The sequence below is a fragment of the Nicotiana tabacum genome, chromosome 7, assembly GCF_000715075.1.
Source record: "Nicotiana tabacum cultivar K326 chromosome 7, ASM71507v2, whole genome shotgun sequence".
Classification (NCBI taxonomy): domain Eukaryota; kingdom Viridiplantae; phylum Streptophyta; class Magnoliopsida; order Solanales; family Solanaceae; genus Nicotiana; species Nicotiana tabacum.
This window is the reverse complement of record NC_134086.1, coordinates 42,523,836-42,595,259: the sequence shown is the minus strand read 5'-3', so window position 1 is coordinate 42,595,259 and position 71,424 is coordinate 42,523,836. Positions and strand designations below refer to the sequence as shown.

At 35.2% G+C, this 71,424-nt stretch overlaps 8 protein-coding genes across 15 annotated transcripts; 2 read left to right on the top strand and 6 right to left on the bottom strand.

The window, feature by feature from the left end:
• Positions 1-2,269: 2,269 nt before the first annotated feature.
• On the bottom strand, positions 2,270-2,608 carry LOC142162069 (uncharacterized). The gene has a single exon (XM_075218374.1). It carries the CDS (start codon positions 2,606-2,608, stop codon positions 2,270-2,272), a length of 339 nt encoding a protein of 112 aa, XP_075074475.1.
• Positions 2,609-9,702: 7,094 nt separating this feature from the next.
• Positions 9,703-14,626, top strand: LOC107777488 (E3 ubiquitin-protein ligase MIEL1). Of its 2 annotated transcripts, none has more exons than XM_016597523.2 (12): positions 9,703-9,841; positions 11,210-11,297; positions 11,400-11,456; positions 11,556-11,588; positions 11,680-11,757; positions 11,894-11,937; positions 12,036-12,076; positions 12,705-12,787; positions 12,864-12,955; positions 13,055-13,124; positions 13,802-13,843; positions 14,208-14,626. In XM_016597523.2, the coding sequence occupies exons 3-12, from the start codon at positions 11,403-11,405 to the stop codon at positions 14,331-14,333; spliced, it is 663 nt and encodes a 220-aa protein (XP_016453009.1). In that variant the 5' UTR covers positions 9,703-9,841; positions 11,210-11,297; positions 11,400-11,402; the 3' UTR covers positions 14,334-14,626. The 2 variants fall into 2 exon arrangements, with proteins under 2 accessions (XP_016453009.1, XP_016453007.1); XM_016597521.2 differs by lacking the exon at positions 9,703-9,841 and adding an exon at positions 9,868-10,134.
• A 2,485-nt stretch (positions 14,627-17,111) lies between these two features.
• Positions 17,112-18,092, top strand: LOC107777490 (mogroside IIIx synthase-like). The gene has a single exon (XM_016597525.2). The coding sequence runs from the start codon at positions 17,248-17,250 to the stop codon at positions 18,076-18,078; it is 831 nt and encodes a 276-aa protein (XP_016453011.2). The 5' UTR covers positions 17,112-17,247; the 3' UTR covers positions 18,079-18,092.
• Positions 18,093-31,519: 13,427 nt separating this feature from the next.
• LOC142182533 (uncharacterized) lies at positions 31,520-33,042 on the bottom strand. Of its 2 annotated transcripts, none has more exons than XM_075256768.1 (2): positions 32,694-33,042; positions 31,520-32,288 (listed from the first exon to the last, which is right to left on the bottom strand). In XM_075256768.1, the coding sequence occupies exons 1-2, from the start codon at positions 32,928-32,930 to the stop codon at positions 31,917-31,919; spliced, it is 609 nt and encodes a 202-aa protein (XP_075112869.1). In that variant the 5' UTR covers positions 32,931-33,042; the 3' UTR covers positions 31,520-31,916. The 2 variants fall into 2 exon arrangements, with proteins under 2 accessions (XP_075112869.1, XP_075112870.1); XM_075256769.1 differs by having other exon boundaries at positions 32,721-33,042.
• A 3,682-nt stretch (positions 33,043-36,724) lies between these two features.
• LOC107777487 (CASP-like protein 1E1) lies at positions 36,725-41,565 on the bottom strand. The gene is made up of 2 exons (XM_016597520.2): positions 41,237-41,565; positions 36,725-37,303 (listed from the first exon to the last, which is right to left on the bottom strand). The coding sequence occupies exons 1-2, from the start codon at positions 41,476-41,478 to the stop codon at positions 36,961-36,963; spliced, it is 585 nt and encodes a 194-aa protein (XP_016453006.1). The 5' UTR covers positions 41,479-41,565; the 3' UTR covers positions 36,725-36,960.
• Positions 41,566-46,656: 5,091 nt separating this feature from the next.
• LOC107777489 (uncharacterized) lies at positions 46,657-48,393 on the bottom strand. Its single transcript, XM_016597524.2, has one exon. It carries the CDS (start codon positions 48,391-48,393, stop codon positions 46,657-46,659), a length of 1,737 nt encoding a protein of 578 aa, XP_016453010.2.
• Positions 48,394-48,486: 93 nt separating this feature from the next.
• LOC142162068 (uncharacterized) lies at positions 48,487-50,823 on the bottom strand. Its single transcript, XM_075218373.1, has 2 exons — positions 49,785-50,823; positions 48,487-49,010 (listed from the first exon to the last, which is right to left on the bottom strand). Exons 1-2 carry the CDS (start codon positions 50,821-50,823, stop codon positions 48,487-48,489), a joined length of 1,563 nt encoding a protein of 520 aa, XP_075074474.1.
• Positions 50,824-53,062: 2,239 nt separating this feature from the next.
• On the bottom strand, positions 53,063-55,958 carry LOC107777486 (uncharacterized). 6 transcript variants are annotated; one of them, XM_016597516.2, is made up of 10 exons: positions 55,711-55,958; positions 55,305-55,426; positions 55,087-55,219; positions 54,948-54,989; positions 54,777-54,870; positions 54,547-54,671; positions 54,238-54,454; positions 53,633-54,155; positions 53,478-53,549; positions 53,063-53,372 (listed from the first exon to the last, which is right to left on the bottom strand). In XM_016597516.2, exons 2-7 carry the CDS (start codon positions 55,374-55,376, stop codon positions 54,240-54,242), a joined length of 681 nt encoding a protein of 226 aa, XP_016453002.1. In that variant the 5' UTR covers positions 55,377-55,426; positions 55,711-55,958; the 3' UTR covers positions 53,063-53,372; positions 53,478-53,549; positions 53,633-54,155; positions 54,238-54,239. The 6 variants fall into 6 exon arrangements, with proteins under 6 accessions (XP_016453002.1, XP_075113268.1, XP_075113270.1 ...); XM_075257167.1 differs by lacking the exon at positions 55,711-55,958 and having other exon boundaries at positions 53,633-53,927; positions 53,998-54,155; positions 55,305-55,674; XM_075257169.1 differs by lacking the exon at positions 55,711-55,958 and having other exon boundaries at positions 53,633-53,689; positions 53,998-54,155; positions 55,305-55,674.
• Between the last annotated feature and the right edge of the window lie 15,466 nt (positions 55,959-71,424).

Sequence of the window (71,424 nt, the reverse complement as noted above, 5' to 3'; positions counted from 1 at the left end):
ACCACTCCTCCAGTCCGTCGACCTCCATAACCTGCTGCCCAGTTCCGTCGACCACGACCACTCCTCCATTGCTGCCGCTTCTACTCCCTACGTCCAAACGACCACCTGCTCCGACGACACCATCTCCCTCGTCGTCTCGCAACCAGTCCGTCGACCACTGCCCGACGACCAAACAACCAGCAAACGCCCACCTCTATTAACGCCGGCACCCTCACGTCCAAAACCTTCAACCAACCCACCTGCTCGTCGAACCCCCTCTTCCTCACATCCCAACGTCCCTTCTGCTGCAGCTTCATGCACCAGTTGCTGCGTCGGAGATACAGCAGCAACCAACAATCTTGGGGCGTCGACAGTTGTGGGGTCCAAGCTCTCCGTCGAGGTCGTCTTTGGTTCGTCGAGGTGTTTGTCCGAGGTTTCGTCGTTGTTCCGCGTCCAGTGAGGTCTTGCTTGAATTCCGTCGGGGTCGTGTTCGTCGTCCTGAGTTTGCCGAGGTTCAAAGGTTAGTAAACCTCAAGTATTAGATAAGGAAATGTTACGTTAAATGTTCGAAGATGCAATATAGAAATTGGTATGATAATTTTCTGCTTATGTTTTCATCGTATGCATTTTTGCTCATTTTGCGTTATGTGATTCTTGTTTATTTGATGCCATTTAATTAAGTTTGACTAGTTGTTCTATGACACAAGTTCGACGTTAATCTGTTCGTCCTTTCCTTTGCTTAGGTCATTCGGACAAAATTATTATTAGTACATGCTCTTGCTACGCCCGAAACACTCGTTCACTAAACTCATTTTATTAATTTTTGACAAGTTATGAGATTTTAGTTGTAAAAAAGCCGTAAGGTTTAGTATCGTTAAAGGCGTAAAAATGGCATCCTTTTAAAAATATAAAAATAAAAATAAATAATAAAAAAAATGAGACAAGCTTCGCCAAAAAATAAAAATGTACAGATTGCGGAGCCTTCATAAAATATGTGTATTAAATACTTAGATTCTGGGACGGGCCGTTTAGCAAATTTCGCGGCCCTACCAAAAAATAATAATGCGCTAGTTGCTTTAGGCGCGCCTTTAATAATGTTAACTCCCTAAACTCGGGTGCACATTTATGTGACCCAAATCCAAATCTCAACGAAATCGAAATGTGTCTTTAATCACGGGTACATTGACTGTGACGTGGTATGAGATGCATTTCCATGACGTTGCAAATTCCTTTTAAAAAATAAGAATGAGATGAGCCTCGCCGAATAACAACACGAATTGCGGGGCCCTCAGTAAATACTTGTTTAAAATTACTTAGAATTCAGGAGGGTCGTTTAGCGAATTTCATGGCCTCCGCAAAATAATAACGCGATAGTCTCTTTAGGCGCGTGTTTAATAATTTACTTTCTTAAGCTCGGGTGTGCATTTCATGCGACCCAAAGCCAAATCTCAAAACATCAAATAAAATGCGTTCCGGATTGTGGGTGCATTTCATGTGACGCAGTCCAAAGACGTGTTTTAAGCGATGTTCACATTCTTGTAAAAACAATAATAATAAAGCGGTTAAAAGTTAAAATTTGCACATAAGTTCATACTTGTATAAAATCAGATAATCAAGCCGAATATAACAATTGAGCGACCGTGCTAGAACCACGGAACTCGGGAATGCCTAACACCTTCTCCCGGGTTAACAGAATTCCTTATCCGGATTTCTGGTACGCAGACTATAATATAGAGTCATTATTTTCCTCGATTCGGGATTAAAATTGGTGACTTGGGACACCCTAAATCTCCCAAGTGGCGACTCTGAAATAATTAAACCAATCCCGTTTCGATTGTCCTTTAATTGGAAAAAACTCCATGCGCCCGTCGGGTGCGGAAAAAGGAGGTGTGACAGGGCCTCCTCAACTGAGGGTTTAGGGGGCGGGCCGATTGGCCTATCCAGAGGCTCAAACTGGGATCCTTCTCTTATGTATTCGCAAGATGCATCCAAATTTGCAATATCTCCTCAACCTCTTCTTCAAGTTCCAAGTGATTGAACAACATCAATGCCTTTCTAGTGCATCTTCTTTAAACACACTTGGCTCTACGGCTGGTTCATTTATCTCCACCACAGAAATCATGGCCAGGTCCTCGTAATGACGAGGCAACTGAATAACTCGATATACATTGAAAACTGCTTCTTCATTGTCCACCCTCAGGATCATCTTACCTTCTCGGACTTTGATAATTACATCTCCAGTGGCCAAAAGAGGTCTTCCCAAGATGATAGGAACTAACTCATCAGCCTCTTAATCCAGTATGATAAAATCTGCAAGGAAAATAAACTTCCCAATATGCAGCAAAACATCCTCAATCACCCCTTCATGATAAACATAAGATCTATCAGCTAACTGTAGCATCATCGTGGTGGGTCTTGGAGCTCCTAAGCCCAATTGTTTGAACACTAATAACGGCATCAGATTGATACTTGCACCCAAATCACACAAGGCTCTACCCATATCAATTTCACCAATCCTCACGGGGATGGTAAAACTACCCGGATCCTTAAGCTTTTGTGGAAGTTTATGTTGAATCCTGGAAGTGCACTCCTCAGTAAGTGCGACGGTCTCAAACTCAGTTAACCTCATCTTAAATTGCCACTATATCCTTAATATACTTTACATATTTTGGTACCTCACGGAGCATGTCCAACAAAGGGATGTTCAAGTGTATCTGCTTCAGTATATCTAGAAATTTGTAAAACATGTGGTCATCATTCTTCTTTCTCAATCTTTGAGGAAAAAGGGGTGGCATCCTCTCTAATATGTGCTCAGACTCTGTTTTGTTTCTCTCATTTACCTCTATAGGTTTTAACACTCTTTCTTCTTCGAGCCCAGACTGCTCCTTTTTCTTCTTAGGCAATTCTATCAACTCTCTCCCATTTCTCAACGTCACTGCATTGACTTGAGGAATTTTCTCTGTATCACTTGGGAGAGCTCCAACAGGTCTAATATTTTGATTGTTAGCCATTTGCCCAAACTGCCTTTCTAGATTTCTGAACTCTGTGCGCAATTGTTGATTATCAGCCATAACTTTCTGATTGTCTATCAAGAGCTTTTTCATCATGTCAGTCAAACTCTCCTCTGCTTGCTGTGGAGGTTGAGGTGGATGATTGTAATTCGCTTGAGGCCTGATATCCTGATTTTCACCCCAAGAGAAGTTAGGATGATTCCTCCAGTTTGGATTGTATGTGTTACCATACTGAGCATTTTGATTCATCGGCCCTCTAGCTTGTTTCCCCACATAGTAGATGGAATCAGGATTCACGGGGCATATGTCACTTGTATGACCTTCACCACATAACTCGCAGCAAGTAGACATCTGTTGCACTTGCTGCATTTGTTGTTCTTGGTGCATTGTCATTTTATTCATCTAATTTGCTAATCTCACTATATCTGCCCTCATGGCTAAGAAATCATCAAGCTCAATTACACATATTGCTTTTTGTTTAAGTGCTCTTCGTGGTTCCCCATCTCCTTGCCAATTATTATCATTAGCAGTGAAATTATTTAGCTGGATCTGGATTTCATTATACGGTCTTGCCATGCAACTACCCCCACATGCTGAGTCAAGATTCATCTTTGATGCCTCGTCCAACCCATCAACGAAAGTGTGACCCAATACCTCATCAGACTGACAATGATGTGGGCAGTCTCTGAGTAGCTTCTTGTATCTTTCCCAAGCTTTACGAAGAGTCTTATCATCTCGTTGTTGAAACCCAAGAATCTGGCTTCTCGACGACTTTGTCTTCTTAGTAGGAAAAAACTTGATTAAGAATTTCCTTGCAATATCATCCCAAGTGTTGATTGATTTCACGGGCTCCTTTTGTAACCATTCCTTAGCTTCCCCCAACAATGAAAAGGTAAACGATGTCAGCCTAACATAGTCCTTGGAAACGTTCGGATAATTATAAGTGTCCATAATTTTCAGGAAGTTCTGAATGTGCCTCTGCGGATCTTCATGAGAGACCCACATACTGCCCTATGAACTGAATTAGCTTTACCATGTACTGTTTGAGTTTAAAGTGGCCCATGATATCAGGCTTCACAATAGCCTGAGTCATATTAGCAAGATTGGGCCTTGCAGCTTCTATCACTAGATGCTCTTCATTGCCTACCATCTCTATTGGTTGTGGTTGAACTACGATGTCCAACTCTCTTTCAATTATACTTCTAGCTTCGACTTCCCTCCCCAGTCTGTGAAGTGTTCGTTCGATTTCAGGATCAAGAGGAAGGAGATTATTTGCGCTTCTACTCCTCCACATTCAAGAAAAGAGCATGCGTTATCTCAAATAAAGCAACTAAAAATTTAAAACTTGAACAAATAACGAATAAAAGTTTAACTTAAATAAACAATCAATAACTAAGTCCCCGGAAACGACACCAATTACTTATTGGGACCAAATACATACGCAAGTATACGTGGTCGTCAAGTAATGTGACTCGAAATTCGGATGTCGAACCCACAAAGACTTAGATTGATCGTTAACTAAGCAAACTAAAATCAATTAATTATCGAAGATAATCAAGAGTGATGTTCTTCTATTAATCTACTATTGCAGAAATTAAACAAATAACAACTAATTTAACAAGAATGCAAATGGGTATGATAAGACTTTAATTCATAGGAGATGAAGATTCCAGAGTTGTGGTTGGTTTAACAATCCTATTAAGTTCAATAATTATACTCATTAATCCGAATTATCTATGGTTGCTAGTTGACCAGATCGTTTATATGAATAGCATAATCCCACAATATTATATGTCTATCCATAATATATCAACCCTATATTCCTATGGTATTGAATCTATCATGAACGAATATAATACGGCATTCAACTAAGCAAGATTGTTAGGTATATTCCTATCCTAACCGCAAAATCTTTCCCCGAGCCACGGGTTCAGAAACAAGCTCTCTTTAATTCTACTCTAATCTAAACACGGCTTTCCCAAGCGTAGCATAGATAATAGGGTAAATTGGTAGCTACAACAATTCACAAGTTAAAACTAGAATTAAAAAAACAACCACAAGATGATAATCCGAATTAACAGAGATTTAATTAATAAACGTTAATAATCATGTCAACCACAACCCTAGAAACTAGAGTGCTTAGCCACTCATGTTTGTAACAACAATTATTCAAGTATTTCGCATAAACAAATTACATAGAAAAGATTAAGGAATGAAGAACTCAATGAATTTCTCCTCCAAAGAATGCTACAAACGTCTTCTCCCTTCCAAAATAATCTCCCTAGGTCTAAGATGTTCAAAAGTCTAAAAATAACGTTTTTACATGTATTTATACCAACTAGGGTCGGGCCCAGACGAAAATACCTTTTCCTACGAGAAATAAGATTCCGTCTCTGTAAAAATTGCATAGGCGCGCCGCATGGGGCAACGCTCCACGCGGTGTGGTAGTGGGGTTTATCAGGAACCTAGCAATTTCGAGGCAAGAGCAAAATAGGCAGCCACGACACGCCACATGCTGCCCCACGCGCTGCGGATGTGGAATTTGAAAAATGTAAAACAAGAAAGTTGTAGCCCTTTTAAATATTTTTCTAACGATATATTGTGGAGCCCAAATGGATTTCTGAGCAAAAAGTTATGTGCATTTTACTGGACAATGCATAGTATGCTTACTCGATTCTTCGTTTCGTTCTTAAAGTGCACTTTTATCCGTTGATCCCCGAGAACAATCCCAACTTAGTCCTTGGGCTTTTACTCAGATTTCAAAGCTCCAGAATAGCTTGAATTCATTCCATAACATCTACATAGATCGGAATCACTCCTACAAGGCGTAAAACACACATTTAGTGCAAAACACTAGTAATTAAAACTTAAACTCAATTAAAGTGCAACAAATTAGAGTGCGATAAGTGACTAAAATACATAATTATAGCTAATCATCAGATTTATAGGTTATTTAGTGCTCATCGTTCAGGTTAGCTTTTGGTATTAGTGGTTTCAATTAAAAGTTTACAAGTCCGTTATTAATTACACCCTGCTATAGACTTAGAAACTTTAAGAATTCACTTCATTTTAATATCCATTCACTGATTTCTTATATAAATTCAACATTTGTAAATCAAAACTATGTTCATATCCTTTAGTTTTTATTGAGGTGGAGATGAGGTCCTGCCCCTACAATAAGAAAAGGAAAGTCATTGATGCTTGTATTATGGTAGATTGACTATATCACATTTTCTTGGGGTGCGATCTTTTCTTGGTTCCTATGTGAATGCGGAATACTTTATGCACCGAGTTAATTTTTTTTAAAAAAAGCAAATGAGTTCGGTGAAAATCGAATGTTAACATTGCTGAAATAAAGTAAGAGTTCCATTACATATTGGTATGAATCTTTTCTATTTATTTCAATGAAACTTAGGTTTATGTAGCACCAATAAAATATTCAAATGTTTATTTGCGTGGTCCACTATCCATTTGTTGTTTACGAAGTGCCATGATCAAGAACACTGTTTCTTCATCACAGAATATTCAAATATTTAAGTGCTAGTATTATCTTTCAGCATTTTATACAACTTCTAAATTTGAGAATCAGTTAAACTTTCGGAAACCTTCATACTCATTTGATATCACCAATGTGGTCTATCTGAGTCACGTATACATCTTTATTTTCTCAGCCAAACTTAATTGGAGAGAACCTATTTGTAAAATCAAAATATAAAGAAGTACACACACAAAAAAGCTAGAGATTCAGCATAAAGTATATATAAATTAAAAATAATTCTAGTTATACAATATAATTTTTCGATAAAGGAGCATCAATTGGATAAAAGAGGACTCCGTCACTAGCGCTACATTGTTAGCATTTCTTAAAATAAGTTTCTTAAATGCTCAGCTGCCACCAGTCTTAGAAGAATATCATGCAAAAGAGTACTGGCGGAGACTAGAACAAAAAATCTGGACTAAAGAAAATTTAATTATTACCCTATTCTATTTGATGTGATTTGCCTACTAAACTTGTCACTAAGGAGCTAGAAAAATATGCAGAAAATCAACGTTGGAGAGATAAAGAGAAAGAAGCTGCAAAAGTTACGCACCAGACTTTTGCATAGAGAAATGTCTAGTGCTTTTTCAGCCATAGGAGAATTTCCTTTACTTGATGGTTAGTGAAAGTATATGCTTCGGAAAGAGGGTGTTAACTTGTGGAATTAATTAAATTACGCTCAACGGGCGCGCATATAAAATTTTTGTCAACCCTAAAATTATCTAGAGCCTATGTTGGATATTTCCTGTCTTAAGTATAAATTGGAATTTCTTACATTAACAAGAATATTTGCTAAACAACTCTAAACTAAGAAATGGACTTTGCAAATATATATGTGCAAGTCGAGAGTGTTATTTTATGTGTTAAATCTTGTTAAATTGTTCATATGCATCAATTGGAACCTGTCTATTTCAGGAGATGTATTCGATTCCCTGAACATTGAAAAGGATCGTTTCCCTAAGCTGGATCAACCAATAGAAAACACCCACGTGGACTCCTGCAAGAATTGTCAGCCAACCACACTGGTTTTCGCTTTCGTATCACAACTGTTTGTGTAAATTCCAAGTAAACAGACTCATTGCCTTCCCATTTGCCAATTGCGCCGGCGCCTGTCTTTTTGTCCCCCATACCCACCCCTTCTACGTTATCCTATCTTCCCTTATACCCCAGATCTTAACATATCTGCTTATTTCCATTTTTGGTATTCTCACATTATTTTAATGGCAATATGGCATAGTCTCAATTATTAATTCCCATAAGATAAGAAAATGTGTCCACTTGACTACGTGACTGTATACCGGCAAAATGGGGATAACGCACGTTCCGATTTCTTGGTGGATCAAACGAACTAAGAGCATAAATATATGAGATCGAAACCAAAGTTGGAAACCCTTTATATCGAGGCCCGCCATCGGACTTGATAAAACGATGCACCCCGGCTCGGGACGAGTTCTGAGACTTCGGAAAACACAGTGAACGATTGAGGGCGACTAATAGAGGGCTGTGATATCCGCAACCAACCATATATCACGGCGTGGATCTCGCTCGATGACGGTTACGGATCAATAATTAACAAGAGAGGAAGATTTTTACCCTTTTTATACTTATACTAGGGTGAAATTCTCCTACTATATAAAAGGGGAGTTTTTTCTTTGATATGACACATTGTAACACACATACCAAAGCAATACATATTCATTTTTCTGCTTTCCAGCTATAACAAAGTTCTTACTTTACTGTTGTTCTTTATTCACGATTGACATCGAACCAAGGGTCCGATCGAGGGCAAACCTACTATTCAACCTAAATTCGAGTCGGGCCGTAATATTACAATTAGTTTGATCATTTATTTAATCTTTAACTTGTTTATCTAATATTCTTGATTAGTTGTGTTGAATCAATCCACGTATCCTTCAAACCACGTATAAGTTCAATTGTTATCTATTTTAAGGGTAAACAGTTTGGCACCCACCGTGGGGCTAAGGATAATAGTGGTTATTTGATACAATTCTCCATAATACACTCTATTTTATACTTGTTCTTTAAAGCCTTAATATCAGATCAGTTAAAAATATCAAACTTTCAGTCTGCCTACTTGAACGTTGACGCTGAGTCGGGCCATCATGGCGAAAACAATAATCTAGTGCCTAGCAACGAGGTACCTCCTTCAGTTGCCGATCCGGTCGATGCTAACTCACAAGTGGGTTATCTTTTTGGGTTAATTTCACGGCTCTCATAGGTAATCGAAAGAGCTTGTCGAGTTATCAATTGACTCAATTTAGAGGAATAGTCGAGAGACGTTCTTCGTAGGATCATTCATTCAACGTAATCTTGCATACATTCACATCATGTAGCATTAGGTTGTTTAATGGAACACTCATTCATTCAGAAGAAGAATTTGAATTCTTAAGATAGCTTAATCATCTGTTGAAATCGAAAGAGTCAATTGAACTTAAGAGTGAACTGAGCATAGAGTTATACCCCGAATAATAGTTTAGTGCATATCTTGTCAAAGGCCTTATTTCTCTCATTGATATTCAATCGTTGCTACTTAGCTACCCAGTTTCCATTATTCCCTCGTAATTGATAATCCTTGTTTTTACTCGTAGTTTGTTGATAACACAGAATAAAAGGGTTATTTTCCTGAATAGTATTAAGCTGGAGATTTATTTGAACATTATTTAAACCAATCCATGTGGAGATGATTAAACTACTATACTATCTTTGACTAGCGAGCCTAAGTTTTATATACCGGTTTTGCACTCGTCATGTATCGTAATCGTATTGTATTGCATTGTATAGTATCATTTTGATGTATATAATATTTGGATGAATTGTATTGTTTATCGTTGTTTCATGATGTCGTGTGCCAACAATATAAAGAATATACTTGCTATATTACAAAGAAACAATAAGGTAACATGTAGAATTATTATATAAAAAGATAGAATAAAATAGGATTATTTAATAGGAGTAATAAAGAAGGACAAATGAGGGGGGGGGGGGATAACGATGCAATCACATTAAATCGGTCGTTACATAAAATTATACTTTTCATCGTTACGTAATGATTATTTTAACAATATGATATAATAAAATTTAAATAACAATTACAAAAAATATTATATTTAAAGTATAACAATACGACACATACCATAGGCAACAACCATCCAAATAAGTTTTAAAGAGTCAATTTGTGATAAGAGTTATAGAGTGCAAATAAGGAGTATATATTTTGTGAGATCTAAGATCTGTGTCCACTTGACAAGATAGAGCGTCGGGTTTTGAGCTACATGCACCCTTTCCATATTTGGTAGTACTCCGTATTATTTTTATTACTTTTAATGGCATATTAATTCCCCAAGTATGATGAACGTCTATAGGCCACTTGACAAGATGACATTTTTACTTTGTTTAAATTTTGGGTTTTGAGCAATAAATCCATCATTTTCTTTTATCCTCTGAGACCCGCCACCCACTACTTTCTTCTCTGTTCTCCTTCTTGAGCTGTTGTGGTGGTGGTGGGGTGTAAGTATTTTTTTCTCTGCAAAACAAAATGGGAGGTTCTTGCAGTGAACGCCTTGATTTTGGCAAAATGGGTTATGGGTAATCTCTCTTTTTGTTATACAATTTGCATAACTCATGTTTATTTTGTAAATATTTCAACTTTAGACTTGTTGGTCTTTATCTTTGTTTCTGTTTATCAGAAGGTGGGATGATTTGATATTCCTGTGTTTACCCCATAAAGATTGCTGCTTTCTTTCTTTTCTTGAACTGTTTGATTACTGGAATTTATGTTTTGAGGTGATCTGATTTATAACTATGTGTGTGTCAGTGTGTCTAACTCTTTCAGATGCTGAAGTAAAAGTTGATTTAATGGGTAACTTGAATCTTTATTTTGTGTAAATTTATCTGTACGTGAATCGGATGGAGATTGTTTACCCTGAAATCGGATAACAATTAAATTTGTATGCGGTTTTAAGAATATGTGGATTGATTCGACTCAAATAATCAAGAATATTAGATAAACGAGTTAAAGACAAAATCAATTATCAAACCAGTTGTAATGTTACGTCCTAGTCTGAGCCTAGGTTGAACAATAGTTTGCCCTCGATCGGACCCTTAGTTCGAACCCAATCGTTAATAAATTTAATTGTTATCCGATTTAAGGGTAAACAGAGACATTCTTAGTGTGCATTTTATCTTTGTGTTTCAAGATTGAAACTTCATCTCTCGCTGTTTCAATTTATGTAAAACTATTTCCTTAGTAGTTGTTACAAAAAGAATGACACATTTTTATATTTGAAAAATGATTTAACTTTGAATTTCTCATTTTACCATTAATATGAGAAGCTTTTATACAATGATATGCTAATGTTATAACATGTTTAAAACCACAAGTTTTAGAAGTCTAGCCATAGAGATGATATGGCATCTTATGTTTAAGATCACAAGTTTTTAAAGTCTTTCTTTTTTCTTCTTCCTAAAACTACATGCGAGTCAAACTACGTCATATAATTAGAATGAAGGGAGTAAGTGTTTGATTGAGGTTCCTAATATTGAGTTGCACTAATATTTGTTTCCATCTTAGTATACGGATCTTCAATCTCGAGTTTTAGCCTTTATATTTTTTTCTTACAGTCCTAATTGTTCTTACTAACTGATTTTGGATTTGTGATAGATGCAAGCACTATAGGAGAAGATGTAAAATTAGAGCCCCTTGCTGCAATGAGGTCTTTGACTGCCGCCATTGTCACAATGAAGCCACTGTAACTTTGATTCACCAATCTGTTGAACTTACTTGATGTTTGACTAATACATTCTCCGTCTCATGGAAGTTAATCATGTTTTCTCCGTGTTTGTTTCAATAGAGCATGTTGCGTATTATTTTTGATCGGCATGAACTAGTTCGACAGGATGTCACACAGGTTGTATCTCTGCTATTTCCATTGCGAGTTATTCATCTGTTACACTTAATTCTTGAAGAATTGTTATGATATGAGGTATGTTTTCTTTGGGTGCTTCAGGTCATCTGCTCGGTCTGTGATACAGAACAGCCAGTACGTGTCTTTTTGACTTGAATTCATGCCTCTTTCTCTGTTTCGTATTACTGGAGTTGATGCTAAAATGTCTTTTTCTATTTCAATCCAGGTTGCTCGTGTTTGTACAAATTGTGGTGTCAATATGGGAGAATATTTTTGTGAAGTGTGCAAATTCTATGATGATGATGTAATGTACTCTGCCTTCTATTAAAATGCAACTAACTCTTTTACTTTTAAATAAGGCAGTCCCATAATTATTTTGGGCTTTAGACCCTTTTAGACATTAATTTCCAAGGTACTTATTTCCGACTCCCCTGTTACAGATAGACAAAGGGCAGTTCCATTGTGATGATTGTGGAATCTGCAGGTTAGTGTACAACATATCGCAGTGCATTTGTTACTTTTTGGTGGTAAAAGTATCTTCTGCTTTGGAAGTTCCCGGTCTGACATGTATTCTTTGCACAGAGTTGGTGGTCGCGAGAACTTCTTTCATTGCAAGAAGTGTGGTACATACGCATCACAATTTCCTATCATTATGATTCGAGGCTTTGTAGAAAATTCTGTTTTCTTTTTCTCATATGTTTCTTTAATATGTTTTGTGATTCTTTACCTTGGAAGTATACATGCTGAAATGTACCATGGTTAATGTTAAGATTTTATTTACACCGTAGAGGCATAAATGTTGTTGTAAGTGATTCTGCCTGGATATTACTGTAATACAAATTACATTTATATATCTCTTCAATTTTATTTGTTTTTTTTCCCTTCAAACAATGGAATGTAGGAGTGTCCTCAATGTTTCCAGAGTTCTGGTTGTGCAACTATGTTTTGATGCTTTATTTAAGTGTGCTTATTGAAAATACCAGTTGTGACCAAGCTTTTGCTTTCTTATATCTACTGTCTAATTAATTGATTGGATAATGCAAATAGAGAATCTACAGTTCTTACTGTTTAAAGCTTTTCAATTTCATTTCTGTTGCTCATTTAGAGAAGTTGCAAATTGTATGGTGATATCGCTGTCTTCTTTGTGATTTTGTGTTGCATACAGTGGGCACTCACATAATGTTGTGGCTTCTTCATTCCTGTTGTTTGGTACATTTGCTTCTTCACCTACTTATCGCTTTCACTCTACAGGCTCTTGTTATTCAGTTAGTCTGCGTAATAACCACTCGTGCGTGGAGAACTCCATGCGGCATCATTGTCCCATTTGTTATGAGGTATGTTACGTAATTGCTGTGGATCCTGCCTTTAAATGTTCTTGTCATTCATAATGCTCTAATTCTTTTATTGCAGTTTCTCTTTGATTCTCTGAAAGACACTAGTGTAATGAAATGTGGGCACACAATGCACGCTGAGTGCTACCACGAGATGATAAAGCGTGACAAGTAATCACTTTGTATTTATCTATTTATGCTGTCTTTTGAGTCTCCATTGGGTGGAAGGAGAAGTTGTACATTTACTGACTTCCATTTTTCTTAACTCAGATACTGCTGCCCAATATGTTCTAGATCAATTATTGACATGTCCAAAGCTTGGAAAAGAATGGATGAGGAGGTAGGTTAAAATTTTAATCTTCGCGAAATTGGTCCACGTCCAATTTCATCAGAGTGCATCTTATCATAGGAATTGCTTGCATGCTTAGTGAACTTTTTCACAGCTGATTTCTGTTTTAAGCATATTCTAGAACTTCTTCTGTTTTTAAAGAGTCGGACCTCAGAACAGGTAGAGCATTACCACTTGCAAGTTTAACTATATGATCCAAGTCCCATTTCTTGAATCTTGATCGGTCCCAAACACTTGGGATTGTCCAATTTCTTGAGGATGCATAATCTTTTCACCAAAAATTGTGTGTATGCATAATGACTTGAGAACAGGTTAAGCATTGGTACATAGATATTTGGAGGACTATAAGACCTTTTTGCTCCCCTTTTTTCAATAAATATATGTCAAGTCCACATCTGAATTCACAAATCTGCTGGCAGTTTTAAGGTTTTGGTTATGATTCCTTTACTTCTTAAGTTGGTCATGCTGTATGCTTAATTCTTTTGCAATGTCAGTTTAAGGACTCTGGAAAATGAAAGGACTTATGGCATGGCTTTGTTTGTTTAATTTTTGGTTGGTGGGGTCGGCGGTCAGGTGTTAAGGTTTCTCTAATCTATATTTCCAAGAGTGCCGCTTATCTTGCTAGCTGTACTCTGTCCTGCCTTAAAAGTAAAGTTTCTTCTTTTCAGATTGAAGAGACAATCATGCCCGAAGATCTCAGATATAAGAAGGTACTTCCTTTTTCTTGACCCCATATTTTTGACATGTAGTTGTTTTGGCTTTTAATTACTGAGGGCCCCCAAATCGGGTTCGGTGTTTAATGTTCCATAGTGCCGTAATGCATGTAAAAGTCCATGCTATTCAGTAGAGGAGTTAGCTCTTCGACAACGAGTATGGCTGAACCCAGTAGCTTTGGTCCAAACTCTTGTTTATTAAAATCTATTGAACATGTACAAATTATTAATTAAGAACCGAGAACTAGAATCTTGAACCCATAAGCTTCAAATCCTGGCTCTGCCACTGATGCTATTGGTCTTCATTTACATGATGAACTACCTATGGTTTCTCTTAACTCACTAACTTGTTTACTTGCAGGTTTGGATTCTGTGTAATGACTGTAATGACACAACTGAAGTATTCTTCCACATCATCGGGCAAAAATGCAGACACTGTCAATCATACAACACTCGTATGATTTCACCTCCTGTTCTTCCCCAATAACAACTATCTAATCCGGAAAAAAAATGATTGTTTGAGCTGTGGAACCAAGTGCTGTGGTCTCATCTTCCTTATCACTAATTGTTTTGTGCCATTTCTGTATGATTCATCGCCATTGCAATATCATAACTCAACTTCACTTGCAAGCATTTGTGACATGATTCTTTCTCCAAAGATGTGAGAGTAAAACCCAACTGATTTGATTCTGGACTATGTATACCATGTACACATACATTGCTATAACATTTCAAGGGACTGCTTTTGACCTTCAAATATGAAAATGTTACACATTTTAATATTTGTGTGTTAATACTGTGGATCTGATTCATCAGGTTGGTATTCCTACTGCAATATGGACGTCTTTTTTTTTCGCTGAAGAAATATGGATGTTGATATCTTGTCATTCCAGTCTAAATCAATTGAATCTGCTCAAAATGTGAACAATCAAAAGGACAATCATTTTCTGCTACCCAATTTATATTTCATTCTTGGGTACTATGGGCTCAAGAAGAGTACCAACTTAAACTGCAACCTTGTAAGTACTCCAGAAGTATCTGAAGTAAAAAAAAAAAATAAAAAAATAAAATTGGGGGCAGTCCGGTGCACAAAGTATCTTGCATTCATGCAGGGTCCGGGGAAGGACTGCACCCCAAGGGAGTGTGATGTAGGCAGCGTATCCTAATGCAAGCATCAGTGACTGAGGTCACACAGAAACAACTTGACCGTTCCTCCAAAGCTCCCCTTCCAGAAGTATCTGAAAGTATAGTAAAATTTTGCAAGATTTTGAAAAACTTTCCAACTTAATGATTTGGTAACATCTGAATTCTATGGTATTAGAGTTATGGTTACCAAGCTCACTAGTTCCAATTGGCAGTTCTCTTAGCAATAAGATCACGTCGAGTTGACTCTTAAATTAATCATTTAGAGTATAAATTTTACATAATATGAGCTTCTACATGCAGAGATTATATGGCTTGCTGTGAAACTAGGGAAGGAAAAGAAATATTTTTGTTTTCAGATAAGAAAAAAAACATCCACATTTTTAATCTCTTGACAAGTTGATTTCTATTTTCGTCTTCATTTCTCCAACAAAAAAACAAAGACAAAATTTGATTTTCTCACTTTTTATTTTCTCTTACCTTACCTAGTTTAATCCAATTATAACCTAAGGTAAAGTAAGTTGCTTGACTCTAATCCTAGTGCTGAAATCACATCTCTAAGGTTTCTTGAAAATGATAAAAATGCACCACATTTAGGAAAGACGATAACCTTAGGTTATAAATTTCTTATAAAGCAGTCTTTCCATTTGATACGAAGGATAAGAGAAAGGAGTACCACTGCACTCATTAATATTTCGTGACAATATTGATATGCACTTTACATACGTATACACTCGTCACTATTTCGTGACAATATTGATATGCACTTTACATACATATGTATGTATACATACGTATTGTACATGTATATACGTTACATATGTACATGCATATACACTACATGCATTACACACATGATGTTGGGCAAGCAAGTGGTAATAAAAAATTTAAGCTTGATCTTTGTTCTCTTTTTAATTTTCAAAGGTTGATCTAGCTGAGTTGGTTACTGGTTTCTCACTAAATATCAAAATGTAGTCAATTTGCACACGATCTCCTTAATAAGATCCTTAATTTCTCCACAAAGATGGTAAATTTGTTGATTTACACATTCCTACTCTGATACTTAGACTTTATTATGTAATCTTATCATGCTTCTGTTTTTGGTAAGTTGTTATGACTTCTCCATAAAATACCACAAGGTGCATTTGTATAAAAACAAACACCAATTAAGTTCTTTCCTTTTCCTCTTTGGTAGGCCTAACTACTAGCAATGAGATCACTTCATTGCTTCCTCTGTCTATAAAACATCTAAAACTAAAGTAATTTTACACAAAGAAGAAAAGAGAGAAGAAAAACTTGAGAGCTTTTTTCCAATGGAGATAATACAAGATACTAATACTACATCTCTTAAGGTTCTAATGGTTCCATGGTTAGCTAATGGCCAGTGGCGGACCCAGGATTTTTATCAAGCGGGTTCAAAAAAAAAACATTAGAGGTCATATGTGAATAACTAGTTTCAAACTCAGGACCATGTGTAAAATTTGAACCCCTTTACCAACAGGCTAGACATTTTACTTGTTTCAAGTGGGTTCAAAAAAAAACATTAAAGGTCATATGTGAATAACTAGTTTCAAACTCAGGACCATGTGTAAAATTTGAACCCCTTTACCAACAGGCTAGGCATTTTACTTGTTTCAAGTGGGTTCAAAATTATATTTATACCTTTACTTGTCTGAAAACAGCAAAAATATACCTATATATACAGTGTTATTTTTCGATGAAGCGGGTTCATATGAACCCACTTGACTCCACGTGGGTCCGCCCCTTCTCATGGCCATGTAATTCCTTATTTAGAACTAGCCAAGAAACTCTCCAAAACCAATCTTTTCTTCATATACTTTTGTTCAACACCTATTATTCTCAATTCTATCAATCAAGAAAATCTACCAAAAAACATCCAACTAATAGAATTCCCTTTACCATCATCAACACAACTTCCTAGCTATAACCACACCACCAATGGCCTACCAAAAAACCTCCTCTCAACATTAATCCAAACTTTTGGAGAAGCTAGTTCAACCTTTGGCAAAATTCTTGATTCCCTCAATCCTGACTTGCTTATTTTTGATGGTTTTCAACCATGGGCACCACAACTTGCTTCTTCAAGAAATATTCCTGCTATTCATTTCCTCATAGTTGGCTCGGCTTCTATATCTTTCCTCTATCACCATTATTTGTATGTTGGCACAAGAAACTTTCCATTCTCAGGAATTTTCCTTAAGGATTATGAGGCAAAACAACTCCAACTCGCCGCGAAAATGAACAACTCGCTAGGACCAAATGTTGCTTTCAATGGGGTGGAAAAATCCCATGATATTATTTTGATCAATACTTGTAATGAAATTGAGGGGAAGTATGTGGATTATCTCTCAACTTTAAGCAAGAAAGAAGTCATACCTGTCGGTCCACTTATTCGTGAAATGAAAATAACTATGGAAAATGAGGGAAATGACTCCAAGATTATAACATGGCTAGACAAGAAGGATGAGTCCTCATGTGTTTATGTTTCATTTGGAAGTGAATATTTCTTGTCCAAAGAGGAAATTGAAGAAATAGCTCATAGTTTAGAGCTAAGTGAGCTGAACTTCATATGGGTACTTAGGTTTCCATTAGGTGAAGAAACTAACATTGAAAATGTGCTACCAAAAGGTTTTCTTGATAGAGTTAAAGAAAAAGGTGTCATTGTGGAAAAATGGGCACCTCAAGCAAGAATTCTTGAGCATACAAGTGTTGGGGGATTTTTGTGTCATTGCGGATGGAATTCTATACTAGAAAGTTTACATTTTGGAGTTCCTCTTATAACCATGCCTATGCACCTTGATCAACATACTCATTCAAGAATGGCGGTCGAGCTAGGAACAACTATGGAGGTTGTGAGAGATGAAAATGGGAAACTGAATAGAGAAGAGACAGCAAAAGTGATAAGAAATGTGGTGATGGAGAAGAATGGTGGAGAAAGTGTGAAGGCAAAGGTAAGAGAATTGAGGAACAAGATAAGAGAGAAAGGAGAAGAAGAGTTTGATCAAGTGGTTACGAGGTTACTGCACCTTTGTACCAACAATAAGCAATATGAACACAAGATGACATAAAAGAAGAGTGCAGAGTGGAGTGAATTTGTTTTTTTTTTTTTTTTTGAATTGAAATGCACTTTTCTTTTTGTTCTGGAAATTTGTGGTGCTTTTCTATCTTAAAATAAAAAAGAGATTCTATTAATATTGCAGCTACACTCTCTTACTTATTTCACATTGTGGCCTATATTGTCTTCATGATAAGAGTCCATTTTCCTCCTAAATTAAGTTTATCCAATTCAAGTTCAAGACTGGTTATGCTATGTTCATCGGGGTTAGGTTCATCACCCAAACTGAAAATTAAAGAAATTGGCGGTGAAAGACCATCTCACCAATTTTTCTAAGTTTTTCATGGTTGGAAGTGGAGGCGCTCTATCAGCAAAGCAACATTATCTCATCTTATCGCTCTTACTTAATTTTAACTTTACAAGGGTTAATTCATCTAATTTTGAAGTGATATAAAATGTGATTTAATTGGTCGTAACAGTAAGAAATTACATTCAAAGAGATTTTAGTTTCAGAGGTACTACCAGCAAAAAATTGCTTAAAAGATGTTGATATAATGTTTAATACAATTGATATTCGAAAATGAGTTTTTTTTTTTTTTTTTTTTGTCGAAAATGAATGGGGAACTTGTATTTACTACGCAAGTTGGGCTATGCTTATCAAATTCCTTAGGCATATATACAAAGTTATAGATTCACAGAATTTCGTTTGGCTTGAGCATATGCATTTGTTTTTGTGTTCTCTTTTCAATTCGGTTTGCAAATTTAATTCACATTGCATATCCTTTCTTTGCCTTAAACTCCTTTTCCTTAATGTTTCATCATCAATTATCTTTAGTGAATTATACATAAAGTACTCCAAAAAAAGGAAAGAAGAATCAGAAAGTAAACTCTGTAAAAGTTTAAGAACTTAAGATCAAGGTTAATGAAGTTCACAAACAAAATTCACATGACATCTCTTACACTGTTAGCTACAAGAAACATTGTCCATATATATACATAGTAGCATATCCATAGCTAAAGTAAGAACACTTAAGAATACGGTAGAAGAATACTGATGTTTAGCTTAAAGTATATATATATATATATATATATATATATATATATATATATATATATATATATATATATATATATATATATATCGCCTCATGTTTTACTTTTATTTCATGGATTTAGGATATAAAATGTGTTGATTTATATTAATTTGAGGTATTTTTATGTGTAGGAATGATTCGGGAGCAATTGAGGGCGAAAGGTCCGAGATTAGAACCAAAACGGACAAAAAAGCAAAAAATAGCATTTTCAGCGCCACAGGCAGCGCCCCACGCTACCTGTGGCGTCAGAGACAATATGCTCCAAATTAATAGCGCCTAGCGCTGGGCGCTGGTGGCGTGAATCCTGTCCAATTTTGTCCGGGATAAGGTTATTTCGGCCCTACACCTACCCAACACGTATAAAAGTAAGACTAAGCTTATTTTTAGAGGAGGGATGCCACTTTGAAGAGGATTTACACACGGAAAACATTCGGGAGAAGGAATATCTCAGATTTCTTCATCTTTTCTTAGTATTTTCAATTATCTAACACTTATGAAATTATTTACTACTATCATGAGTGGCTAAAAACCCATAGTTCCGGGGTTGTGTTTTAGCCATGAATATTGTTGTTTAACATTGACTTAACCTTTATTACAATTCACTAATATATGGTTGTTTCTTCAATTCTGTGATTAATTGCTTAATTGTCTGGCCAACAATTAGGTTCTATTTATTATCTATGCTATGCTTGAGAAATCCATGTTTAGATTAGAGAAGAATTGAAGAGAGCGTGATCTTAACTCTTGGGGGGCGGATTTGTGATTAGGATAGGAATATACCTAATCACCATACTTAATTATATAGCATAATCTTAATGCATTCTTGATAGATTGATTCCATAGGAATATAGGCGTTAGTTTATTTTGAATAGGTGAGTATTACTTTGGGAGAAGGCTATGAGAGCATTTATCGATTAATTAGCAACCATGAGTGAATTGTATGAGAAGGAGAGTTAACTAGAACACAATAGGATTGTAAATCGATCACAACCCTAGAATATTTGTCTCTATTGAATACATAACAATCATTTTACTGCTTGATAATTTAGTTACTACTTAGAATTATAGTTTAGTATAATCACATTCTTGAACTCGAATTTGGCTTGACTGAATAACAATCTTGGTGAATTTAGTGGGTAGTTGATACAAGTCTCTGTGGGTTCGACACTCGACTTATCATTTTATTACTTGTACGACCACGTATACTTGCATGCGCATTTGGGAGCAGCAAGTTTTTGGCGCCGTTGCCGGGGACTTGAATATTGACTACTTTCTACTTTTTGCTTTCATTGTTCATTTCGTGAAGACTAACGCTACTTGATTGTTGCTCTGATTTTAGGAACTTTGATTGAATGCGCAGGGTCAGAAGCCAGGACCGACTTCAAGACTTTGACCCCAAACTTGAGAGAACATTTCATAGGAGGTTGAGGGAATCAAGGGACACGAATAATATTCAGGCACTTGTTCAATTTCTTGTGAACATGGCAGAGGAACATATGGCTGTTCAGGAGGTGGCAATGTCCAGCATTGCTAATATCACTTCCAGCTTTGTGAAGCCTAGGATCACTGGGCACTTTGAGCTGAAACAGAGCATGATCCAGCTACTTCATTCGAATGGGCAGTTTATGGGTCTTCCACACGAGGATTCACAATAGCATATCCTGAACTTCTTGGAGATTAGTGATACTTATATCACTAACAGGGTCACTCCAAACTATGTGAGGCTCACACTTTTCCCATTCTCTCTGTTGGGCAAAGCAAAGCGATGGCTGAAGGCAGAACCAACTAATTCTATTACTTCATGGAATGATCTAGCAAGGAAATTTCTGGCAAGGTTCTTCCCTTCAGGCAAAACTGCAAAGATCAGAATTGAGATAGTCGCCTTCAAATAGAAGGCGGGAGAGTCTCTATACTCAGCTTGGGAGAGGTTCAAGGGGCTACTCAGAGACTGTCCTCGTCACAATCAGACAAATGAAGTGTTAGATCATACTTCATAGAAGGGCTCCATCCTAAAACAAAAATTGTGGTAGATGTTGCAGCTGGAGGTCAAGTGTTGGAGAAAATCTTTGACGAGATATATGCATTATTGAACAAATTCTCCAAAAGAAATCCGGATTGGCAAGGAGAAATGGGCAGACACACGGTGCAAAAATCTACAAGGTTTCTCGAATTAGATGTCGTCTCAGCAATATCAGCGCAGATTTCTACACTGACCAACCAAGTCAATCAGATGACCATGGTTATTAACAAGCAACAAGCTCAACCAGTGCAACAGGTTCAAGTGTTTTTTGAAGTATGTGGAGAGGGTTCACACGAGCGACTTATGCCCAGTTAATACAGAGTCTATCTGCTTTGTGGGTAATGCAACTAGGGGCCAGACAAACCAATATGGGAACACATACAATCCCAACTGGAGGAACCACCCAAATTTCTCTTGGGGTGGAAATCAAGGTGCTCAAAATCAATACCGACCACAAGCACCTCAACAACAATTTAGACCACCTCAGGCTGAACAACATGCAAACTCAACAAGTCACCTTGAGGAAATGATGAAATTGATGGCTGATCAGTAAGCCTAAACCACAGCAATGAGAAATTTGGAGCGCCAAGTGGGACAATTTGCTAGTGCCCAAAATACTAGACCAGTTGGAGCTCTTCTAAGTGACACTGAAGCTAATCCTAAGGTATCCATTTATGTCGTATAATTGAGGAATGAGAGACAATTAGAAGAAGTCTATCAAAAAGGAGAAAACGGGTGACTTTTAATGAGAGGCCAGCCACTTTAGAATCAAAATCAGAAAAATCAAAGGAGTTAGAGAAGCCAGCTGAAGAGGCGGTGGTTGAGAAGCCCCCACTATTGGTTGCGAGGCCACCACCTCCATTCCCTCAAAGATTGTAGAAAATGAAGGATAATACCGCGTATAAAAAATTTCTTGATATTTTGAAGCAGGTGCAAATTAATATTTCATTGGTAGACATCTTGCAAGAAGTGCCCAAATATGCAAAATACATCAAGGACATAGTGGCAAATAAAAGGTGGCTGACCGATTCTGAAACTGTGGCACTCACTAAGGAGTGTAGCTTAAGAATTCAAAGCAAGCTACCTCGAAAATTGAAGGATCCTGTTAGTTTCACTATCCAAATCTCGATTGGTAAGCATGCAGTCAAGCGAGCTTTATGTGATCTTGGAGAGAGCGTCAATTTAATGCCGCTATCTGTATTCAGACAGTTGGGGTTGGGTGAGCGACGCCTAACAACGGTAATCTTACAGTTGGCTGACCGCTCCCTTGCTCATCCTGAAGGAGTGATTGAAGATGCGTTAGTTTAAGTGGGTTCTTTCATATTCCATGTTGATTTCATTATCTTGGACTACGAACTTGATCATGAAGTCCCATTTATTTTAAGGCGTCCATTCTTAGCCACGGGCTGAGCTATTATTGATGTTTGCAAAGGAAAGATGACTATGAGAGTAGGTGATCGAGTGGAGGCATTCAATGTATATAAAGCACTCAGATTGCCAGCCCACTATGAAGAGCTATCCATGATTTCTGTGGTGGAAAGTGATGCTACATCTTTAGTACCTTATATGAGCCCTATAGGTCCTCTTGAACGAGCTTTGATTGGGGATAAAGAAATTAGTGAAGATGAAATGATGGGAGAAATTGAGAAAGTACTTGATATGTCCTACAGTTATGTCCATGGATTTGGGAAATTTGAGGAGTTGGACAGGCCTGTCACTCTGACCCATCATAAGCCATCTATTGAAGAAGCTTCAAAGCTAGAACTTAAGCCCCTACCCGTGCATCTGTGTTATGTTTATTTGGGGAACTCTGAGACATTGCGCTTAATTATCTCATCCAGCTTGACTAACACACAAGAAGAAAAATTACTCAGAGTACTTCGCGAGCATAAAAAGGCTATTGGGTGGACAATTGTTGACATCAAGGGAATCAACCTATCGTTTTGCATGCATAAAATTTTCCTGGAAGATGGACACCGCCCCAGTGTTGAACAACAAAGGAGGTCAAATCCTATTATGAAGGAGGTCGTGAAGAAGGAAGTAATTAAGTTGCTCGATGCAGGTATCATCTTTCCTATTTCTGACAGCAACTGGGTAAGCCCAGTTCAATGTGTGCCCAAAAAGGGGGGGATGACTGTGATTGAGAATGAGAAAAATGAGCTAATTCCTACTCGCACAGTGACGGGGTGGAGAGTCTGCATTGATTATCAACAAAGCAACCCGCAAGGACCACTTTCCACTTCCATTCATTGACCAAATATTAGACAGATTAGCGGGGCATGAATATTATTGCTTCCTTGGTGGTTATTCGGGATACAATTAGATTTTCATATGCCCAGAAGATTAGGAGAAAACCACTTTTACTTGTCCCTATGGCACTTTCGTCTTCAAGCGAATTAGCGAATGCTGTTTGGTCTTTGTTATGCACCAGCTACCTTCCAGAGATGCATGATGGCTATTTTCACTAATATGGTGGAAAATTTGTGGAAGTTTTTATGGATGATTTTTCAGTCTTTAGGTCTTCTTATGATGATTGTTTGAAGAATTTAAGCAAGGTGCTGGCCCGTTGTGAAAAAACAAATCTGGTATTGAATTGGAAAAAGTGCCATTTTATGGTGTAGGAAGGCATCATGTTGGCTCACAGAGTGTCTAGGAGCGGCATTGAAGTTGATAAGGCGAAGGCGGAGGCGGTTGAAAAATTACCTCCACCTATTTCTGTGAAGGGTGTCCGGAGTTTCTTGGGATACGTGGGATTCTATCGGTGCTTTATTAAGGATTTTTCTAAAATTGATACTCCTTTGTGCAGGTTGCTTGAAAAAGATTTAACTTTCAATTTTGATGACGCCTGCCTCAAGACATTTGAAGAACTCAAAAAGAAGTTGGTGGCTGCTCCCATTATTGTGGCACCAGATTGGTCTTTACCATTTGAACTTATGTGTGATACGAGTGATCATGCTATTGGAGCAGTGCTAGGCTAGAGGAAAGACAATGTGTTTTATTCCATCTACTATACGAGTAAGACTCTTGATGATGCACAACTGAATTACACCACCACTGAAAAAGAGTTGTTAGCCATTGTGTGGGCCTTTGAGAAATTTCGGGCATACTTGGTGGGAACAAAAGTCATAGTCCATATCAATCATGTATCAATCAGGTATCTATTTACAAAAAAAGAATCTAAGGCTAGATTGATGTGCTGGGTTTTGTTGTTGCATGAATTTGATGTAGAAATACGAGATCTAAAGGGCACAGAGAGCCAAGTAACTGACCATCTATCAAGGCTGAAAAATCACGACCACGTGGAGGAGGGTGGCCAAATTAAAGAAATACTTCCTGATGAACAACTTTTTGCTATCACCCAAGACCCTCCCCCATGGTACACAGACTATGTGAATTATCTTGTGAGTGGGGTACTTCCTCCTGAAATTGAATCTGAAACTAGAAAGAGGTTTTTACATGATGTGAACTTCTACTATTGGGATGAGCCATATCTGTACAAGCAATATGCTGATCAGTTGATGCGGATATGCATTCCAAAAAAGGAGGTAGAATTTGTGTTGTATGATTGTCATGCATCACCTTATGGGGGCCATCATGGAGGAGATAGAACAGTTGCAAAGGTATTACAATCCGATTTCTTTTGGCCAACTTTATTCAAGGATGCCTATGCATTTGTTAAGAAGTGTGACCAGTGTCAGAGAATAGAAACAATCATTAGGAGGCATGAGATGCCTTTGAATATCATCCTGGAGGTTGAGATTTTTGATGTATGAGGGGATAGATTTTATTGGACCATTTCCATCGTCCAGAAGAAACAAATACATTTTGTTAGCAGTTGACTACGTATCAAAATGGGTAGAGGCGATCGCATTGCCAACAAATGATGTATTGTGGTAGCTGCATTTGTGAAAGAAAACATATTTTCGAGGTTTGGGACTCCACGTGCTTTGATAAGTGATGAAGGGACACACTTTTGCAATCGGTTGTTGAATAACCTTCTAGCTAAATATGGAGTCCGCCATAGAGTTGCGACAACATATCATCCTCAAACGAGTGGCCAAGCTGAGGTGTCGAACAGAGAAATAAAGCAAATTTTAATACTCTGTTTGGTTAGTAAACCAGGTATAAGTTATTCCGGTGTTAATTTTAATACTAGGATAACTTATACCTTATAGAAGGTGGGGTAATTAGTACCAGTATAACTTATACCTTCTTCTTAAAAATTATGCAATTGTCATTCTTAATACAACATATCAAACAATGAATGAACAATAATCCCAACATAACTAATCCGAGCATAATTTATACCAATATAACTTATACCGGCATAACTTATACCAGTATAAATCATATTTCAACCAAACGACCCCTAACATTATAACCCATTTATTACCCATACCCATCCCTTTCTCAACTTAAACCATAACCCAAATAAACTCAAAACACCCAAATTCAAAAATCAAAAATTAAAAAAAACACTCTTCTCCCTCACGATGCTTCTGTCGAGCATCTTCTTCTCCTCTCTCACATTTTCTCAAGTTTTCTCTTGCTCTCATCCTAAACTCTACAAGGTATGTTCTTCTTTCTCCTTTTCTTCTTCTTTTTGTATTTTAATTGGAAGATAACAATGTACATCCCATCTCCCAAGTTCCCTAATCATCAAATTTTCCCCTATGTAGTTTCTTAAGAAATTTTTATGGTGGGGGGTCCACATTGGTCGACAATTATGTGGTTATTATGTGTACGGAGTAGTAAACTAGAATTTCCTCTACTTCGTTGAAATTTGGGAGGGCCACATGTTCCACCATTGTTAAACTAGAATGCACATACTCTATGCTCACAAGATGTTTGTTAAAATGTTTGAATGAAGATTTTGGTGTACCGGTGAAGTCTGAGTAACCGACTATATTTGTGTATGAATTTGGGCGAAGTCTGGGGTGTGTGGGTATGATTTCCCATGATAGGGAGATTGGTTTCGATGCAAACATATTCCTACACCATGTATCTTATATAATGTATGTTGTAGATTGTTCTAGACTTAACTAATTTAGTGTAGTTGTAGAAAGAAAGGTAGCATATGCCTCTTACTTACATTAAGGTGAATTCACTAAGCCATGATAAATCACTTGTGTGTGTGGCATTGATTAATGCCTTTTAGCTATTGTGTAGCATGGGGAAGTCTTGAGTACCCATAGCTTTGGAGTGCAACACTTGTGCATTTAGCTCAAATTTGTGATGTATTGTACATTGCGCCTTTGGTTTTAAGTGTGGGGTCATTTATGACTTGCGCGACAACCTTGGGCATATTTCTTGATGAGTTCTCACATTCATGCTTATTTGTGCTGTAGGATATTATAGCTCGTGATAGTTCTAGCAAAGGCAAGGGAATAGGCAAGTCCTCCACCACTGCCCCCGCGCCCAAAAGGTGCAAGCAGGGAGAAGTCTCTTTGCGGAAAGCAAATGGGAAACAGGTTGCTGAGGGATCACAACAGGCTCCTACAGGGTTATTGGACATCACATCATTGTTGGAGACGCCGTCAAAGCTCACTCAGGCAGCAAGGAACGAACGAGACGAAAATTTCAACAGGTACCTCTATAATTCTTTGAATTTACTTATGAGTAAGGCTGGTATTTCAGACGATGAGCGTATGCATTTATGCAATGACTTGCCGAGCTCATCCAAGGAGATGTTAGGGATTGCACCTGGCAGCCCCGTTTACTCGTCAGAGGATGTAAACACTGTCAAGGGCTCAAATACAGAGGACGAGGTTGGTGATGATGTTACAGCGCCAATGGCTTTGGTGCCTCTAGGACCGGATGATGATGTGCCCAGAGCTGCTGATGGAGGGCACGATGAGGAGGAGGACTCCGACTGACAGGGAGTTTTCTTTTCACCCTACTCTGTTTTACATTTTTATATGTATCGGGGACTTATGCATAGACTAAGTGTGGGGTGGGAGGAATACTACCTGTGATGTAGTTGTATATTTTGTATCATTTTGTTTCTTTCATTAGCTTTAATATGTTTCTTTTATCATTTTTACTTAGTCTAGTTTTAGTTTAGCTGCTTTAGAGAAGAAAAAAAACAAAAGAAAAAAATATATAAAAATACAAAAAAAATAGAAAAAGCTCGAACTTTTTCCGACGATGGATCTTTTGGACAATTTTCTTGAAGGATAAAGTCCGATTAAAAATACCAAAAAGATTTTTTTAGGATAGTTAGGTAGTATCCCTTAGTTTTTATTTGGGCGTCGGTCCTTTTCCAGAGGTATAGCTCGAACCGGGTACTTTATTTTTTTTAGGAGTAGTATAGGAAGAAACTGAGTGCTCGGAGCTACCTAGTGACGTGGTTGATATGGGCACATTAGGCTATCATATACATTCTATCTTCCAGTGCATTTGGTTTGAATTATTACGTCTAAGTAAAGTAAATATCCTATTTTGTGACGCCTTTTATCAGTTGTTTGACTTGTATCCCACATAGTGCAATATTGCTTAATTTTTCTCAATTATGTGTGCTTGCTTGACTTGAGAGTTGAACAGAACCGTTGTGATTTAGTCATGTGCAAAGTGTGTGTGAGGATTTGTGATCTTCTGTACTATTCTGTGTAGTCTAGAACTTGCCCCGTATGTTAATCGAAGCGAAATTGTAAGTGTGCTAATCTAGGAGATGACGTAGGCGTTTCTTGCTTGGTCATAGATGTGCTTGTCATATAAAAGTAAAAATTTTCGTTGCTAGCCCTTTAAGCCTATAGACCTTTTTCTTTGGCACCCACATTACAAGCCATACCCCTATTTTGTTCTTAATTTGAGATTGTTGAACCTTTACCTCCTAAGACACTTAGTCGCTAAAAGAAGTAAAGTTAGAGATTGGGGAGTAGCTTTTGAGTGGAATCATGGAAGGGCCCGTTGGTGCACTAAAGTTGAAATCAAAAATCACTAGCCGATGAACTTTAATGTATGGAGTGTGTGTAGAAAAAAAGATAAAGAAAAGAAAAGAAATTGCAAGAAAAGAAAAAAATGATAGTGAAAGTATGTAGAAAAAAACAAACATCCAATTCTTATTTATTTGTGCTAGTGGGAGTATAGAAGTGCTTAATGAAAGTAAGGGCTATGTTGCATATGGTTTGTGGCAAGTGATTTGGTCGAGGAGATAATGTGTTTAAATTGTCAATGTAGTGTATTAAAGTGCTTAGAAGGGTTAGTCACTAATCCTAAATGTATCATACCCGTCCCTTAGCCTACATTACAACCTTAAAGTCCTAATTGATCCTAGATTTGGTTAGCTTAAATTAGTAGAGATCTACACTACATGCAAGCTTATGGTACGACCACGGGATGCATATGAATTTTTTGTGAGAGTGAGCGAATTTTGTTCAATTGTGGGATGTCCTTAATTTATATTCAAAAACATATTTGAATGTGTGGACTAGTATATATTCACTCTTTCGTTTGTTGGTTAGGGCACATGATCTCATGAATGATTGGTGATATTGTAAACTTTCTCGTTGGGTAAGTGCGCGAGTTGAGAGTGCTTAGTGGTTACAAGTCGGCTTTTGAGGTTGGGAGGTTACAAATAGGTTGTTGGAATTGATTGAATTGAAATGTTATACTTGGGCATGCTTAAACAGGAAGAATGTGAAATTTTGTATGTTCATGCTTGTGTGCCGGTATTGATCATAGTCAAGGGTAGAGTGTATGGTTAAAAATTGAAGTGCTCCTCTATAGTTGAGACTTGTACGTAGTTGGGGGTATAATTGATAGTCCCATTGCTCGAGGACGAGCAAGAGTCTAAGTGTGGGGTGTTGATGTTTAGCTTAAAGTATATATATTTATATGTATATCGCCTCATGTTTTACTCTTGTTTCGCGAATTTAGGATGTAAAATGTGTTGATTTATATTAATTTGATTCATGGATTTAGGATATAAAATGTGTTGATTTGTATTAATTTGAGGTGTATTTATGTGTAGGAATGATCCGGGAGTAATTGGGGGCGAAAGGTGCGAGATTAGAGCCAAAATTGACGAAAAGGCAAAAAATGGCATTTTCAGCACCACAGGCAGCGCCCCATGCTACTTGTGGTGGAAGAGGCAGTATGCTCCAAATTAATAGCGGCAGGGACAACGCCTAGAATTGGGCTGGCCGCTGGTGGCGTGAATCCTATCCAATTTTGCCCGGAACAAGGTTACTTCGGCCCTAGACCTACCTAACACGTATAAAAGCAAGACTAAGCTTATTTTTAGAGGAGGGACGCCACTTTGAAGAGGATTTACACACGGGAAACATTCGGGAGCAAGAATATCTTAGATTTCTTCATCTTTTCTTAGTATTTTCAATTATCTAATACTTATGAAATTGTTTACCACTATCATGAGTGGATAAAAACCCATAGTTCTGGGGTTGTGATTTAGCCATGAATATTGTTATTTAACGTTGACTTAACCTTGATTACAATTCACTAATATATGGTTGTTTCTTCAATTCTGTGATTAATTGTTTAATTGTCTGGCCAGCAGTTATGTTCTATTTACTATCTATGCTATGCTTGGGAAAGCCATGTTTAGATTAGAGAAGAATTAAAGAGAGCATGATCTTAACTCTTAGGGGGCGGATTTGTGGGGGGATTTGTGGTTAGGATAGGAATATACCTAGTTACCGTGCTTAATTAAATATCGTAATCTTAATGCGTTCTTGATAGATTTATTCCATAGGAATATAGGCGTTAATCTATTTTGAATAGGCGAGGAGTACTTCGGTAGAAGGCTATGAGAGCAATTATCGATTAATTAGCAACCATGAGTGAATTGTATGAAATGGAGAGTTAACTAAAACACAATAAGATTGATGAATCGATCACAACCCTGGAATATTTGTCTCTATTGAATACATAACAATCATTTTACTACTTGATAATTTAGTTACTGCATAGAATTATAGTTTAGTATAATCACATTCTTGAACTCGAATTTGGCTTGACTGAATAACAATCTTGGTGAATTTAGTGGGTAGTTGACACAAGTTTCTGTGGGTTTGATACTCGACTTATCATTTTATTACTTGTACGACCACGTATATTTGCGTGTGTGTTTGGGAGCAACAGAGACAATTTATTGAAGTATCAAACTATTTATCTACCATGTTTGCCTCAGCTTCCTCCTCACTATCATACAACTAATGGCCTAGCTCCACAGCTCTTGTCTACACTTGTAGAGGCCTTAGAAATGGCTAGCCCTGCCTTTTCCGACATTATTGACTCTCATAAACCACACTTGTTCATGTATGATATCAATTTTGCGTGGGCTATGGAAATGGAAGTGTCGCATAACATTCCTGCAGTACATTTCCAAATTATTGGGGCTACACCTAATGCTTTTCTCCTTTGTATGTTCAAATATACAGGGGTTCAATTCCCTTCTGCATCCATTTTTCTTAAGGACTCTTAGATAAGCAAGCTTCATCCTGTTGAGTCCTCATCAAACCATGGTAAAGAAAAGGTTTTGGAGAAATTGAGGCAACATGCATCGCCGGAAAGAAGGTAATACCTGTTGTTCCACTTGTTAGAGAGCCTGATACAGATGAAAATCTTCACAGATCATACAATGGTTAAACGAGAAGGACCCCGCTTCAACTGTGCTAGTGTCCTTTAAAAGCAAGTGTTTCTTGACTAAGGAAGAGATGGAGGAGATTGCACAATGGCTAGAGCTTAGCAATATCAACTTCATATAGGTAATCAAGTTTCAGTTGGGGATAAAACAAGTATTGAAGAGACAATAACTCAGGGCAATCTTGACAGGGTTAGAGGAAGACGATTAGTTGTGGAGAGATGAGCACCTAAGGCTAGAATTCTTGCTCATTCTAAGTATTGGTGGTTTCGTGAGACATTGTGAATGGAGTTCTGTAATGGGAAGTATAAATTCCGGAGTCCGTATTATTGCCATGCCACTGCAATTTGATCAATATATAAATGCTAGGCTGGTGGGGATAGCTGTTGCTGGAGTAGAGGTGATAAAGGCAGGTGATGGGGGACTGAACGTGGAAGATAATTAGAGCGATAAAAGATGTGGTTGTAGAGAGAACGGGGGGAAGAAATAAGGGAAACCGTACGAAATGGGCGATAAGATCAAAATGGGAGCAGATGAAAACATAGATGGGTGATTAAAGAGCTGGCAGAACTCTGTGAAAAGCATAAACAACAGGAATTAAAACCAAGGTTTTTGATTTACTTGATCATCAAATGGCACATTGAGTTGTAGATTTGCAGAGAAAAGAGGACAACATCAACTGAAACATAATACACAATACAAAATTCCACAGTCCATGGCAACAACAACAACATCAAACCCAGTATAACCCCAGGGAGGCTAGTGTGTACGCAGCCTTACCCCTACCTTGTGGAGATAGAAAGGTTGTTTCCAATAGACCCTCGGCTCAGAGAAGCATAAGCACCGCATTATCCACAGTCCATGGCACAATGGAATAAATCAGTTCCCTTTGTAACATCTGTGTTTTGCTTTCACTTTTGAAATAAAATCTAATACAACTCTCTAATGATTGTATGCATTTTCTTTAAATAATGGCTTGTACATAACCAGCAACAAGTGTTTCCTGTCCCAGGTCTGTTGTGTATATCTCACTGACAAAAGAATCTCAAAAAAGCTTTTACTAATTACTAATAGCAAAACTTGATGATTTTAAATCATCTATCAACCAACGCCTATAAATCACAAAACCAGTCCTAAACAAGAAATAATTCTCTCTGAATATTCTCTACTATATCGCTTTTGTTATGTCCTATCATTACTGTGATTGTCAATGTCGCTATCCGATGATCACTTACAGAGATATTAGCAGCCAAAACCTCAGCCTGATGCTTGTCAAGAACACAGAAAATCTTGGTCATAAGCCCTTGACTTAGCTGAAATTGGATCCCGAAAAATGCTAATCCTTTCAAGACAGTGACATTAACAGAGGAAACCCTGTTTCTACATTGAGATAATGCTGGTTTATCAACCAAAAATGACTTCTTCAAATTCTCCAACCTTACTATTTCTTGCTCTAGGCGCTTGATGTAATCTGTAGACTCTGCCACAATGTTCTGTCTTGTTTCCTGAAATTTTCAAAAGCCAAGAAAGAAACACTGACTTAGCCATTATGTATCCAGTATTGCCAAATTACATTTCAGGAAACAAATCTAATAATAGTTGCAATTGCAGATGTAACCATTCAGATTGCAACTTTTCCATATATTTGAGTACAGAACACACACATACACACACACTTTACTGATGTACACAGATGTCTAATTCTTCAATACGTGACTTAAACAAACAGTCAGAATGAAACTGAGATAACCACAAAAAGGGAAAACAAAAAGCATCAAACTATATAAGACCATTTAACATTACTCAACTAATTACGAATTTTCACAAACAAAAAAAAACAAATTACGATACACAGATGAACTAAAGGAAACCCAATTGCTGAATTGAAAAGCAGAAGAAGGGAAAATGACTTTATGGACGTGGGAGAGAGTAGGGACCAAGGATTGAAGCACAGAATACATCTCAGCCATTTTCCTTCTTCCCTCACGTCCCTTCTGTATATTCATACTCTCATTCTCATTAATAGGACCTTCTTTTCTCTGACTTCTCCCATAATTTAATGAGCTACAACCCACCATCTCATTCGTAGTAGAAAAATCCGTCAATGGCGTAATACAAGTATCTTTGTACCCTTCCATTATACCCATAAATAATCTCTTTATTCTTCCTCTTCTGTTTCTTCTTTCATCATTTCTTTCCACATTTCTCCTTCTCTGTTTTTCCTCACTCAGCTACTACTACTATTACTGTATTATATGATTATATGTGTATGTATATATAGCCCCCCCCCCCCCCCCCCACACACACACACACGCACAATGAACAAAAAGAAGAAGGGAGTTGGTTAGAATATGTATGATTTATGCAGTTTTGCACCGAGGAATGATAATCTTTTATTTGATTCTGTTGCAGTTGGAAAGTTTTGTTTGTGTGTGGCATGTGTTTTTTGAGACTTGCATGGTGATTGATCACTTAATTGAATCTCAGCTGTCCGTTTTTTGATCTATGGTGATGATTGTTCTGAAATCTTCAGGATTTACAGTGTGGTTGTGTTACTTGTGTAGTAAAAAATTGCTCATCTGAATTGCCCAAACAAACATCCATGTGGGTGGGAGGGTAGGGGGGGGGGGTAGTGGGGGTATGGTACTTGGGCTGTAAGAATGGTGAAATGTCAAGTGAAGTGAATTGGTATGTCATTTGATATTTAAATCAAAATTTACTATTTAAAAATTACATATAAATTTTTTCTATAAAGTTCACTATTTTTCTAAACAGATGGAGTAATATCTCATGATTAAAAAAACAGCAACTACACTACTCTAACTCATTTTACCGTTTGAACATACCTGAGCATTATCAAATGTCAATGCTGGGTAAAAACTTATGTTGTTTACCCTACCACTATCTTAATTTACCAGGTTAAATGAAGTGAGAATGTGTAATAATTAGATATACTTTTGTGATAATATCGATGAAAACAGAGTAAATTTTATGGGTGGTTATTCATCACGCAAAAGTCATTTTCTTCTTTTTGTTTTGTAAAAATCATTTAACTTTGTCTTCATTACCCAAAAGTCACTTTCTTTCTTTTGTTACACAAAAATTATTTTACTTTGCTCTATTTATCACAAAAGTCACCTTGACCAAATTTTATAATACTTTTACTTGAAAAGTTTATTATGTCCTTGACATTAATCCTCTCATTTATCTAATAGCTTCTATATTATATACTATATAATATATTTTTACTGAGGTATTTTAATTATAATTAAAATAAATTTAAATTATTTTATTTATTGTTTTTATAATATATCGATACATTTAATTTTTGCATGGAACTCAATTTGTTTAATCATATTCAAACATGAACATATTTTAAATATAAAAATATTAAAAAAATATTTATTTTAATATCTATCTAACATAATAAAAACAGATTTAATTTGTTTAACAAATGATAGTTTTTATAGTCAATAAAATTTTTTTAAGAAAAAGTTTCAAACATATTTGTGTTTAATATTAAATTTTTTAAAGCTTCATCCGTTAATATTATTAAAAGTATTAATCGGATGCGTTATTTTGCTAAATATGTGTATTTTATTTATTAAATTAATGGGTATGGCTTGGTTGGTAAATCAATGAGCTTTGATTTTTTAAACATATTTCATTAAGCATGATTAAGAACGTGGACTTGAGATTTGCTCACGGTAATGTTATTGACAAATTTAATAATGCTACTTATATATCTTGAAAATTAATATTAAGAAGAAATTAAATGTACGAATATATTACATAAATGGGAGGATTTATTATGTCAAGGGCAAAATAGACTTTTCAGGTGAAAGGCTTGTAAAATATGGTCAAAGTGAATATTGTGATAACTAAAGCATAGTAAAATGATTTTTGTGTGACAAAAGAATGAAAAGTGATTTTTGGGTAATAAACACATTTAAATTACTTTTATGTAACAAAAGAAAGAAAATAACTTTTGGGTAATGAACACAAAGTTGAATGACCACCCATGAAATTTACTCATGAAAACATATTTTATATATTTATTGAGTTAATATAGATTATAGTCATATAGACATTGAGCGTGAGTAATTTTTTCAGAATTACCTGATAGCGATATACTTTTTTCCTTTTTTGGTACGGAATATTTGATCTCATATATAACTGATAGTGATTTAGAGCCCGTTTGGATGAGTTTGTTCTAAGTGACTTTTAAGTCAAAAGTCATAAATTAGGAATTTTAGCTTTTGACTTATTTTTGTCATTTTAACTTAAAAACAAGTGCTTAAAAAACACTTTTTTACTTTATCCAAACGCTACAAAATAGCTTAAAAGTTATTTTGGCTTAAAAATACTTAAAATAAGTCAATCCAAACGGGCTCCTACTAAGTTCTTTTAACTTTCAAGTATTCACGAAGCAAAAGGAATACTCTCTCCGGTTCACAATAATTGACCAATTTGCTTTTAGCACGCCCATTAAGAAAATACAAAATTTTATACAAAAATACCTACTATGACTAAACTACCCTTAATTAGACATTTAATATGAGGAGTAAGAAAACTTTTTAGGGATATGTACATGGGGGTTATTTTGTAAAAACAAATTGAATTCTTTTTTGATTACATAACTGGATATTTATTTTGAACCAAAATGAAAAAACAAATTGGTCACTTATTGTGAAACGGAGGGAGTAACGAACTAATCCGTCAAATAGTAGGTAGCCTTAATCAATCTTAACATAATTCCCTTTCCTTTTTGGTTTGTTTGAAACATTAGTAACGAGCTTCTCATCTTTTTTCTGAAACAGAGTGAACCTTTTTGCTCGAAACTCTGTTTGAACGTTAGTAGCCAAAAAAAAAAAAAAAAAGAGTTGATAAATGCCCCTTTTTAAAAGTTTTAAGAGAAAATTATGCTAAATACCTATCCAGATCAAACTTATTATTCATTTCACTCATATTACATTTTCTTTTAATTTTACCTATTTGGCCTAAAATAATTACCCCTACCTAAATCCTAGGCAAGTGCATAAATAACCATTTTCAGAGATGCTATTTAAGATTAGCTAGTAGTTATTTTGTCCTGAAATTTTAAACTAAAATAACTTCAGGACATTTTTGTCCCGAAAAATTAAACTGAAAAACTAATATTCAAGATGCACTGGCTAATTCCTAAATAACAGCCTTTTAGAGGAGCTATCAGGTGTCATTTCTACCCTAAATCCCTCGCCTCTTATCCCAGAACTATGTGATCCTTACACAAATAGCCGGTCATATTCATTATTTACTTTTTCTAGTCATATACATAAATTATATACAATTATATATATATATATATATATATATATATATATATATATACAATTATATATATTATGCATATATTATACCTCCACTGACTTTAGTTTAAGTGGTTGGGTGAACGGTTATTTGGGTTAATTCTACACTGATCCAAAAAGAAAGTTTAGAGCTTAGGTCCAAAAGATGGGCCTGGAGAGTAGCCCAAAGTTGTGACTTCCAATTTCATCGAGCCCGATGATTATATTTGCAAAAGTTATGCTTTTCAGCCTCTATAATTGAAAACGTAGCCATTATCACAGAGTTTCAAAATTCTAAGTGAAACTCCATAGTATTGCACGCATAGAATCTTAGAACAACAGCACTATATTTTTAAAGATAGGGACGAAAGATGGCAAGTGGGAGCTATTTCTACATAGTTATGATCACTTGAATTCAAACTTGCAACGTTAGTAATTTTGTAATTCAAATTATAACCTCTTGATCATTGTGTTTTTCTTAAAGATAATGAATTTTATGATCATGTAAACTCACAGTAACACAAGTGGGTACAAATTAGAAAACTTTTTCTATTACAAAGCTCAACATCCATCTAACTTAATTTTTGCTTATGATTTCAAGAATCCATGGAAAATAAGCAAATTTAAAGAAGATATATATAAGTCAATTCATGGCCCAAATTTCTACATTTAGTAAAAGCAGAAATGCAACACACATGGGTCTACAACAGATGATTTATCAAACACATATAAAAGAAAACATCATAACCTAGTCATTACAATAAAACTTGGAACGCGGAAAAGCTATCATACAAGCAAAATATTTTCTACTGACATTTTTTTTCATGACAGTGATGTCCGGTCCAACTTACTAAAGACGTCTATTCTTATGGAGGTTCAACACCGCAAGCAACACCAACAATAGAAACAAGGCGGAACCAACAAGGGAAATAACAATGGCCGCGGCAACTTGACCACAGAACCTATCAAACTTGTCGCACACCTTGATCCATCGGACGTGGGAGTTCCCTTTGTATCCAATGAGGCCGACGGCCAAGGCGGCACCACCACCGGAGAAGAGCAGCGCCACCGTGATGAGGTCCAAGAGAATGATCATTAAGGAGAGACCTTTCTTTTTCCCCCTATTTGCCAATAAAAGGACTAAGGACATAGCTGCATATGCACATGCTATTGCATTCACCACCACAAAGTACCTGAAATATATTTTGATCATAAAAATCACTCATATATTATATAATAACACTCTTGTTTCCAAGATATTCTCACCGAATCCTTGATGTTTTGGATAAAATTGTACTAACTTATACTAGCAGCAGTAGTATTACTTCTCGTGTAGCTTTAATATTTCTATTTAAAGATTAATAATTTAATCAGATTTAGCTATGATATCAAAACCAGAGCCAGAACTGTAAGTTCATAGATTCGGGATTCTAGCTCTTTTAAGTGATCGGATCCTAAATTAAGATTTTGTACATATTTAATGAATTTGTTAAATTATATATAAAGTTTAATTTGAACCAATGATATTAGGTTCGGCCGAACCTATAAGCTACGCTCCAGCCCTGATGATCACTAGTCTAATTAATTAATCTTCCATAAGCAAAAAATGGCAAAAGAAATTTGCCTAGAAAAGAAAACATTTTTGGCATCAACAGGCTTTTTCTCTGTCCACTTCCTTTCTAATACAGCTGATGCTGAAATAGTCAAATAATGACATGCTATATATAGAAAAAGGAAAGAGCGAAAGAAAGAAATCGGATTACTTACATGCGAAGGTTTTTCTGAATAAGTACAAAATAGATTACGTGTCGTATTAATTTGGCATGACCGCATGAGTGTTGATAAGGGTGGCAAGTGGGTCGGTTAGGTCCGGACCCGGCCCAGACTCGTAAATTCATGTGTAGTGGGCCTAAACGGGCTACCCGTTTAAGTCCAGGACCAAGGAGCTTGAGGCCTAAGTAGGCCGGTTCACTGAAGAAGCCCGTTAGGACCGGGATCGGGTCCTAATTGGGTCGGTTCAACTGGTCCTAAACGGGCTCAAACGGGCCCAATGACTACTTTTTTTTAAAAAAAAAATTAATTTATTTTTTGGTCGTTGCAACATTTAAAAAATGGCCGTTGGCCGGCAAAAATAATCGTTTGGGCTTTCTAAAATAGCCATTTAACTCCCCCAACTTTGTTTTAACCCTAAACTTTTTATAATTACACTTTTTCCCTATTTTCAACTATAAGTACCCCTTTATTCTTTCATTTTTCTCACAAAATCATCAATCTTTCTCATTTCTCAAACTCAAATTGAAGTATATATAATTTACAAGAAATTGCCTTAGATAAAAAAAAATTTAAAAAAAAAGTCAAGGCCCACTTAGGCCCGTTTAGGACCGGGACCGGCCCACATAGCCCGGGACCATTAGTTCGTGGTCCCGATCTGATTAAACCAAAAGTCCACGAAGCCCGGGACCGTTTAAGCCCGGCCACGAAGCCCGAATCCACTTAGAACCGGATCATTTAAGCCCGGCTCGCAAAGCCCATTTAGGATCGGGCCCGATCCGTTTGCCACCCTTAAGTGTTGATAATGGAGAGAAACTGTGGCACATATAGCCAGTAACTCATAACCAAGATTTTGGGCGTATTTTTGGGGTCAACTTAATTTATTGGAGGGCAAAAACAACAATATTTAAATCATCAATTCGTCATGCATAACTCATCACTATTGTCATGAGAAATAGAATTAATTATCTTATTAGAAAATAAGATGAAGTCCAAGTGCATGTGAGATAACGACGTTAGAGATATTAGAAGATACGTTACGTAATTTATCAGTGTTAGAACTCTCTGTATTCAAAAATGGGTAAATGAACAAACTTAGTTTAAAAATAAAAGCAGAAAATTCCGAGCCCACAAGTTTCTTGTGTTTTCTTAAGAAATTTAATCCCCTCACAATGCCTAAGGTTGCGGATTAATTCCTCCCATGATAGAACGTAATAACTATTCTGTGATAGCGGCACTTCAAATCACAGAATTTCGTCGAACTCAAATGACGGAGCAAATCATACAAAATGCTTACGTTTTTGGTTTTGGAAAACAATGCAGAATGCAGAAGTTTGAGGGGAGAGATTTCAAATTTTTCGGTGGTTGAAAATGAGGCTAAGACCCTCTATTTATAGCCAAATTTGGCACTGTTTCTGAAAAGGTTTGCAACCTTTCAGAACAGCCATAGTTGTTGGAACAGATGGAAAAAATTGCGGGAAACAACTAACGGATTTAAAATAATCCGGGATTTGTCCAAAAAGATTAATCAATCAATCTTTGATCAAAGCCTGAGCCGAGCGACGACGACGGCGCGAGACACCACTTCTTCTTAACTCTTTAAGAACTAGAAGATGTGCTTCTATATATATATACACAAAGATTTTCTTTCTTTCTTCTAATGAGGGACAAAGTGGATTAGTAAATTGAACTAATTCAAAATTTCACTTCCCTCCATTTCTTTTCCCACCATTTTCCATTCACACCTTTTTTGTTATTAATAACAAATCCCAACAATCAGATAATATATGTGAAAATCTTTTAGGAAAAATATAAACGTAGCTCTTCAACTCGGAAACAAAAAAAAGAAGTAGAAAGGTAAAAAAGAAACAGGGATGAAGAATAAAAGAGAAAGAGACGGCCAAAAAGGTACTTTATGGCGTTTCGTAGGAAAATTTCAATGAAATTTGTTTTCGAAAACTTTTTTATTTTTAAAATTTGTTTGTTGTACTTTTTCTTTTCAAGTTTGAAAAATTCAACTCCTTCGCAAAAATAGGAGAAATTCGGGCTACTACTTTTCAACTTTTGCAAGAATTTGGCATTTCAAACTTTGAAGAAACATATATGTTTATTCTTTTGGCAACAAACACAATTTCTCTCTAAAATAAGCATTTTAAAGAAAAAAGCATTTTTGACTTCTCAGAAGTTGGCTAAACAAATTATTTGCCATGACTATTAACAATATAAGTTAGAGATATATAATGAGTATTTTGTGAAAAATTCAGCTGGTATATATTTAGTTAAGATTAAATGTCACAAAAACTACATTTTATTACTATCTTTCCATAACCTTGTGTGTCTATCTCTCTCTCTCCACATAGTAAACAGAGATTAGAGTAGAAATTCAGCTAGATATTTATTGCTCTTACATACTTTTCCTAACATGTACATCCTCTCTCGTCGACAATCAAATTAACTTTTCTAACGAAAGTCCTCTTTGAATTGCCCTATTGATTCAATTCAAAAGGTTAACTAACATAGGCGAGACCCCGATGTCAAATTTATGGGTTCAGGATTCTAATTATTTTAAGTTACTGAGTTTTAAATTAATAATTTATATATATTGAATGGATTTTTAAGACAAATACACGATTCAAACCAAAGTTACTGGGTTCGGCCGAATCCGTTCCCGGCACCCTAGCTCCACCCATGCTAACTAATGTTGTTGTGAGACTTTGATTAAGCCCAGCTACTATAGGCTAGCTCGCTACTTCTAACTTCTGTACTGGCCCTTCTACTATGGTATAGTCTTAGGTTAATCTAAGTAAAGTTACGGCTCCTTGGTGGGAATAAAATATCGATACCCGCACATGCACGTTCAGTTTGCGGTCAATTTTTTCGGGAGAGGAATCTTTTTTGCAGTAAAAAATACAGGGACAAAAGTAGCTACTCAGCGGCGGAGGCAGGATCTCCACGAAAGGGGTTCAAAATTTTTTTTTTTGTATCTAGCGGGAATTGAACTCATGACCTTATGTAGATTTTGAACCCCCTTGACCACTAAACTACACTTTTAGATTATGTTAAAGGGATTCAAAACTTAATATATAAAGGTAAAAAACAGATGTTACCTTATATATACAGTATATTTTTTCGGCGAAGGGGTTCACCCCTAAATCCGCCCCTGCATGTAACTGCTCACAGCATGGGCAACAGGGGTTCATCCAAACCTCTTTCGTCAATAAGTCATACTGTACATATAAGGTCGATGTTTTACTTTAAGAAATGCACCCTAGGTAAAAATTCAGGTCTGCCACTGGTTGACTGTCTATACCAATTAAAGATAAACAAAGAGATGTTTGAATGAATTGAATGCTTACACAAAGGCCGACATATGATGCCACTTAGCAGTAGCCCGAACATTAATGGCCGGCAATGTGGGGACTAACTGAACAGCAACAACGGTAGTCTGTTTGTCAACTCCGAGAACAATGGCAGCCACAAGTGTAAGTACAAAGGCTAAAAACCTCAAACCAAAATCTGTCCATCTTATACTTTGCTTATTAGCCACCCCAACTACTTCTTTTCCACCTCCTCCATTCATATTGCTCCCTGTTTCCATAATATTTAAGAGTTTTAAGTGAAAATATTCAAAGAAGGAAAAATCTGAATATGAATTGGTGTGGTGCTATTGGAAAGTGAAGGAGAAGGGTTTATATAGTAATACAGAAAGTCAAGTGGACAATAAAAGAGGGGGTTCGTAGTATATGTTTGAACAGAGACGTGTGAAAGAGAAAACTTTGATTTTTGGCTTTGTTAGGGTACTATGGATGAGTTGTGGGAGGGTTGTTTGTGGGGGTGGGGATCGAGTGGATATTTGGCAAAATCAGAAATTATACCAAGGGAAGTAAAAAAAATAATGCAAGTATATCATACATCATATCAATATTATAATGAGATATAAACGAGTAATCTAAAGTAATTTTAATTTATACTTAGCCTATACGAGAAGCTATATTAAAAAAATGCAACTACTTCTTTATATGTATAAGAAGACTATTTTTGACCAAAAAAAAAAACTTACTGGAACCTCTTTCAAATCATGTAATTTCTACCTGAGGTAGAGGCGGATCTAAGATTTTTATAATATGGGTGTACTACTAAAGTAAGGAGAAAAAAAAGTATTAAATGGAAATTGATCCCAAGTAAAAAACTAAGTATTCAACCAAGTTCACTATTTAGTCTCTTTAGAGCATAAGTGCTAACAGATAATATTAGATCAATTCTAACAAATATATACATAATTTACTTAGTTTGACGAAAAGATCATGGGTTCACGTGCCCCATAAAATAGACTATAAATCCTTCCTTGGAGGTGCCAGCGGGGTAAGATGAGGTGTGTGTGTATATACACACTAAGCAAAATAATATTTGGATTTAAATTTAAAACATGATACTACTTGTAATTATAATAATTTATTTATTTGTTTATTTTTTTATATATTTACACCGCTTATGAAAATATTTACGTACGTTGCTGATAAACTTTCTCCATGTAGATCTTGGGAGGTGACGGGTGGGGTAACTGTGTATGAATATATATATATATATATATATATATATATATATATATATATATATATATATATATATATATATATATATATATATATATATATATATATATTGAAAGAAGACGAATGAAGTGGGAATACTATGGCGTTTACATTTATTTGTGAGTTACAAGAGATTTTTGACTCTTCTAATTTGACAACTGGAATGGTCTCAATGCAAGTCTGTACTAGTAATATTTTATATATTATATGAATAAATATGATTATTTTGACTTTTCTCTTCATATTCAGCAGTAACGTCGTATTAATTACGTTAGCGGTTTTGCTTGACATAATAAATGATTTCCCTTTCCGTTATTATTATGAGTTAAATATAATAAAGAGAAAACGCCAAATTTGATTAAGAGTATGGACCATAATACTTCTATGCTTAATAACTATTTTTAGAAGAAGAATGAAGTAGATTTTATACATGACATGTATGAATTTTTGTTGCAATAACTTTTTTCCGTAACTAATTTGATATTTACTACAATTACTAATATGATAAAAAAACTTATACTCCGTATAGAATCCATCGATATCATAATACAATATTAAAGGATTATTTTCTCTCACTACTATAACAATTAGCAGTTTCATGGCATAGAGTAATTGAACTTTACCTACAATATATAACAGTAAAATTACAAAATTTATTTTTTATCATATTAAAGTAATTGAACTTTGTGTGAATTAATTAAAAATGAAGATCAAACTTCTAATGCTAGGTAATTGTTCTTTCTCATTGTATTGTTTCATTTAAATATCATTTTAATTGTCTTTTGCTTTTAAAGTATGAGCAACCAAAAATATTACACGGCGAGATTAACTGCAAAGATAAAAGCATATAATCTGGAAAAAAACTGAGGTGTAAATGATTTTTTGATGGATCATACTTGATTAAAAAAAGTTATAAACTCGAGTGATTTTGAAACAGGTAAGTGATATCCCCCATATCTTTGAAAATTAGCTGGAATATCATCACCACATCTCTTTCCGTGGTTCTTTTTTTTTTTCCATGGAAAGAAAGAAAACAGAATTAAGTGATCGAGAATCACGAGTTCTTAGGTTTTAAATTCTAGTAAAAGCAAAATATCATGTGATTTTTTTCATCGGTTTAATCTGGATCGACAGAGTTATTCGATATTTATAGTGGAGATAATAGCATTTCCAAAAGTTTTGTTAAAAGATGGCATTCGGTCAAAATATTATTTTCTTTTTGTCTTAAACCTTGATATATCTCGTAAAATTAGTTAAGACTAGGGAACGTGACCGCGCTTCGCGCGATCGTTAAAATATGCTATAATTTTGTAATTATATTCCCACGTTGTATATTTAATATGGTGTAAATGAAAAACGAAGTTCATTAATTTAACGTCGATAAATGGTATGTAAATAACATTTATTTGTAATAATGTAAACTTAAATTTTGTAAATGCAATAACATAATATTCGAATAAATAGTCATTCTTTGCATGTTGTATCTGGTAATACTCCTTTATATAATTCGTTTCTAAGTTGTTCTTGTTCATACTTCAAATATTCTTTTCGCATTTGTGTGATTCTTGTATACATCTCATCCAAGGAAGCTTCAGGTTATTTTTTCACATCTGTAACAAAAGACGAATTGTAGTGTTAATATAGCTAAGAATAGTAAATTAATTAAATTATTTAATTAAGCATAAATAATTTACCTTGACAATTATTCAAGGAAGTTTGATGTCGTTGATCTATAATCTGTTTATCCATTGTAGAAATCCTGCCTAATGTAAGACAAATTTTATTGTGCAGTAATAAGCATATGTTGAATTATATTATTAATGTATATTTAATTTAGATCTCTATAAGAATGTATTATTTTATATGCTCAAATATTTATGCTACTTTAGAGACAATATCTATTTGTGCAAAGGAATGTGATTTGTGTAGAACAATAAGAGAATAATGTATAGTTTATGATTAAACCTGATGCTTAAAAACTGCTCCTTTTCATGAAGTTATGTTTTGTGTTATTTTGAATCTTCCTCTCATCTTCCTTGTATGTTGTCTTTCTTGTATTTATATGGGTAAATTGAATGTCTGGAGATCTTGAAAAAAAAAAAAGATGAGTATCAAAAATTTGAAAGAGTATAGGAGGATTAGGAGGGATTTATTTTTTATTTGGAATTAACCGTTAGTGATTTGGTGGATTAATGATATAATGGGAAGGTAAAGAGAAAAATGAGAGAATAGGTGTATAAAAAGAAAAACAATAAATAAGAAAGATAACATACATTAAAGCGAAATCTTTTTTGGAATCTTACCAGTTAAAATTCATAATAACAGGACAATATTTATCAATCGGTCGATTGTTTCTAAAACTTATTTTATGTTACAATTGTTGTTCTGTATTTGTATTATAGATAGCAGTAAATATAAGAAAAGTTAATTTTGTAACTAAAAGTACCTCAGTGAAAACGCAACCAGCTGACCACGTATGAATTGCATTTGTGTATATGTAACCGTAAAGATGAATTCATGCGCCCTGTAATAGCACGCCAGATCAGATGTAGAATATATCGGGCTCCCCAGGCACCTATGGCAAGTGAAAAAAAATCTGAGTAGATGCAAACACATAGAAAAAACATAGTATTCCATTATCGAGGTGGAGAATTCCATTTCACAAGGCTTAATATGGTATTCAAATGCTTATTATACCCTATAAAAATAAACATATATAACTGCATCTTATATTCGTATTATGTTAATACAGGCATAAATAATCGTATTTCTTTTATGTTTTTGACATTTTTTAATTAAACTGGGAGATCAATAAAGGAGTAGAGCCTATAAAAGTAGTACTGAAAAATTAAACTCAGATGTATTATGTGGCGTCGTTCTCTACTTTTGACTTCACTTATACCAAAACAGGTGATTTTGTTTACTAAGGTTATAGTAAATGAATGTGCACTTTAAACCAAAGGGCTACCGACATAAGATAATCAACAACATATTTCTAACCTACAAACCCCTTACACGGTTATGTCTTTCTATATTAATTAACAGTAAAAATAGCATCAATAGTAGAATATATTGTGTGGTAATCAGACTTGTGTATGCTTTCCACTATTTCAGAACAACCGTTAGATGTGAAGACTGCACGTCAAGTCACAAATAGTTAGGACTGAGGCAACAGAAATGACGGGTGAGTGATAAAGGAATCATTTTAGATAACCAAGGAAATGGAAGAGTTATTAACACCTAAGCAGGGAGCATTACCAGCAAAACTTACCATTTCAATTTGTGCAGTCAATTTTACTGTATAATCTGTCTTTAACTTTTGATTTTAACCTCTTTTCCATCAGTAGCAGTTGCATCATCCCAAAAGAATATAATAAACAACAAAAAGAATCAACAAATTGAGATGTGAAAAGATAGACAATGTCATTATTTTAACTAAACTACCATCAATATGTTTTGCCTTAGTTGAGGAGAGTAAGGTCTGTTGTTGCTTCTTCTGCCTGGATTCTCTCCTCATCTCCATAGCTATTGGTATTTTTACTTCTTGTTTTCTCAAAAATTAGATTAGTGTAATGAACAAATTTAGAAGCAAACTAAGACAGAGTAGAGAGAGTGTGTAGTAAATTTTTGAGAGAATTGAAGTGTAGCTCATAGTATTATGCATAACAAATTGTTATAAGTAACATCAAAGAGGTAAGTAGAAATTCATTAGCTAAGAGTAAGAATCATATCAAACATAACCAGCCTAGTTAAAATGTGGAAGTTTGGGTGCTCGAGCCTGTCCTTTCCTCAATCAATATAGCCAACCATCGCAAGGTGAGGATGGTCCTGAAGTTTCAGCTGCCAGAGAAGATGAGAAATGATCATAATTAATTAATTTTTTTAAAAAAACTACACAATTATGAACGTCCTTAGTGGTAGAAAAAATACCTCGTATTTATTGCAACCGTAGGACATATATTTTGGAAAACTTCTTTGTAAACAATATTTTTAATGAACACAAGGTCTTCTATGTCGTTGTCAGCATTCAGTATGGTTAATTCTTGTCTTGTTGTTACTCTGGAGACAGCTACATATAATTGTCCATGGGTGAATACTTGTTTCGGAAGGTACAATCCAACATGGTTTAGGGATTGTCCTTGACTTTTATTGATTGTCATGGCAAAACATGGCGCTAAAGGAAGTTATCGTCTCTTAAGCTTGAATGGCCACTTTGAATCATTAGGTGACATAATTATTCTTGGGATTGTGACTCTCGAGCCAATGTTTTTTCCAGAAATGATGTTTGCGCTGGCGGACCATTTGCCGAGATCCATGGCAATCAATCTTGTTCCATTGCATAGGCCTTCACTTTGGTTTAGGTTTCTGAGAAGCATAACTGGGGTACCTACTTTTAAATGTACATCATGATTAGGGATTCCAGGGAACCGTAAGCTGTTCAAAAATTCAGTTGGGTACAACAGATCTTCATCATTAGTATTCACACTTGCTTTACACACATTGTCTGAGCTAAAATATGTTCTTCCTTCACCTGGTAGCATTTTCATAATTGTATCATTCAACTCATGAACCATTTTATTTTTTGGCGTTAGTATTGCTCTTTCTTTCAAATATGTTGGGTCATTGTACTTCTGCAAGAGGGATGGGTAAACTGCCTCGACAATTGATCCGATTGGATCATTGGATGGTTTGATACATACATCAGGAGGTAATTTAATAAGTTCCTTATTAATATCATCGTAAAATGAGCCATCTCCAATTTGTAGCAACCATTTGTCAAAAGTCGATATTTTAGCAGCCTCAGAATCACTTACTCTTCCACTATAGAGACGCATATTTTGCTTCAACTCATAAATTGTGAAAAATAGCCACAAGTAAGAGGAGTTTAGTGACGTATCAACAATATCAGCTCGTGTACCCTTTGGAATTACTGGTAGTATTTGATGAAAATCACCACCAAATACAATTGTAAGGCCTCCAAAAGATTTGTCAGAGCTATTTTCATACCTCACTCGGAGGATATCTCTCAAGGTTTTGTCTAAGGCTTCAAAACAAAATTTATTTGCCATTGGCGCTTCATCCCAAATGATCAAGGAAGTTTTCAAGAGAAGTTCAGCTAATTGACTGCCTTGTTTTATTTCACAAGTTGACTCTGAGCTAACATCCAAAGGAATATGAAACCGTGAATGAGTTGTCCTACCATTTGGTAATAACAAAGCAGCTATTCCAGAAGTAGCAACAGTGAGAACTATTCTTGATTGTGATCTTATCTTGGCTATTATTGTATTCCATAGAAATGTCTTCCCAGTACCACCATGTCCACTTATAAATAATAAACGGCCTTCTTCCTTCTCAACTGAATTTATTATTGCTTCATACGCTGACTTTTGGCGAGCATTTAACAGAGCGAATGATTGGTCATGCACTATCTTTAGAGCATCTTTGTCATACTCTAGCTCCTCGTTGATAAGACGATTTCCGGCATTATTTAGTAAAGCTGAATCTGGGAGTGGCATTCTATCTATGTCTTTCAAACTTTTTCCCATCTTCAATAGGATGCTTTCAATCTCAAATAATGTATATGCTTCAAGTTGTTTTTTTGTCAACTGTAAATCTTTCAATCGAAATCTCTTTCTCTGTAATGATATTATATCTTCTGATAAAATCTCAAAGTTGGTATTCCAAATTTTTCTATAATCAGTTACTTGACTGTGAATAAGTATCGTCACAAAGAGATTTCTCAACTCATTTCTTGTTACCCAAAGTGCAGCCTCAGCCAAGCAATCATTCCACTCTTTATCATCTTCTAGTAATCCTAAAGCGTAGCATGCATCTTTATAATTGTCATGCGTTACTCCATTTATTCTTCTAATGCTTTCAAATGAAGTGCATCCTTTGACAAAATTAAGCAGCATTCTCATGTAAAAATGTTCTCCAATTGCAGGATGTGCAAAGTAAATTCTACCAACTACGTTGCCATTTCTCCTTTTGGTCCAAGTTTTGTCTCTTGAATTTCAGACAAAATGTGTAGGAAAATCAGAATATGTGAGCTCTCGTGCCTCAGTGTATTTTTTGTTTGCCTCAAACCATTCCGTGAATTTTGTTACTTCAATGCCTGGTGTACTAAGAACACTTTCTGCTCGCCTTTCTTCTTCGAATATTATTGAATTTTGTCCTTCTAAATGAAATGGCAATCGCTCAACTGATGGCTCTCTGTGGTGTATGCCAAATTTAAAGATCCTCCAGCAAGCTTCTATAGCTGATATGTATCTGCAGTCTAGATATCTTTTAATCTCATCAATTTCTACACCGGTATCTGTACATTCTACAGTTGTTGTTGCTCTATTGGATCCTTTATTGACATATTTGAACAGGTACTTCACCGACGTTGAGTAATTGCATAGCTCAACATTTATATTTGCATCAAATTTGACAATCAAATTCCTATTGTAAGGTACGACATATCTGTTGTCTAATAAGACACCATTTTTCTTGACCTGAGTACCTGTGTTCCTTCTCTTATAAATTGGAAATCCATCTGCATCAAAAGTTGTTCGATCGTTGAATTTTTTCGGAAAATGCTTGGTACACTTTCCTTGCTTCATACATGGGCAATGGCGATTGAGTTCTCCACAGGGTCCGTGCATATGAAGTTCTTGATGGCATTATAACCGTCAGGATCAACCTCCAGATCAGGTATTTTTGCTACTATTAATTTATCAATATGGTCTGTGGAGGGGCTCTTTAATGTGGGATGCATGAAGAGCAGTATATGTGCGTGAGGCAGTCCTCTTTTCTGAAACTCAATTGTATATAGACCTACAGAATTAATGGTATATGGTGATAGTTAGGATGGAAGTAAATTAATAATCATACCATCATTTATTTAGAATATAAAGCTGACTTTCTTTTTAAATATTCATCAAAGTAGTACTTTTAAATTCCTATTAATAGTTTATTACGAAGACTTATAATTCTGTTAACTAAATCAAACCTTAATTTTGTTTTTTGTTGTGAATCTATTGAGAATACATTTCTTCGTACTTGAGAAGGATAAAGCAAACAAATTAAAGATAAAAGTAAACAAACATATTATTAAGGTCAAAGATGGCCATATATTATTATATATATGCAAGGGGAGGTTTAATCATAGTGAAATGTCTAAAAACATAAATCCTTTAGGATAAAATAAAATTTGTTTTCATGATACAGATTTAACTGCAAAAAAGACATATTACTAATACTCATTTCATGCTAATTTATTGATAGATGAGTGATGCCTGCAATGAGTATGTAATGATGAGGAACTTACAGGCGATTATTTTCCCAAAGTGTTGTTGCCTTTTCAAATCTTGCATTAGCTGGAACAATTTTATTTGAAAAACTCTGCATATGATGTCAACTCGGCTATCATCCCCCTCTTGGTTACTTAAGCGGAGCATTTTATTTATTTCTGGCCACTTTGGGTTGCAAGTGAAAGTAAGGAAAAAATCCGGATATCCAGCCCACCTACAAATTGCCATGGCATCTTGATAGTTTTGTGCCCTATATCGGAGTCCCCCAGTGTGTGATGAAGGCAATATAATAGTTTTTCCTACCATTGAACAATCAGAATCACCTCTAAGAACAACATCCATTAATCCAGCGGAAAGAACAACTCTGAGGTTTTTTTGATTATTTCGGATATAGCTGAATCTTTCTTCTTCTATTGCCATGTAACCGTCAATGATGTACTGCTGCAATAGTCTGCCTGCTAGTAGAAGAGTTTGTACCTCATTAAGTCTTTGTTGTATCGTGAAACAATAGAATTGTCTCATTGTTAATTTTTCTCGCTTGGAATTTCTGTTGTTTACGTATGCCAAAAGAATTCCTAGTCTATATCCGTCTTCGCCATATGGGTGTATTAATGGGTATGTCATAGACATGAAACTTGGGTGTAAATCTGTGATTCTTTGAAGTCCCTTTTTCCGATGTTCTACAATAACATCTCGTTTGAAGTTTTCTTCAGTAAGATCACCAACGATTAATCCTGCAACTTCAGAGGCTGTGGGTATATTGTATTGTTGACCATCTCTTGTCCTATCAGATAGTAGCCGTAGACGGAACACAGATTCTGGATGCTCTCTATATCTATCCCTAGCCATCCTAAATGTTTTTACCAAAATGTTATGCTCATCTAACATTTGAAATAATTCATGAACAACCTTGGGATCAATATCTTCTTGCAACAGCCAACTCATTCTGTTACTTATCTCATTTTCAGTGTCGTATATATAAAGCTGAGCAAACTGTGGCTTCTTCCCAATTTCTGGTAGCAAAGAGCCTATGTGATGGTAATTCTGACCGCTCATCCTGAAAACATACGGCCCCTTCGAACGATTAATAGATCCATCAATTCGCCCCCTATATATGTGAATGCGAACATCGAGTTATAAGCCCTGATATTTTTTCGAAAGTTGATACCTAGTTGTCCAGAAACTGTTCCCAAAAGATATTTGAGATAGTGTGGTGGTTCAGTCAGTAACGGTAGCCGTACGCAGCCTTCCGAACAACACAATGAGAATTTAGGGTATGATGTCTGTGTATTTTTTCTTGTTCGTTTTTCATACCACAAAATAGCACCACAATATTGGCATGTGTACGTAGGGGGGCCAAAATTCCAAGTTGTTGCATAATGACCTGTCAAGTTCAAATTTTGTAATATCAATATAAGTATGCTATACTTAGATTATGATGCGATTTTTCTATCTTTCCACATCAACAAAAATTAAAAGTAACAACTTTGGCACTATTGTTAAGGAATAAAGCTTGGTAAAGAATAACATACCATTTTTTGAGGCAACACATGTCTCCCTTCGAAGTTGATTAACTTCATAAATTTTGTGAATCTTCTCACCAAGTATAGAAACAGAACTATTTTCTTTCTTGGGTGATACTTGTATTTCTTTTCAACTAATGAGACTTTTCGCTTTATTCTCGCAAACTTGAATCTACAATTTCTGATTACACTTAATTCCTCGTTCTTTCGGTTGCATTGTACTGTTGATGAAAATCTCTTCAATTTTATTTTTAACATCCTTTCTTGCCGAGCTAAAACTGGCAAAAGCTGCTGTAGTAGGGTAATCTCTAACGGAATATTCACTGACGCACTAAATTCTTTAACAGTAGCAGATACCAATTCCATTTAATCTGCTATGAAATTTTGAAAGAGTAAAATATATCAAAATAACATGTAAAAGAGAATATTCATGAAAAAGAATATGATATAAATAGAAGATATGAATATTGGAAGTGCAAATCTAAAGTGAACTAACCTGGTGATGAAATTGGAATTGGAATTAAATGGGGTATAGTGAACGAATTTGCTTATGTGTTATGTTTTGTAAGATAGTTTAAACAAAATACACACCTTCCTTGGATGTGCTAATGCTTGAACTTCTAGAGAAAACAGAATGCATGTTTGGTTGGTTGAAGAGTTTGAAGAAGATGAGTATAATCTGGTATAAGGAAAATAAAAAAAAAGAATTAGGGATTTGTCTTTTTGTTATTTAGTAGGAGAGTACCGTTAAAGATTTGGTGGTACAAAAGTAACAGTTGACGTGAGGTTGAGGGATTTAGTGGTGTATCATAAATATCTTCTTAATTGTGAATCATGTGATGGTTATATGTTGTAGTTGAAATCTATATAGATTATTATTTTCTTTTGCGTTGTTATGCCTTTATGTTAAATGCAATTCCAATAGCAGCCTAATTAAAGTTAAAGGGTGCAAATTGATAGAGCAAATGCATAGCAACAACCACAGCAGCTGAGCCCATATCCACTAAATTCTACTGCCTACCAAAAAGTACATTCCTAGGCTGCTTCACCAGAAAACAAAATTCTGTTAAAGCTCGATTCTTTTTCATTTTCTGATATCGACGTCGACGTTGCATTTACAACTGCCATTACTCTTCTGCTAATTCTAACTTTTCTTTCCAGTCTATGGCCATTCCACTTGTTAAGTACGCTTGTTGTTGTTGTCTTATATGATAGAGTATTTATATTATTTGTTGGTTGAGCAGGGGAGAAGCTTCTCGCCGGCCTATGAATTGGTGCTCATCAATTTTACTGAAGAATTCAATCCTCATTTCAGAATCATATAAATATCAACATTGTTTTGTTGTGTCTCTTTTGACTTGGTTAATGGATGCAATTTGAAATGTGCATTTCAATTAAGTGACTATTAGCTTTGGGGACAGAGTTATACTAAGTTTTACTAATTATTCAACTCTTAAACTGGTTTTTCGCTTTGGGACAAAAAATAGACGAAGTAAATAAATTATCAAAGGATTGTTTCATCAAGAGACTTTATCCATCACGTACAGTAATTATGTTTTCTTGATGAATTCAATACACCTAAATTGAAGGAGAAGCGGCAACATTCGCTCCAAAACCATGAGTTTCCAATTTAACCGTCATTGCACCGAAAATATAAGTTACCAATCTAATAAATGGATTATATCTGCAAGAAACTACTATGGTACCATAACAAAGAGGTAGAAATCAAATCAAAATAAACTTCAGGACATAGTTGACAAACCGAGCTCAAGTTTTTCAGTGAAGAAGCCAGCACTTTTCATATTCTAAAGTGGTGTGAATGACCAACAACTTTGACAGGGTTCTTCACAGTCTTACAAACAACCAAACAAAAAGCTAAAAAGAGGACCAAATAGTTTTATTTAAGCACACACAATATGCTATAACCAACACTAAAGACTCTACTATTTGATTTGTTGGTATCTTCATCACTAAATTCATCGTCGTCTATGATTATGTTTCTTCTCTTTCTATTCTTAACCCATCATTGACATGTTGATCTTCATCAGAGTCTTCCAAGTTATCGAATGAGACATCAGCAGCCTGTTTGGTTTAAAAGAAAAGTTCACATACCTATTAAACATGTCCAATTTTAAATCTGAAAAAGATAGTTTATTCACATACCTATTACATTGTAAAGCAGCTTACCTTTTTTTTTTTAATTAATCTTTTTGTCTTCTGCTCCTTTGGTTCATTTTCATCCTCCAATAAGCTTTTTCCCTGCAAAAACAACAAAAACTTATATATATATATATATGAAAGTCCAATATAATTATGGATTAAAAGTTTCATATACACAGTACCTTCTTATCTTTCCTCGATTGGTATTGTATTTCCAAATTCTCAACTGGAACGAAAACCTTTGATACGGTAAAATTTTCAAGCCCCTCTTGCAAATTATAATTGTTTAATTTTAGCTTGAAAATAAATTCTTTTTTGCAAAGGCTTTGGATTTGGATAGGTACATCATTGTTATCTAATGGCAGCCTGTTTAACAACTTGTGGGTTGATGTATCAAGTAGCTTCTCTGCAACAAGATTAAATAGGACAACACTGCTCTCCCCAGTTTTATTTTTGACTTTTAGGTGTATCTTATACCTTGATTTACATAATAAGTTAGTTTAAATAATAACATGAATCAAATTCACATTAGAGATTGGTTCCTTACTTCACCAAAGGAAACTTGCATTCTTTGTTACAAATATGGCAATTATAGACACTATTTTCAGCTTCGATCTTCTTTGAGCATGCATTGCATGAAATATAGTACCAACCAAAATGGTTGTCTATTTTTGTAATCTCTCCCCTCATGGTAACAATGTATTCCTACCATTTAAAAAATTATGTATTAGAAGCATATTACAATTTTGAGAAACAGAAAACTTAAGAAGCAAAATAGTGAAAGAACCTCTAATTCAGGACCCAGTCGCAATCCAACAACTCCTTGATGTTCATCTTATTAAAAGACATCTCTTCCTCAATCGGAATGCTATTAACATTAGAACGTTCAATAGTTTGTACTCCAGCAGAGACGGTTGCAAACATTTGGATCAAAGAAGTTATGTAGTCTACATTGAGATTTATATATATTTTGCTTGCGTAGCTGGTGGCGAAGCTAACCTCACCTATTGATAATGAATGCAATAATGAATAGTTTTATTCTAATATTCAAAGTAACAGAGTATATAACTTTAATCATTAAATCTAAAACAATTACCACGGAATTCTTTAACTGCTGTAGCGGTTACTATCACGATATACATGCCAGAATCATTCTTGTACAAATAAGGATTGAATTTCTCACCAAATTCTTCCCATAAAGTAATTTTTGCTTTGTCAGAACTACAACAGAAATATGGATTGAGGAAGAGGCATTGAAACATAATAGGAAATGAAAGTTCCGGAGGATTTACAAATTAAACAAACATAAAATGAAAAGCGACTCACTAATCAGTAACAATTTGAATGTCCCTTTTTTTCCACCTCGAGCCAACAATCTCCATGTCTCCAACTCCGCACAAACAGCCCACCACATTTTCAACTGAAGAGCATAAAGTAGTTATTTAAGAATCACATGGATATTTAAAAAAAAGATAGCAAAAATTATAATGAATATACCTGATAACACAGTGTTATTGTTCACCCTTGAGTCGATCATATCTGATGTGATAAACTGAAATCCATTTAGGAATACTAACAATATCTTCTTCTAGACTCTTGACGGCAGTTTTAAGTAAGAAATTAATTTTAAAATTACTTTCAATAGGCCTATATCCACCACTACTTTCAACAACTTTGAAGTTCTTGATAACAGACAAAGAACCTTCAGTCAACTTATCCTTAAACTTGTTATATAGTTTCTTGTTGATTGTAGCATGCATCAAATTTTCCTGATAAAAGAAAAGAGTTAAGTATTTTGAGGTTAAAAGCTACAAAGAGAATCTACATATAAAAGATTAAGAATCATATATGTACCTTTTCGTCAATAAAGATCATATCCAAGCCAATTAACTCTCCATTTTTCTTGGGATTAAAAGAATCCCACATTCTACAAATTCTAACCCTTATCAACCAATCATCCCTCCGAAGACCCAACTCTGAAAGAAAAGAATATACCATTCTAAGAAAATAATGAGAAGTAAGAGAAAGCAAGCAAGTTACAGTATGAACAACAGTCATCACCATCTATATATAGTTTATCAAAATAGAGTATCAGTAGACACAAGATTAATCATCAATTTAATAATCAGAAATTAATACACATTAAATATCATTGTAATTAGAAATTATGAGGATGAATGGAGAATTATTAGGAGAAGATAGTTGGAAAAATTAAACGGCTATACCACGCCATGAACTGAAGAAAGACTTGGAATTTTACCTTAGATGAAGCTCTGACCTTTGAGGGAAGAGTTCGTACATGTGCACTTTTATTGTGTAAGGATAAAACAAAACGGCTATTGGGCCTGTTTAGTAGCATTTATTATTTTTAGTAGTGGGCTAATAAATAACTTTTACAAATAAATGGAGTGAAGGAGTGAAATAACAGGAAAAATTCAAAAAAAATTAGAAAAAAGATAAATCTGAAAGCTGGCTATACAGGCATGCCACATCAGCTGGCCAATTTCCAAATATATATATATATATATATATATAGATGTGCGTAAATTGACTCGGATACCACACTGACCCGGATACCACACCTATAAAAATGCACAGTGAATAGAGCAAGTTGGTGCATTAAATGAAGAGGCAAGAGAGAAGATGAACAAACTTCACTTAAATGCAGCACAACGGCCAGAAAGGGACAATATATTGCATCTCAGTGCGGAAACCCCAATATAACATTTATAAAAACCTCATATTTGTTTCTTTTTTGGGGGTTATTTTTGTATATATATCAAATCAATTAGGCTCCAAAATTAACATTCAACAAATCTCAGATGTTGTGGTTGAATTGCTAATGACCTTTTTTTAAATATTAATGTTGTGGTTCTAAATTTTTGTTTACTATCTATCTGTATTGTATATTCTTTGAGATTCTTCTACAATATCCTATAATTACTAGCATTAAGAATAATAATATTTGCCTAACATTTCCTATATTTTGTTAAACGATTAATACTAACCAATTAGCAAAGTAAGGGTAAATTTGACAAAAAAAAAAGGTAAGAAAAGACTTCTGGTCTCTTTTTATTTCAAAGTAAAATATTTTAAAGCAAAATTATTATATCAAAATGAAGTACTCTCTCCCTCCGGTCACTTTTACTTGGCATGTATACTAAAAATATATGTTCACTTTTACTTGGCACTTTACGCATATCAAGAGAAGACAACAAATTTTTTCATGTTTTACCCATAGTATTTATTACTCATTTCAAATTATTTTCTCAAATCCAATAAAATATGCATCAATTAATCTGAGTATCATAGTAAATTATACACTTCATTTATTATTTCTTAAGGGACGTGAAAAGTCAAAAGGTGCCAAGTAAAAGTGACTGGAGGGAGTACATAATATTTTTGTATTATGTGGATTTATTATGAAATATCACTCATTTTGAGAAAATATAAAAAAATTATAGTACTTCTTATTAAGAGTCTCCAATTAAGCTCTTTATGGAAGGAGACAAATTTAGGGTATGTTCATAAGATAGTAATTAGTTGGAAAAAAAATAAGATAGTAGTAATTAACAAACGATTGTAATTAAATGATACTTATACTATAGATGAAGGGTTCTTTCTCCCACGTTCAATTAGTTTGTCATTATAAGTCGTGGTTGACCATGGGCCACATATTCTGGTCAACCTTTCAATTTCTGGGGCTTTTGACACAGATTTGTTCACATTACGGAAGACAAATAGTTAATATCAATTCCCATGCCTTATCTTTAAATTTTGGTCATCGTATTCATACAATATGACTATCTAAAGATAGGGACTAGGAACTTTATCATGTCAGCAATTTTTTAACTCGCTTTCACCATTTTTGTCGAGAAAAAGTACTTTGTGATATCATGTGACATCATTATGTAAAGTTTACTACTACTAGCATAATTAAGCCACAAAACATAATATTTGTTCCAATTACACCTTCATAACCCCAAATATCCAAATTCATTACAGTTCCCTTAGTGATGCTTCAATAACCCTAGTATGAACTGGTTATTTCTAAACGAGTCAAGAAAAGTATAACAAACAAATCATGTCTCTATATTGGATCAAGATTCAAGAACACGATCAGAAGGAACTCAGAGAAACAAAGCCACAACCAGAAGCGGATGTAACCTTTCGGCTACGAATTCAATTGATTTGGATAAGGAGTACGAATTTATATGTAAAAATTTACTAAAATCTCCACAAGTATTAGATTTGAACTTATAATTTTACAGTATAATGAGTTCAATACTAAAAATCTTAAAAACTGAACCCATAAAATTTAAATCCTGAATCCTCACCTGCCCACAACTTCGAGAAAAGAGGTGCTCGATCTTCTATTTTTTGATTAGGAAAAAGTGAAAAGATTTTATCGTTAAACTCAAATTAAGGGCTAATTTTAATTCTAACATGAACTTATACAGTCTGTTTGATCGACCAAACGCCGCCTTTCTCTCCTTGGACATTTTGATTTGTAACTTGAATTGCTTGCCGATCAAAGATCAGATTCCGAGGTAAAGCAGCCTTAATTTAGCAACCCTTTCTAGAAAAAAAAGAATAATAGTTTGAAAAAGAAATAAAAAATATATAGTTAAAGAAAATAATGCTATTTAGTTTTACCTTCTAGAAAAGATAACATTCTTGGTTCATTATATTCAAGAGTTGAAAAGTGATAGGGGAAGCATCTCTTAGGAGCAGAGGCGGAGCCAGAATTTCAAGCTTATGGGTTCGAAATTTTAATCGTTTTAAGTTATTGGATTCTAAATTAATAATTTATACATATTCAATGGATTTTTTAAGATAAATACAGGGTTCGAACCAAAACTACTGGGTTCGGCCGAACCCGTTGGCTACACTCTAGCTCCACCCCTGCTTAGGAGTTGAGAACTAAGTACGAATTTTCTGCATTTATTATTTAATAAAGTCTTATACTTCAAGGCATGCAACTTTTAGCCAAAAAAAATGGACATTTACAAATATGGTTCTCATTAAAGGTCAAAATAATGTAATTTCAATTCGAAGTTGTCCTCCTTTAAAAAAAATCTATTTTTAAGGTAAATAATAATTGTATTGCTACTAGCTTTATAAAAGTAGAATGTCTAAGTCCCAATTTTTCGCAATATTCAGTACGATTATAACTAATATAGGTTAATGGTATAAAACCGTCAATAGGCGTATATGAAAGGGGAAAAGTTAAAATTGCTGAAGATTCTATTCATATCATTATGTCCACTTTTATTGAGCGTATACATTTCAGCCAACAGTTTAATAGGCTACACATCTAAATTATTTAATTCGAAAGAGAAATGTTGAATCTCATTTTATGACTTTAAATGCTTCCTATACTATTTTGGAAATAAGTGTGTTGCATATGGTTTTCAACTCGAAAGTGACAAAACTTTGACATTAATTTTCTTGATTACATGTTTCTATAATTTGGAATTAAAAAAAATAGTCACGTATAAGTAATGTTTTTCCTTTCACTTCTAAATAGGAGTAATTATTATCTTTAGTTAACGAATTGTGGCGGATATTGTTGATGAAGGGAGCATCTTATATGAAGTATAACACAAGCATTTTCATCCCTTACATTACATACACCTATTTCCGGAGATCATGCATAATTTGCTAACTTCCCAAACATATATTTCATAGTGATCTCTTGGTTATTCTCATTTATTACTCGTATTATTATCTTAGTACTTGTTAAGTCCCACATTGACAATGAAGGAGCACTAATAGAAATCCGCTAATTTGCGACCAGGAAAAGCGACCAAAGTTGGTCGCTTATTGGCCACAAAGTGATCAAACAAACCTGGTCGATATTAAGCTGGTCTTTTTACCTTAGGGACCAAATATTCCGGTAAAGAAAAAAGCGACCAACTTTGGTCGCCTTATTATTTTAATAATATAAATTTGACAACCAAAATTGGTCTCCACAGGTAAATTACGTTTTATTTATTTATTATTAATAAAAAAAAAGCGACCAACTTTGGTCTAAAAAGAAAATATTATTTTTTAAAATCTGGATATTAGAGAGCAAAGTTGGTCGCTTTAGTATTAATTTTTTTAATTTTTTTTAAAATAAGCGACCAAAGTTGATCGCCAAATGGAAGAATTAATTATTTTTTAATTGTAGGCAACCAACGTTGGTTGCTATATTTTCAGAAATTATTTTTTTTTTAAATGGAATGGCGACCAACTTTGGTCGCTTTTTGAAAAATCTGGGTTCAATGGCGACAAAGGTTGTGCCATTTACCAGAAATTTGTTTTTTTTTCCAGAGAAAAGCGACCAACTAGCGACCAAAGTTGGTCGCTTTTCTTGGTATATTTTTGGTAGAAAATGCCTGTATTGGCAGCTACACCGCCTGCCAGCTTACCAAAAATCCTAAATAGGCATTTTATGCCAACAACAACAACAATAAACAACAACAACATTAAAACTAACAAACTATAAAGTTCAATAGAAGTAACACATTAAGCTAATCAAACTAAGTTAATTGTTATTACAAGTCCATTCGAAAATCGATTGTATTTGTCTAGTTAAAAGTGTATAAAAGTCAAGGATTGTTTTGTACATCATTATCATCACCGTTTGATGAACTTTCACCAAGACGGTATCCAAAAGGGTGTACTTGTCTAGGATGGGAAGAACAATCACGGAGAGGACGGGAGGAATGAGCACGGGGAAGGCGAGCTTCTGGCGATGAGTCACGAGACCGGGGAATCAGAAAACTGCCAGAAGCTAAGAGAGATTTGATCTGCTCTTGCATGCCAATGTACTGAGCATCTTTAATCTTTTCTCTCTCCTTGGCGGCTTCTAGCTCGGATGTGAGCTTTGTCACAGTCTCCCGCATAGAGGAGAGGCTCTCCCCATCAAGTTGCTCGGCTTGCGAGGATGTCCCTATTCCTTGCATTCCACACTTATAGCGATGGAATTTCTTAGTAGGAAGCCCGTATACCTTCCCCCATTTTGGACCCCCAGCAGCCTGCATCCAGATTCTTTCAGCATCCTCGTCCGAAGGTTGGATTGGGTCGCCCGACTCACTAGGGGGCTGACTGCGTATGAATTCCTCCACTTTAGCTATGAAGCGACCCTATAAGAAAAATTACATTGAATTAGTATTTCAAATTTATATAAAAGTAAATCAAAATACTTAATGAAAAGTGAAAACTTACATGTACAGTCGAGGCTCGACCCTCGACCCACCTTTCTTGATCCGTCTCTTTCTTCTTCTTTACAATATGAGTCTCCTTGAATAGCTCATCTTGGTTCATCGGACGCCCCAACTTCTTCTCCTGAAAACTCATAAATTTTAGTTAATAAACAGAATAGATATACTTTGAAAATTAAAATAAATTAAGCAATTACGAACCATTCTTCTCTTTATTGTCCCTAGGCTGATTGTACCTCCAGTGTGCAAGGATCCTCCCTTCTCAGATGCACGGGCTTTCTTTCCTTTTTCGCTCTTCTCTAAGAACTCTGCGGTAAGCCATTGCCATTGCAAATCCTCCCATAAATTCTGAAGCAACTAGCCAGGCTTCTGGTTCAACGTTCTAGCTTTGGAGAAACAATGCGACAACCGCTTGCGAGCTTTGAGATGAAAATTTGCAGCCACATCCACGCTATAGCGGTGTTCCCATACACACTTGCTCTGTATTTCAAAAGTTAAGTATTGTATGGAAATATCATAAATTCTATATTCGATATATTATACTTAGCTTTTGTTAGCTAATAATTATTTAAAAGTTAAGTGCATTAACTGCTTATAATATAGTATATAGTATATTAGTGCATTAGCTAATATATATATATATATATATAAGCTTTTATCGAATATATATAAAAGCTATATTCGATATAATATTAGCTAATGTACTAATACTTAGTGCATAGTATAGTGTAAGTATATATATATAAGCTATATTCTATAATACATATTTAGATGAAAATATCATAAATATAAATAATTGTACTGCTTAAAAGAATATTTATACCTTAAAGTCATTGAAAATTTGCTCCTTCAGCGCGAATGGGAAATCACTCCAAGACGCATAAGGGACATCATAAAGCTTTCTGGTGGCTTTGGTGATAATCCTTGTAGTAATATTACTAGGGATGAACATGCAATTTAATAAAAAAAATACATTAATATCTTAGTAAAACTGTACAAAACAATAAACTTAAAAATAACAAATAACTCTTACCCATCACCCTCAGGGACTATGATGATCCTGCCATACTGATTATATTGCACCTCCTCGTCATCACAGTATCATCGTCCGAAGCATGTATATCGGAGGCATGTGTGGAAGGTGAAGGGGGTCAGAGCTAGTATCTCGCAGGCGAAGGCCTGAAATAGGTGGAGTTTCAAATGAAGATGGCTGCGAGCCCTGTGACTGCGACATAGCTGTATGGCCCGTAAGTGGACGTGACACTGATAGCTGTGACCCGAGTGGCTGTGACCTGAGTGGCTGTGACACTGATGCCTGTGATCCATGTGGATGTGACATGGATCGATATGATCCATGCGATGCAGATGGCTGCGATCCACGTGGTCGTGCGGCAGCTGGACTGTATGTCGTACGTACAGTCCTATGGCCCTGTGACGAAAGACCTGGTGTGTGCACGAAGGTGTAGAGCTGGTGATGCTGTGGCAGCTCAGAATAGCCCTGGGGTGGAGGCAAAGTCATAGGCATCTTTGAAGAGGCAGGAAAAGATGGAGGATTATCTTCTACCCTCCTCTTTGATTTCTTAGCCTTTTCTCGACCCTTGACTGTCATCTGCATAATATAATACATATTTAGATTGAAACATATAAAGAAACTAGCTATAAACGAGAGTTATTAAAGAAACTAACTTTTTAAAGCTCATCGACGTATAGTTCCTCGTCCGAGAATTCTTCTTCCTCACTAGTTTGAGCTTCATCAGTTGATTCTTCTTCCTCGTTTTCTATAATTCTTACTTCATTTATATCAACTTCTTCCAATATGTGTTCAGGATATTCCAAATCATTTTCTAAAACTTCGTCCACTATTTGGTCAACACTGGAGATGTCGTTTTGATATGCAACATCTAACACATTCTCGACTTCCACCCTACCCCACATGCTTAGTTTTTATTACAACCAACCAATCGGACTTATTCCGCCGCAATGAATAAATAACATAATACACTTGCCTATTATTATGTGCAATTATGAAAGGATCATAGCGATCATACTCCCTCGTATGATTAACCTCTATTATGTTGTATTGATTATGTACTCTTGTACCTCTTGTTGGATGTGGGTCAAACCACTTGCATCTAAAGAGTATCAATTTCTTATATGGCCAACCTGTATATTCTAGTTCTATTATTTCTTTGAGCACACCATAATAATCAATATCTCCATCTTGGTTGCCATCACCACCTTGAACCCACACCCCACTGTTGTTGCTATTTTTATTTTTAGAGCAATCCTCTGTATGAAACTTATAACTATTCACAACGTACTTAGACATTGTTGTGACCTCAACCCCAGGTCCCCAAGATATATCTTTCAAAAATTGATTTATACCATTATTTGGATCATTTACCTACATATTGTTAAAAAAATTCATAAGTTAGCATAACTTCCAAACATTGTTTACCTACATAGTGTTAGAATATTTTAAGGAGAAACTTACAAATTGTTTGAACCACGTATCAAATCTAGTATATACAACATCATGGCCAAATTGACCCACGAAGTGACTGTGACACATCAAGTATTTTTAGTAGTTGCATTGAGATGTAATCACAGTTATTTTTATATTTTGATAACCACTAAATCAATACTTACTTGAGAAATGGTACAACTTCGGGACAATTTAGCAACACGTGAAGTGTAGATGACTTGAACTCTATATCACTCAAACTTCTCTTTCTAACATCCTTAGAACATCTGCCTGGTTGATTGAATATGGACATAGGCGGATATAATGGATCATTCCTAAGGTCGACCGTGTGCCTGTTGGGCCTATTCCTAGCACATGGCACATTACTCTCAAAATAGTAAGAACAAAAATGAGCAGTTTCCTTTGCAAGATAAGCTTCGCATATAGATCCTTCAATCCTATTCCTCTGCTTAACAAATTGTTTGCATTTGCCAATTGTCCTACATAATTTCAGGTTAGCCAAGAACATTCAAATAAAACAGAAAATTACATCAAATACATAATATTACCTCTCAAAGGGATACATCTATCTGCATTGAACATGCCCTCCAAGTCGTGCCTCGTGTACAAGGTGGATTGGAAGGTGTTCCATCACATCAAAAAACCCACATGGAAATATCTTTTCCATCTTAGAAGAAGTTACATGAATGTTCTGATCCATCCGGTGTAGGTTTTCTTCCCTTAGTGTGGAAGAACACAAGTCTTTGAAAAACAAACTAATCTCTGTGATGGGTTTCCGGATTCTTTCGGGCAAACCACAAAATGCAATAGGCACTAAAGTCTCCATGAAAACATGACAGTCATGACTTTTCAAATGGCTCAACTTCCCTACCTCCATATCAACTTTTTCCCCAAAATTCGACGCATAACCCTCAGGCATCTTCAATTTCGTTACCCAATCACAAATCTGCCGTCTTTCCTCCAAAGTGAATGTGTAACTTGCTTTGGGCTTGAATATATTACCATTGTTTGCTGTCTGCAAGTGTAATTCAGGCCGCTTGCAATATTCTTATAAGTCCATTCTAGCCTTTGGGTTATCCTTTGTCTTACCTTTAACATCCATCACTGTGTTGAACAAATTGTCAAAATAATTCTTCTCAATATGCATGACATCAAGGTTGTGACGGAGAAGATTGTCCTTCCAATAAGGCAACTCCCAAAATATACTCTGTTTGGTCCAATTATGAGTAACACCGTATCCGGGGAATCTATAAGGTGGAGCTTCAGTAACTTTACTGAAGTTCTGGACCCTCTCCCAAATTTCCTCACCTGAAAGTATCTGAGGTGGATAATCATATTCCTTTTTATTCTTTTTGAATGCATTTTTCATCCTTCTAAACTCATGACCCTCAGGCAAGAATTGACGATGACAATCAAACCATGATTGCTTTCGGCCATGTTTCAAAGTGAACACTTTACTATTTTCTATGCAGTAAGGACAAGCTAGCTTCCCAGCAGTCATCTACCCAGACAACATTCCATACACAGGAAAATTGTTAATTGTCCACATTAAATTAGCACGCCAATTGAAATTCTGCTTGGTTTATATGTCATATGTTTCAACACCATCGTACCACAATTGTTTTAGCTCATTAATCAAAGGTTGAAAATATACATCTATCAAACTTTTCGGATTACGTGGACCGTGGATAATACAATTTAAGAATATATATGGACTAGTCATGCACAACTCGGGTGGTAGATTATAAGGTATAAGAAAGACAGGCCAACATGAATACGGTGCCGCAGATACAGAAAAAGGCGTGAAGCCATCCGCACACAAACCTAACCGAATGTTCCTTGGTTCACTAGCAAAATCTGGATATGTCCTATCAAAGTGCTTCCAAGCTTCTCCATCTGAAGGATGACACATAACACCAGGTGGTCTTCTATTTTCAAAGTGTCATCTCATATGAGGAGCAGAACTCATCGACGCATATAACCTCTTTAGCCTAGGTATAAGAGGTAAATAATGCATCGCCTTGATAGCGACCATCTTCCCGCTGGAAAGCCTCTTGAAACGAGGCTTTTCGCAAAATTTAGAACTGCTTAAATTTGCATCATCTTTATAATATAACATGCAACCATCTTCACAACAATCAATTCTCATTGACGAAAGTCCTAACTTAGAAACTAATCTCTTTGCCTTATAGAAATCACCAGGTAATTCGATACCGGAGTCAACTAGTTCACGCATAAGGTCAATGACAGAGTCCATGGCTCCTTGAGAAATATTCCAATCAGATTTGATACTTAGTAATCTAACTGCAACAGACAACTCAGAGTGCGGACTTCCTTTACGTAGTGGACGACTAGCTTCCTCTAACTGTTCATAAAAATGTTTTGCTTCATCATTAGGAGTTTGTTCAACATTTTCATTGGGCTCACCCCCTAAGTGCATTCCAAAGGCATCCACAACCATATCATGAATTCTGGAATCACGATTTGTATTCTCCACCGACCTACTACTTTCACCAACAACCATGTTATGAAATATCCCATGGCTACCATCGATCTCTCCATGATTAGTCCACACAAAGTAATTCGCTATAAACCCGTTACTATAAAAATGAACCTTAACTTAATGCGGTTTTCCAAACTTCATACAGTCGCACCTAACACAAGGGCACCTAATTACTCCTTCATTTATGTATGGCGGAAGTGACATTGCATGTCTAATAAAGTCATCAACCCCTTCTACAAAATCCTCCCGCAATCCCCGCCGATTAGGATAATTCCTATTGTACATCCAAGTACGATGTTCCATCTATATAAATAAAGCAAGAACAAATTAAATTAGTTAATTCATATCCTAATCTTTTTTAGTTAACTAAAAGTCCAATTCATATCCTAAAAGTCCAATATGACCTTAAGTTCATAATTAATACATTAATAAACTCCTCCCTTTAATTCTTTTTTCTTATCTTATAAATGTATAATGCATAGTTTAAAGCATGAATTTAGGTACTCTTATTTAGGTATTGCTCCTCTTCTAAGACAATGAATTGTTTCTTTTCACAATTGAACTCAATCTCTCTCTCTCTCTCTCTCTCTCTCTCTCTATATATATATATATATACGCACGCTTCGTAGTACTATTCATCCCTTGTATTACAAAAGTATTACCGGCTTACATTTATATTATTTAGATAGTAAATACAAAAGTGATTTTTAGTTTTGACCATTGTTGACCTGAATAGAGACCAACTTTGGTCGCTAATTATACATGAATTTAACTTTGGTCGCTAAATTTAAATCAGATTTATTTATATTTTATATAATATTTAAAATAATAATATAATTGTTAAACGTTAGAACTGGGTCCCCAGATTAGCGACCAAAGTTGGTCTCTATTCCATTAAGCGACCAACTTTGGTCGCTAAGTTTGAATTATATTTATTTATATTTTATAATTTTTTTTAAATAAAAATATATTTATTAAAATTTTATAACTGGGTCCCATTTTAGCAACCAAAGTTGGTCGCTTTCTGCTGACCGTTTAATTAGCGACCAACGTTGGTCGCCAATTTTAAATTATATATATTTATATTTTATAATTTTTTTAAAATAATAATATAATTATTAAAATTTTGTAGGTGGGTGCCACTTTAGCGACCAACATTGGTCGCTAATCTCAGTATACCTTTGACCAAGCAAGTCTGACCAGTCCAATCAACAGTTTGACTAAATTAGCGACCAAGTAGCGATCAACCTTGGTCGCAAATTTATTTCAAATATTTATTTTATTGTTTTCGCTAGTTTGGCGACCAACTTTGGTCGTTTTTTGCTGCAGACCAACTTTGGTCGCTTTTTTCCGGAATTCTAGTAGTGAGGATGAGTGGTCTCCTTAAATGGACTTGGACAATCATCACCTCTTGAGCTAGTTTTTGGGGTTGAGTTAGGCCCAAGATCCATTTAACATGTATCAGAGCATGACCCATCATGATTTTCCGATGTTGGGCCCCCATAATTGTCCACGCTCCACATGTTGGGCCTCCATAATTGTCCACGCTCCAGATGTCCCATCCTGGGCATGAGAGGGGGTGTTGAGTCCCACATCGCAATGAAGGGGATGGGTGGTCCACTTATATATACTTGGGCAATCATCACCTCTTGAGCTGACTTTTGAGGTTGAGTTAGGCTCAAGGTCCATTTAACAGTACTTCACAACTAAAGAATAAGCGTGTTTTTGGATCATCATAGAAACATAAATAGGGTCGACAACGGAATTAAGAACAAAACTTTACGAGTAAGGCCTCAAGATAAATAAAATAAACTTAATTTATGGTGCAAAAGTACCCTAAAATTTGGAGCTAACATATCATACAATATGTCGTAAGAGAAAAATTAACCCGTATACATGCATCAAACCAAGTTAAAATAACTTTAGGTGAATTAGGTTTATTCTTCTCTCTCTCTTTTTCACTAATCGTAAATGTTTGTTGTGAACTGGAGTGCAGGTATGGATTTTTTGCCTCAATTAATATTATTGTCACTTAAAATATAGTTTTTCTTTATCCTGTTTTTTCATGGTCAAACCTTGAAAGATCCTTAAGATAACAGTTAGCTGGTATATAGCCTGTAGATGATCTCTAAATTAAGCAAGAGATGGCAGACAAAATCCCTAGAGAAGGGGAAGGCGAATTGAAGCACCAAATGATTTTACATGAGCTGATGCCAGCTGATTATCCTGAAGGCCCAGCTTGTATCAAGAATTAGAGTTTATTATTTGCAGAGGCATTTTAATTTTTTTTTTACACAATCAAATCATTCAAAAAATATCTATAAATAAACTTTTATAAAAAGATAAAATTTATGATCTGAAAAACAAGATAAATTAGATACTATAACAAGTAAAAATAATTTGATAATGCAATTATTCTTTATACGTATATACAAGTCAAACTAGTTAAAGTGCTAGCTGTAATTTATTATTTAATTGATAAAATGGCCGATCGCAGCTTGTTTAAAAGAGATATCAAGAAAAACCTGCACTTAATTGCATAGTTAAAGTTACTTTTATCCATGGTTATTGAACTTTTGTGTTTGTTACCCAAAAATTCCTTTTTTTTTGTTACGTAAAAATCATTCAACTATGTGTTCATTACACAAAAGTCGCTTTTCTTTCTTTTATTACACAAAAATCATTTTACTTTGCTCTAGTTATCACAAAAATCACATATTTACTTGAAAAGTCTATTATACCCTTGATATTATATAAACCTTCATATTTATGTAATACCTTCTATATTATATACTATATAATATATTTTTAACTATGTATTTTATTTATAAATAAAATAACTTAATATTATTTTATTTATTATTTTTATAATATATTCGTATATTTAATTTTTTCTTAACGTTAATTTTTAAAATATATTAGTAGCGTTATTAAATTTTTCAGTAACTTTAATATATATTAGTGGAGGAATAAAGCAACAAGTACATTTCTGTGAGAAAATTCGCAGGTAAACAAACAAAGAAAATGAGGAAAAAATTATATGTTAATCTGAAGGAAAATCCCTAGGTACTACATGCGAATATAGCCGGGGATATTTTCTTGGGATTTAACTGGGCAATTGGTTATTTTAGAAATTACAGTACTAGAAATTTGGGAAAAACCGTCTAAAACAATCGACTAAATTTGGTCGGTAATGATGAATAACCGTCCAAAACGCGATCATTAACGTGTAGTCGGTATTTTGAAGGTTGGAAAGGCATACCGACAAAGTTGGTCGGAAATTACCGACTAACTTTGGTCGGTCAATTAAATTCAAAAAAAAGAATTGCTGAAAAAAAGTTGTTTTATAACGCTACTAATATATCTTGAAAATTAAAGTTAAGAAAAATTAAATATACAAATATATTATAAAAATAACAAATAAAATAATATTAAGTTATTTTATTTATAAATAAAATACATAGTTAAAAATATATTATATAGTATAGTATAGAAGGTATTACATAAATATGAAGGTTTATATAACATTAAGGGCATAATAAACTTTTCAAGTAAAAATGTGACTTTTATGATAACTAGAGCAAAGTAAAATGATTTTTGTGTAACAAAAGAAAGAAAAATGACTTTTGTGTAATGAATACAAAGTTGAATGATTTTTACGTAACAATAAAAAGACAAGTGACTTTTGGGTAACAAATACAAAAGTTCAATGACCATGGATAAAATTGTCTCCACAGTTAAAGGGATCCTGAAATTATGTTCTCTTCCGCCAAGTTCTTGGTCTTAAATTATTTACATTTTCAATGTAAATATTCTATATACTTTTAATGAACTTTAACTAATTATGATTAGATTACCAGTTAGTGTTTATCAAGATATTTACCTATATTTACGCAATAATTAACCTATTTCTGTAAATACTTTATTTACAACGATAAAGCATAGAACTTAAACACTAAGTTTTTTTTCCTAATTATGTTTTGCATACTTCTAAATTCTACTAATTAATCTAATACATGAGAATTGAATGGTAGCAGGTGGTAGAGTTAATCCTTCCCTTAGCTGAGCTGAGTTGAGTTTATCATATATTTTTCCTCCACAAATTTGTAACTCCGGTTAGGTGTCTTAATTATAGTCAAGTTAGCTAGTTGATTTTCAGGTATTCAATCAAAATACAATAGTATTGTTGGTTTATTTACTCTTCGTATTAAGTGTTCTCAAATTTTGACACTAAAGTCCCCACAAATATTTTCAACTTCAACAAAATGGGATTTTTCTATCGTTTTTCCCTTTTCTTGCTAAAGAAACAAATAATCATTTATTTAGACAGCATATGTTTTGACCTACTTTATTGGACAACTTAAAAAAAATTCCTGAGTCTATCCTTGGAAATTATTATCTTTAGAAAAAGGAGATTGAAATTTACAACTATTGAGATTATCACAATAAAGTAGAGAGGGGCTCCATTGGAGGTTCTGGAAAGTTCTGAGAGAGGAAAATATCTGAGAGTAGAGAGAGAATGAAGATGAATTGTAAAATAGAACTCTGCTACTTTTCTCATTATTGTAATGTGTATATATGTACACGTGTGTATCTAAAATACAACTAACTGACTGTACTAAAAGCATAGGCATACAACTACACATACAACTACATGCTGACTTAGCATATTACAAAATGGCACAAATTAATTTATCTTTAACTAACTAGCTATGTCTCAATACCTCCCCTCAAGTTGGATGGGAGGACCTTACAACCAACTTGCCAAGAACAGCTGAATGCTTAATTCCTGTGAGGGCTTTAGTAAAAATGTCAGCCAATTGGTCAGTAGTGGCTATATGGTGAAGAGAGATCAGGCCCTCCTGGAATTTGTTCCTTATAAAGTGACAGTCGACCTCAATGTGCTTTGTCCACTCATGGAACACAAGATTATGAGCAATGTGGATAGCAGATTGGCTGTCACAGAAAACAACAATGGGACTGAACTCCGGGATAGTGAACTCTTCAAACAATCTGCTTAACCACACAAGTTCCCCAAAAACTTTTCTAAGGGACCTGTATTCAGCTTCAGTTGAGGATAGGGAAATGGACTCTTGTTTCTTGGACTTCCAACTGATGGGACTGTCTCCCACTAGAATAATATAACTAGTGATAGATCTCCTAGAGTCAGGGCAAGATGCCCAGTCAGAGTCAGAGTAGGCAGAGATGGAGCAATCAGTGCCATTTGAGAAAAATATCCCAAGTGTGGGATCTTTCTTGAGATACCTGAGAAGATGGAAAGCTACAGTTAAGTGTGTATCTCTAGGTGCCTGCATGAACTGGCTGAGAAGCTGCATACTGTAGGCTATATCCAATCTGGTATTGGTTAGAAAGTTGAGTTTACCCACTAATTTTCTGTAGTATATGAGATCTGGGAGAAGAGTGCCTTCATCAGCCTTCAATTTCATAGCAGGATCAAGAGGGAAAGATAAGCTGCTGTAGGCAAAATAGTCATATTCCTTTAATAAATCTAAGGTAAACTTCCTTTAAGAGATGATAACACCAACTGGCTTGTAAAGGACCTCCAAACCCAAGAAGTAGTGAAGTCTCTCCAAGTCCTTGATTCTGAACTGGTTGTCCAGAAATGAATTTAAGTTGGCTATCTCCAATGAATCAGTATCAGTGATGATAACATCATCAACATACACAACTACAAAGATAGTGGAAGATGTAGTTTTCTTAGAGAAGAGTGAATAATCATATTCAGAATGTTTGTACCTCAATGATGACGGGGCT

Bases quoted from the DNA above. Each gene is read 5' to 3' on its own strand.
- LOC107777488 (XM_016597521.2), top strand. From the start codon at position 10,085: ATGGGAGGTTCTTGCAGTGAACGCCTTGATTTTGGCAAAATGGGTTAT. The intron at 11,457-11,555 runs GTTGTATCTCTG...TGGGTGCTTCAG, and splicing joins TTCGACAGGATGTCACACAG to GTCATCTGCTCGGTCTGTGA. The intron at 11,589-11,679 runs GTACGTGTCTTT...ATTTCAATCCAG, and splicing joins TCTGTGATACAGAACAGCCA to GTTGCTCGTGTTTGTACAAA.
- LOC107777486 (XM_075257166.1), bottom strand. From the start codon at position 55,514: ATGGTGATGACTGTTGTTCATACTGTAACTTGCTTGCTTTCTCTTACT. The intron at 55,220-55,304 runs GTACATATATGA...TTCTTTTATCAG, and splicing joins TGATCTTTATTGACGAAAAG to GAAAATTTGATGCATGCTAC. The intron at 54,672-54,776 runs GTGAGTCGCTTT...TTTCTGTTGTAG, and splicing joins ATTCAAATTGTTACTGATTA to TTCTGACAAAGCAAAAATTA.
- LOC142162069 (XM_075218374.1), bottom strand. From the start codon at position 2,608: ATGAGGTTAACTGAGTTTGAGACCGTCGCACTTACTGAGGAGTGCACT.
- LOC107777489 (XM_016597524.2), bottom strand. From the start codon at position 48,393: ATGAGAATGCTGCTTAATTTTGTCAAAGGATGCACTTCATTTGAAAGC.
- LOC142162068 (XM_075218373.1), bottom strand. From the start codon at position 50,823: ATGAGCGGTCAGAATTACCATCACATAGGCTCTTTGCTACCAGAAATT. The intron at 49,011-49,784 runs GTAAGTTCCTCA...CTTTTGATGCAG, and splicing joins CTTTGGGAAAATAATCGCCT to ATGGATTTCCAATTTATAAG.
- LOC107777487 (XM_016597520.2), bottom strand. From the start codon at position 41,478: ATGGAAACAGGGAGCAATATGAATGGAGGAGGTGGAAAAGAAGTAGTT. The intron at 37,304-41,236 runs GTAAGCATTCAA...AATATATTTCAG, and splicing joins CATCATATGTCGGCCTTTGT to GTACTTTGTGGTGGTGAATG.
- LOC107777490 (XM_016597525.2), top strand. From the start codon at position 17,248: ATGAACAACTCGCTAGGACCAAATGTTGCTTTCAATGGGGTGGAAAAA.
- LOC142182533 (XM_075256768.1), bottom strand. From the start codon at position 32,930: ATGGGTATAATGGAAGGGTACAAAGATACTTGTATTACGCCATTGACG. The intron at 32,289-32,693 runs GTCATTTTCCCT...TGAAAATTTCAG, and splicing joins CTCTCTCCCACGTCCATAAA to GAAACAAGACAGAACATTGT.